The 72089-nt window shown below is 32.9% G+C and overlaps 3 protein-coding genes across 8 annotated transcripts; 1 reads left to right on the top strand and 2 right to left on the bottom strand.

Annotated features, from left to right (window-relative positions):
• Window positions 1-19367: 19367 nt before the first annotated feature.
• LOC112690316 (zinc finger MYM-type protein 1-like) lies at window positions 19368-20630 on the top strand. Its single transcript, XM_025564287.1, has one exon. It carries the CDS (start codon window positions 19368-19370, stop codon window positions 20604-20606), a length of 1239 nt encoding a protein of 412 aa, XP_025420072.1. The 3' UTR covers window positions 20607-20630.
• A 6001-nt stretch (window positions 20631-26631) lies between these two features.
• On the bottom strand, window positions 26632-27292 carry LOC112690315. The gene is made up of 3 exons (XM_025564286.1): window positions 27128-27292; window positions 26876-27035; window positions 26632-26800 (listed from the first exon to the last, which is right to left on the bottom strand). The coding sequence occupies exons 1-3, from the start codon at window positions 27290-27292 to the stop codon at window positions 26670-26672; spliced, it is 456 nt and encodes a 151-aa protein (XP_025420071.1). The 3' UTR covers window positions 26632-26669.
• Window positions 27293-52190: 24898 nt separating this feature from the next.
• On the bottom strand, window positions 52191-62453 carry LOC112690321. 6 transcript variants are annotated; one of them, XM_025564300.1, is made up of 7 exons: window positions 61975-62453; window positions 60206-60400; window positions 59755-59841; window positions 56611-59683; window positions 55501-56539; window positions 55206-55430; window positions 52191-52260 (listed from the first exon to the last, which is right to left on the bottom strand). In XM_025564300.1, the coding sequence occupies exon 4, from the start codon at window positions 58977-58979 to the stop codon at window positions 57678-57680; it is 1302 nt and encodes a 433-aa protein (XP_025420085.1). In that variant the 5' UTR covers window positions 58980-59683; window positions 59755-59841; window positions 60206-60400; window positions 61975-62453; the 3' UTR covers window positions 52191-52260; window positions 55206-55430; window positions 55501-56539; window positions 56611-57677. The 6 variants fall into 6 exon arrangements, with proteins under 6 accessions (XP_025420085.1, XP_025420087.1, XP_025420084.1 ...); XM_025564302.1 differs by lacking the exon at window positions 52191-52260 and adding an exon at window positions 61684-61884 and having other exon boundaries at window positions 52267-55430; XM_025564299.1 differs by lacking the exon at window positions 52191-52260 and having other exon boundaries at window positions 52267-55430; window positions 56611-56743; window positions 56837-59683.
• Between the last annotated feature and the right edge of the window lie 9636 nt (window positions 62454-72089).

Here is a 72089-nt window from a genome sequence, read left to right as displayed (position 1 = left end):
ATATGATGTCAAAAAAGATCACTGAGTATTAGATAACATGATATTTTGTAGCTTGGATTATATTCTAGGTGAATAATAATATTAAGTATTTTAGATAATAACAACATACTTTATTAAAATAATTACTGCAAAACATTTCAAATAAAAATAATCAAAATTCATATCTATGAAAAATTGACTTAATAATTTTAGAACAAAAATATATAGTTTTATAATAAAATGAGAACAGGAAGTTAACACATTTAGAAATAAAATATAAAATAACATTTAGGTAATTAATTAAATTTTAAAATTCCTTAAATTTTTCAGACTTATAGGATACTTATAATCAGTCTATAATACAACAAAAAAAAGTAATGCTAATAAAATCAAAACTGAAAACAACTGAACTCATAAAAATAAAATAAAAACATAAGATAATTATAATATAATAATAATAAGTCTATACTTAAAACAAAAGAGTATAGTAATGATTAAATAAAATAAAATAAAATACAGTAAAATACAAAATAACAATGAATTAGGTAGGTATGTGATTATATTAATTATTTGTTATTTGTTGTGAAAATTTACGAAACAGTTTTTGTTATTATTCGAAGGTAAACATTACACTTTTCGCATTTCATTCTAGAATAACTATGTTCTGGACAATGTTTGCTATTTTTCACTAATAGGACATGGCCAATGTTCTATTTTGTCAAACTGTACGTCAGCACACGGTCTAGTGACAAATACTTTTCTTCTTTTAGTAGGTGTAGGATTTACAAAATTTGTACTTCAAGGGGGTTAGGTTAGGTTAGGTTTTTTTTTTTTTATTAAATTCAGCAATAATATTATAATTATAGGCGATTTCGTTGTCTTAACATTTATTTAAATATCAAATCAACAATATTATAAATCATTGTTGAACGGAATTTCATTCGATGCATTGATCGTCAAATAAACTGATATACTCCTACGTACACAATAATATTACATTAATTGAAATCGAAAAAATAAAATTATGTTTTTAAAAAATATAAACGATTAAATGGACGTTCACTTTTAAAAAAAAATTACCACAGACGGTAAATTAAGATAGCTTATTATCATAGTGAAAAATCATAGTGAATTATGGATACATGAATATATTTTTCATAATTGATTTTATGATAAGTTACAATATTGATTAACAACTATGACCCGTGAACGTTGATCGTATTGCAATTGATGTAATCGCTGTTAATACCCATACATTTTGTGATGACAAGTTGATAAATAGTTATTAGTCATCATAAAATGTAAAAAATGTATATATATTTATATTTAAAAATTCTCATACAACCAGAGCTTGAATTAAAAATAAAAATACATTTTTATAATCATTTAAGCCTTATTGATTTTATTTGGTTTATCGTTATTGGTAATTTAGATGTTATTAAGTTTTCTATTATTACTGAAAATTTGAATTTTATAAATTTTTTAAGTTTTTCGTTGTTGAGAGCCAATATTTATATTTTTTATTCTATGAAATTTAAAAGTTTTTAAATTTTGTCGTTTAAAAATTTAAAATCGCAAGAAATTTTAACATTACCTTTCAGTTTACACTATAAAAGTTAAATTTTGTCCCATATGTCCACATATCGTCCACATACGCCACATTAAGAGTGTACTATTAAAAATTTTCACGTGTTCAGAAACTCAGAATGAGTAAAAAATCTCTTATACCTCGAAAAAATTAAGTTACATTGTCAGTTAATATTATAATATTAAATATATTTAATATTTGTTTAAAATATAGATAAAAATATTTAAATAGATGCAATTAAATTCAGAATATCAAACGTATAAATAACAGATGTTTATTCTAGTTACAAATAATTATCATTTCGTGAACTTGTATTTTGTTCGATGAGCTGTAACGCGACAAAAGCTATAACTAATTGCACAATTAATTTACCATTCTTGATTTTCTCGCTTTTTTGTAGAACTCCTCTTTATCAACATTAAATATGAATCTTACAAATTATCTGATATCCGATTTCGACTTTGCACCACACCAAGACTGATGGAGTTATCTACAGAACTATACAGAATAACAAAGTGATTCAACAAATCGAATTTTTCTACACCAATAACGACTATGAACAATTCGAAATGATTACCAGGGAAAACTATATAATAAAGACACTTAGTGCATCAATGTCCAGATAAAAATAATCGGGATACAATAGCATTTTTTTAATTTTTTTTTATTACAAATCATAAAATATACCATTTTTTTTTTTTTTTTTTTTTTTATAATTTCGATCGTATACGTTTACAAGTCATTGTAGCGTGCGCGATCCGTTCACCCCTTATGCCTCGCGACACAATTTAAGCCGATTTTTTTTTCACTATCAATTATTTATATACTTAGTTTTTCACGTGGCCCGATTTCGTTCGAGACGACGGGTTTGTTTATTGGGAAACGTGAAGGACGACGAGAGATTAACGATGAGAGTATTATTAGGACGGTCAAAAGTGTTTTTGCTAAACAATAGCTATGGACGAACCGTCGTAAAACGAATGGCTCGACGGGACGAAAAACCGTTGGCTAAATGAATCGCAAGACAAATGATCGCGCTAAGCTCAATGAATGCGACGGACGCGGCTGCGGTCGATCGGTACGGTTGTGGCTGACCGGTTGAGCACCACGGACCGGCGGTCCCTGCACGTGCTATCAGGGTCGTATTCAGTGCATGGCAAGAGGGCATAGGCCAGGGGCGCAATTCTAAAATGCCGTACATTTTAACACTACCTATGTAATATTTTTCACGAAATATGAAAAAGATGTAGTACGTTAAAACAATTCCATTTGATAAAGTAATTGATACATTTACCTCTATAAAAGCAAGAAAAGTACTATTGTAATATTGTACTAAATACATTTAAAATCATCTAATACAATTATAAAACAAAAACATTTGAATAAAATGAAATGTTTTTATAATGTATTGATTGTTTATATTTTAAAATAATACAAATACAGTATTAAAGTTCATTAGTAATTATTACCTTTTATACTATGTTTTTACACATGATTTTTATATCACAAATTAATTTTTGTAAAAAAATACAAACTTCCCAATGGGGGGCACATATACAGTGATTTGCCAGAAGCGCCACCAGACCTCAAAACGGCCCTGCACGTGCTATACCGCAACTCCGGATGTCGCACGGACATGCGCTGTTTTTGGCTAATGCCGGTCGCACGCCCGTCCGAAACCACGTGCACGACCTAATGTTTTCCACTCTTTTTGCCGATTAAGAGCACAGCGTTCAGGGTGAGTTACCCGTGACGTGATCGACCGAGTGTGATACAATTCGTAAAGGATAAATTTACTTGAACTTCGATAACCCATCCCCTGTTGATCGTCTTTCTCGGTTGAACGCCGCTGCTTGTGTGGGATAAATAGGGGATGTATGGCGGCTGAAAAAGTGCGTGATGTAAATGGAAGACGAATTAATCTGTTCTCCTAGTTTTCCAGAAACGAGACGAGAAAAAAATCTTCACGATTTCGATTACATCATATCTGTTTGATAATTGTTAACAAAATCAAGTACTATTACGGTTCTAAGGAACGGAAAAATATTGAATCGATTAAATTACACTTATCGATAAACAACTAATTTTTTGTTTTAAATCACGACTACTATAATACTGAAATAATGAATTCTGGGAAATAATTTGGTAATATTGCATTAGCGCTGATACTGCGATGTTTATGTATTATATATATTGTAATATATTAGGTTAACACATCGTTGGCCACAATAAGTGTTTTTATATGTCATTGGTGTGGTTATCTATCCCGGAACACCACATAGCCCCAGTGCTATTCTCCGTCGTCACTCGTAACCGTCAATCATGTAGTTAAACATAATGGAGTCAACAATTCATCATCAAATTAAAATTGACAATCGTTATTTTTTACTACTCTGTAAACGGGACATTTCGGTGTCCCGAAGATTCCCCAGGAAACCACGGGACAAAGATACAAAAAGTGGTTCACCTTAGATATAGTCAAACAAAGTAAGTTAACCGCATTTTTAATCTTACAGTTGTACATATATAATATATAGTAAATTATAATAAATAATGTTTATGTGAGTTTAAAAAACTACGTTTCTCGTTCAATCGCATTTTCGATTATCCATCAAGACACTGGTACCGATACTGACGGATAATCGAGGTTCTACTGTATTTCAAAGATTAAGATAAAAATATATAAAATCTATAGGGAATTTTAAATTAACCTAAGTATTGCACAGGTCGGGCATGTTTGTTGGGGTATGGGTATGTTTAGCTCGAACGTTGGACACATGAACTCGTATTATAGTGTAAGTGTACGCCATATATCGTACATTAAAATTGAAAACGTTTTTAATTTACAAGCCATTCCGAGTTTGTCAAAACAAGAGGGAAAATGGATATAGCTACTCAAAATATAAAAAAAAAATGGCCACCTAATTACGATATTCTAAAATCACTCACCCAAAGGCTTTATGCTAGATTGCCTGGACACATTGCGTTTTTTAAAAATTCGCTCAAAAGTAAACCAGCCCGCAACAGCGTCCTTTTTGGCAACACAATTGCGTACTTTTGTAGACGGGTAACAAAAAAGTGGGTAAGAAAAATAGATAAACACGATTGCGTATGAAATTGTATGCAACGTTGTCAAATTTACTAATTTCACCGCTTTCTATTTAATAAATATAGAATAAATATTAACAGTTCTATAATAGTTAAAAAAAAAAATTAATAATAACATAATAAATAAAATGAGAATAACTACATAAAAGAAAAGTAATTAATAAATAAATAAAATCGACAGTTTTTATTTGAATGAAATTATTGTTGATAAATTATTTGAAAATTCTTAAATTTGGATTCCCTGATGTCTATAACTTTACTGAATATATAATTTACTGGAAATCGAGAAAATACCGTATAATACAACGGAAATAACGAAATTTCGTTATATCTGATGTATTTAATATCATTAACAATAAATATAAGTGATTAAAGCAATTAAACACAAAGTATTTATTAACTTTTTTAAGTTCTCTCGTATAGGCATGTAATATACACCAATACCAGAATGAAAATGGCATCAACGTTTATAATTTTGTACACAATCGAGTAGTTAAAAATCAGGTAAAATCGTACCGAATCGTGTAGCTTAAAAAGGTATCGCCGGTAACGAACTACGCAATCGTGTCTTACCCAAACTCGTAATATTTCAATATTGCACAACGGTTGTCCCAAACGGTTCTAAATAAAAATTAAACATTTTCGTTGACTTGCGCGTTTGCGTCGCGACGGACTACCCGCGGTCGCCGCTGTCGAACGTTTCTTTCGCTCGTCGCGCGGCCGTTGCCAAAGACCGGGCTAGGTAATGTTCTCCGGAACGACGTCGTTACCACAAAAAAAAAAAACAATAATCGTATATTTGCAGCGAACACGACACGCGCAGATCTGAACTAGTCCGCAGCACTACTGCCTCGTACATATATTACGCGCGCACATATGCGTTTTAATATTATATTACACCCGCTGAGAGCACGATGGGTAAGGGGTGAAGGCGGATAAATACGTTTCACGCGATATTTAATGTATTATTTCCGCGGGTTAAACGACTCGGAACACACTAGCGCGCGTTTTCATCGGTCGCGGGACGTTTACGAAATATATTACCGTCGTAATGCGCGCGCGACGACCGAATTTTTATAGGTACCGCATTTCTTGCACGCGTACGCGAATAGCAATGGAACGCGACCGGTCCGTCGCGTGGTCTGATTTATCTTCGGAAAACAACTGTTTTCCGAAACGCGTCTTGCGCCAAGCCCCACGCGGCCGCTCCGAAAAATCGCCGCTCGCCGCACGACAATAAAAATAATAACGACGATAACCGTAATAAAATCATAGCGGTACGACGTACGCACTACGCGTAAGACAGTTTGAAATATTGCGCGACGCTCGCGTGTAAATGCCGCGTGCTTTTATCGCCGGCCGACACCGTTTGGAAACCGTTTTGTCGAGATCGTAAAAAGAAAAAAAAAAATTAAAAAAAAAAAAGCGAGAAAAACAAACCGTTATAGCGCCCGATAAAAAGGCTGATGTAGGACGAAATAATATGTGCGCATCGCATCGGTATGTCGACGCGATCCGAATAAGCAGTACTACTACTACTGCGTCGGCCGACAACTACCGTTTAATCTTCTTCTTGTTTTTTTTCACTCTTTTTCTTCGCACGGGAAATCGTATCGCAAACCAACGCGGGTATCGTACGACATTGAGTTACACGCGTCTAGTATTATGATTGTACTAGCAATAGAGTTACCCGAAGTTGTTCCATCTCCTCCTTCACGATCGCTACCAACAAGAATTTATGTTTAAAGTAAAAAATTATGCAAATATTCACCGTATACAATATTAATTTAACGGTGAACTGGATAACAAACGACACTTTTAGTTTCGCTTTCAGAATAAATAAATTCTGAAAGTCGTGGTAGGAGGGGGAAAAGAAATTTAAATTTTAAAACTATAAAGTGTACTTATAAAATCCGTGTAGTAGTGTAAGACTCTTTGCGGATATATAAAAGTAATAATGAACTTGAATTAAGAACATCATTGTCAAATAACTCGAGGAAACACTTAAGTAAAATAACTACACATAAGAGCGAAAAGGAACTGTCACATCCACCTGAAAGATGATAAACTGGATGACTTGCCGAGTTAAAATTCTGTGCTTTAATACCACCAAAATAAGTTTCGTACACGCGCTGGAATGTTCACGAACTCCCCGAGTTCAAGACTGGATTATAATAATTTCTTGAATGTTCTACCGAGTTCTATATTATTAGTTATACCTGTTCAACAGAACGTAACTTTAAAAACGATCGGTTTGGTCTCGGCGGCTGTGACATCAATGTATATCGAACACTGATATCAGTCATAGTTGATTACTTGTACATGTCTATCCTTTTCATTACTAAGCCAAGAGGGCTAGGTCTGTAAAACCATGGCAGTATTTTCCCATATTATTTCGGTAAGTCGTACATCAAGTTTAGTTGAAATCACTCCACTCGTTCCAGAGTTTTGCAATAATATATTATAATAACATGATTTTTATAATATCATTTTCCATCTACCATTTTCATAACTAATATGCAATTAATTGCTTTGCTTTGCTTAGTGGACGACCAAGGGTCTTCTCTATACCAGGCTTTGTGCCTTTGCTAGTAGTGGATGTTTAGGTAATGGCTTTTGTTTGAATGTGATTAAGAGGTTGGGTTTTCTGAAACCCAATTTATGGGACGTGTTTTTGGACTTTTGAAGGTTCGAGAGGGTTTGGGCTGTTCTTCACGCCCAAGCTGTCGTATGTGTCTAAATCTTGAAAGAGAGTTTTTGTGAAAGAAAGAGGTGGCTTGGGAGTGAATTTGTGATTTAATTTGTTTTAAATCGGCGGTGGAGAGGATGACTCTATTTGTTACGTAGTTTGGAGCGCCCAGTATCGTTCTTAAACCAATTGTCTGTACGGCTTCGATCTTCTTTCATTGTGACTTGGTGATGAATGGGGCCCAGGCAGCGGCTGCATATGTAAGTATTGGATTTATATACATTTTGAGTATGTTTATCCTATTTCTCGTTGGGATAGGGCTTCGTTTGTTTAGGATCGGGAGTAGCATGCCGCGAGTTTTTGTTGCCTTTTGGGTTATATTTTGAACGTGTTGGGAAAAGTTTAATGTGTGGCCAATGGTGACTCCTAGATATTTGACATGAGTGGACCAGGGTATTGGAGTGTTGTTGATAGATAGTTGAGGTAGTGCAATTAATAGGAACAGAAATATTATTTATCACGATTCCAATGCAGAATAGAGATATTATTATCACTCAATTACCTTCACTTCTTTACGAGCGCTCGGCAGTGGCGAACCTAGGGGGTGGACCCCGTGGGCCCCGTGGAACCCCTTGGCTCATGCCATAATATTTATTTTAATTTTATATTTTTTAGTGTAAGAATATTTCATCAAAACTTATTGATTAGAATTATTATTAGAGTTGGTAACAAGTAGAGTTCGTCAAACACGACAAATCTGATAAATAGATAAAATCAACGATTGTCAATAATCTATTATATCATAATAGTTGCATAATAGTAAAGTAATGAGATGTATTTATAATGTATATACTCAGGAAAATAACAGACAAACAGTAAATAAATAAATGTTTTTTTTGAATCTCCCTCCTCTTGTATAAATACTGGTTGCACCATTGGCGCTCGCACCACTTCAAAAGCGACGGCATTCCCTCTACTCATTTTAGCAGCATCAGTTCTGTTATGCGAATATTATTATTTATACTATACACACCATTTTGGTCGATTCCACGTGTCTCGTACATGTGATCTAAGCTCTGTGCGGTTTAAAAAAATATGATTACTCGTTCAACAATATTTAAACGTATACAATATATATACTATTTACACGCTCGCATAACGTAGTCCTTTTTGATACTGAATTTTAATTTAATTATTGAGAATGCACTATCTCCCGAAATGCTGTAGTCGGACAATATCTTATTTTCAAGTATTCCTATGCAATTTTAATTTTAGTATTTATCATTAAAATAGTTTTATGCAAATATTTATTTATATTGTTATTTGAGTTTCACTCTTTTAGCTCTTATACTGAACTATACTTGTTTAAACTGTATAATTTCTCTTAAATAAAAAAATAATAATAATAATAATAATAATAATAATGATAAAAGAAATATTGACAAATGATAAACACAATTTTCATTACACATAAATCGATATTTTTAAGAATATTATACTGCAGATAAAGTTTTATATTATTATACATCTTATAAATTATACTCGTCCTACAAAAATATTGAGTATCATAATATATACACTGATGAATAGTATAAACTAAATTTACCATACGATTTATAAAGATTATGCTACACCGTTGAAATCAGGTTAAGAAAACGTACATAAGGTTGTTATACCATTTAAAATCACCTTCAGTTTATTCTGTGAACATCGTTAGGTAGTAACTATGAAACAAAGTATCGACCCGACTATAACAAAACAACTTTGATCTTATGCACCCGTCAGTGATCAACGAAAAGTAAGTTAATACACCGGCAGCAACAATATTGTAAATACCGGAAGCTTATGTATAGATAAAATTCGTATTCCGCGTGTACGAAACAGGAGTATACGAGTGTACGAAAACGTGGAACTCGAGCGGAAAAAAAAAATTTTGTTCATTAACCGAATACTTGGTTTTTTTTTTCATTTTATCTACACTCTCTACATTTGTTTGACAACAATTAAAAATACAAAAATAAAACAAAACGTCGCGTACAATACGACATGTATTATTATTTTTATGAAAAACCCATTCTAGCGTATAAAACGTATAACGTAGCAGGGTCACGGCGTCGTCATAGCAGGGTGGGTCGCATTTGCATAAATATATTGTTACGCGCACGTCGATTACACACTCACAAGATTAACTCGTGTGGATGTAACGAACGAACGTTACATGCAAACTCGCGGTTAAAAATTTAAAACCACGAAAAATTGACGTCGACGGAGTGCACGACGATGCATGTGATGATGGTGCTCAGTAACCGCAACCGTGACAGCATCGAACATCGTTTCGCGGTTACCGCGACGGTAGCCGACCCGCTCTCACGGACTCGGCCAAGTTACGAGCCGATTTTTCGTTATAATCTTTTCGGTATCAGGACGCCATTCATATTTATTTATTACGATTTGCTGTATTTCTATGACGGATTCGTATATGCACTGACACGGTTTTCATCGTTTTTCGATGTTCGATATTCTCGTTCCGGATCAATATCATACATGGGGGTGGTGTACGAATGACAAAGTGAGAGGGTTCCTATATAAATACCCCCTTAAAGATGAAAAAAAAATTCTTTTTCGAAATTATTAAAATGAAAAATATGCGCATATTGAATAATTTAACGTTCGTAAAAATGTAGTGTTTGTCAATTATGATAAAATCATAAAAACATTAATTTTGCATTCGAGAAGGTATAAAAATAGATGTTTGATATTAATATAAAAAATACGAATGTAGTAAAATCTCTCCCCTCTCCACAATAAAATTAAATTTACGCCACTGAACATAACTACATTACATGTACATCGTATGCAATCTGTACTTTACGTAACCAAATAAATTGTTACCTTTTAAAAAGTGCACACGTTCTCTTATCCAACAACTCTATGAAATAAAACAAATGTAAAACAGAAAATATAAGAGAATATATAACGTCAATTTTAACGGCCAAAATATCCATTTGTCCAAACGTCCACTCGTAAAATTTTTCTTTGAATCCTGTGTCCACTACAACGCAACGTAGTGATCTTAAAATTATAACAACGTTTATGTTTCATTCATAGTGATGTGAATCATATTAGTGATTCAGTGGTACTATTTCTTCGACGATTCGCTAGGATCGACCACTGACCGTTACGACTGTTGTATAATATTAAGACTTCTATGAGCATACATATGCAATATAATGAGCCACTATTATAGTGTATAATACATCCAAGTTATAGGATAACGAAGAAGTATGGATTTAAATTAACAGAGTTGAGACCGGTTAAAATACAATATTTTATACGGTTATATATTTTATGTTTTACAGAAATATTTATTTTTTTTCACATTGCTTTGGGGATTACAGGAATATTATATAAAATAATGATAACGTAGGTATATTTTGTCATTTTGTCTTAATGAACCAGAATAAAATACATTTTGACAATAATTATATTAGAAAATAAGAATTTAGCATTCGGATACAAAGGAAAAAAGATTTGATAATTATAAAATAACCCAGTGACACGATTTTATGTTTCTTAATTTATTTTTTTATTTGTTTTTCGGTATAGATTTTTTTCTCAATGTAAATGATAATAGTAATTATAATATGACTCGTGCACGGTGAATTTTCTTAGGCCATGGAAAGTATTTGTTTTATGATTATTTTTGAAATTATGCAATATGTAATATGGACCAGTGGATAAGAGATAAGATTAAAAGTTATAATTGAAATGAAAAGTTTGTTGGTTCCTTTTGTTTTTTTTCATTTAAATTTCGAGATGTTATAAAAAGTTGTTACGTGTTGTCCTTGAGTTGAAAATCGTCCATATCGTGTTGTATTGCGTCTCCCGCGTCATAATGCCAGCGGCCAAGGAATCGCCCCAGTCGGCTAACTTCACTCAATATTTATACTTGGATTTATATCACGCTTAGAAACACAAAATTGAAAACTTCTGGTAGACGCCAGAGGTGTTAGGACGTAATGATAGCCAAGTTGACGAAGATGACTGCCGCCGGGTCGTTGTGACCCATTTTAGGGTTGAGAAAGTTGACCAAAGCAGCAGACTACAGCGACGGTCTTTTTTAGGACGTCGAACCGACTGTAAATGGACTCGCCGTCACAGGGCCGCGGTGTTATCGGTTCTTTAATCTAATGAACACCAACGCGTGTTATTTATTTTCAAGGATTATTAATTAGATAATGCGGTCGCGGAAACGCTGAATGTTGGCGATGAATTCACATATGCGTATACGCCTTATTCCTAGTAGTATCTGTTCCACTTATTTGTTCCATTTACTTTCCCTCGTACAACTCAATCCTCCAGCGTGTTCATAATCGAATCAATTATTAATCCCATCCCTTCAGACGGGTTTCTCTTAATAAAGTATTATTTTTTTGTTCGCATACAGTTTATGACCGACTGTCGAGACGAATATCGTTCGATTACGCGTATCCAATAATAGTGATAAAAATAAAAAAAACCATAATTACATAACTTGTAACAACGATGGAAATGCAAATGTATATAATGTTTTTATATTTCATGTATACCGATCAATTACGTACTCAGATGTAAATAAATAAAAAAACACGTCGAAATCGTCCGTGTCGGGAAGAACTAAAGCACCCCGGCGTACCATGAATCCATGCACACATACGCACATATCATGCCGTCAAATCGATCGCTGACGATAAAACTTGATCATCGCACTAACGGCGCTCCTCGACGATTTACGAACCAGTCCGGGCGGTGGTCACTCGTAATTCCAAGTGCGCGCCTGCACGGTGCGCACGTAAACGGGTGTCCGTAATTAATGCGCAATGTAATTTTGTTGAAAAAATGAACAATGTACCGCCGCACAATGGTTCAAAAAATGAAAATAGTAGACCAAAGTTCTGATTCAATACGTGTCCAGATTTTTTGCTCAATAACATGCCTCGTAGAAAAAATTCTCAGGTCTCGTAAAAAGATCCGGTTTAAATAATTTTATTAGTTTTTTTTTTTTTTTTTTTGAAAGAGGAACACATATAAATATACAAGTCAACGTTAATTTTTCAATTAATAAATAATTTTTTAATTTTCAAATATTCAAATACATACGCTTATAAAAATAGATATATCTTCTCCACTGCTCCTATTATAATTACATTCACATTCAACTTCAAGCAACAATACCTTGGAAAAATGGATATAAAGTTTTTTTTCTTATTATTACTATTACTTAAGCTACTTATTACTGGATCTGATAAAATTAATAATCATAGACAAATATCTATATATATTAATATTTACCATGGCTTGAAATCAAGATAAAAAATTTCTATTTTAATTTCAATTTTTATTATTGATAATAGTTTTTTTTTAATTTCGATTTTGGTTTTAAATATTGATATTTATTATTTGTAATTTTGTTTTTGATTTCGAATATCGATATTCATGTATATATTCATATATATTCATATATATATATATATATATATATAGTATATTATACAGAATAATTAGTGTGTATAAAAACAACGATCGCTCGTCGAACCCTGATTCCTTATCGTAAGTATTCTAAGAAAATAAAGTAAGTACTAGCTATTTATTATCATGTATAATCAATATTATTACCAAATATGGCAATGTCTACGAATTGACAATATAAATAGACATGTTAGCTACTGAATTATAAATTAATTTGATTTAAAATCGTTTTAATTATTAAAATGATTTTGATTTTGATATAAAATATCGATTTTACTTTTTTTCAATTTCAATATAAATTTTGAAAATCATTTCCAACCATTAATAATATTGAAATTGATTTTGATTTTCTAAAAGATTTTTAACGATTTGTATCGATATCTGAAATTGATTTTGAAATCTATTTAAAGCCCTGATATTTACTCTTTACAATTTCTAGTATGATACCTATGCTTTATATTTTTTAATACTTTTATTACGGGATACCCAAGCCTAGGCATTAACGAGTTAATAAGTTAAAAGTTAAGTTAATTAATTTTATTAACTTAACACGTTGAGTGCCTCGATGTAATAAATAATGGCTTTCAACTTCAAGTTCTCACTACAAAATAAAGAAAAACATGAACAATTAATGATGATATTTTTATAATCAGTAGATTATAGTCTATGTGGTAGTGTTGATTTCGTCGTGTAACTCGATGAATAAGTTAATTAAATATGTATGTTTATAAAAGTGAACAGGTTTATTACCATATTATTTATAACATTGTACATTTCGATTTTCACATATGGGGTTAATATCAGTTGTAACTTCATAATTGAGTTATCTAATACTGTCTTTGTAACTAATTCAACATAAATAAAATAAATAAATTGATAAATGTTTCCATTTAAATTAATTATTGACAAAATATTATAGTTTTTATGAAAAAAAAAAAACTATATTTTTTCAACTTCGATTATTATTTTATACGAGGTATAGCTTATAATATTTTGCAATAAGTTTTACATATTTATATGCCTTGGGTATTATACAAAACATAATATCTTTATTTAAATATTTTCAAATTCAAAATATTAAATTTTGACCAACTATTTTCATTTGCTTATTTCCACTGTGCGCTGTGTTAACTTTTTTTTTTTTTATATTCGGATAATTTTTATGTCTGTCCACACGATTTTGACCACAACGATTGTTCGGATCATTCATTTTTATTTTTATTTTTCCAGACAGAAAACCTTGCCTGAACGGTTGTAAATAGAGATAGGTTTTATTGAATTTCTCTACAGTTTTCTAAATTTGTTACTTTCTGATTCAACACTTGAAATCGTTATATACTTAATACTCTTCAGATGTTCGTCTTAGTTCAATGTAAAATACACTTTTATGATAATCATTTCATTTTTATCATTTTTCCAGCAAGACCGAAATCAGGAATACTCTTTCTTGTTAAAAAATCGAAAAAACATTCAACTCGTATACTTGATGCATGCAAACTGAATACATAATTTTTCACAAGTTATAGATAACAAAAAAAGAATAACTATTTGAGAATTGACATCACACGTACATAAGCGTTGGAAAATTTAATTTGACAAAATTCGAAAACTCTAAAGAGTTTCGATTAAACAATACACAAAAGTGTTGATTAATTTGTCGATTAAAAATTGTTTCGATGGTGCGATTTCGTTTATACATGTTTTTCTTCAGTTTTTTAATTTTATATTCCGTTAGCGTCCGTCACGTTTCGGTCTACGATTGCTTGTATGCTTGATAAAAATGTAATATTTTAATATTTTGTTATTATTATTATTATACGTTGTTTGCGTCACCGGGGAAAAAAAAAAACTTTTTTCTCTGGTACTCCCGAGCGAAGTAATTTGTAAACAATTTGAATAGATAGATAATATTTCTAATCGATCCGGACGTTTCTGATGAACGATCGCGGCAATGTCGTCACGAATCGAAATCGTGACGGCGGAAAACGAAGTATATTACTCGTTCGTATCGTCGTAACGGCAATGTCCTAATCACGCGTCTTATTACAAATACAATAATCGACGCCGGTGGCGGTTTTGATAAATCAACACTGGAGGGGGATGCTATTTACAATTTGTTGTCCCCCCCCATAGTTACATATACCAAATAAAGAATACAATTTGTACATGGTTAAATTATATATAACATAACATTCATTTTTTATTTCATAATTTAAATAGTTTAATTTTAATGGAATATAAAAAAGAAAAAGTGAAAACTCCATAAATTAGACTATAACCTGAAAAAACCCGTTCAAACCCTACTAGCTTGAAATTATTTATTCTAGTCGTAGGACTGAATTTTTCGATAACGAAATTCGTCTATTGTTATCAATTCAACGTTTCATGCTGATGGAAAAAAAAAGTACATTTTTTTAAAAATATAAAAAACCAACACACGGAATGTTTTTTTTTTTATGGCTGCATATATATTTCTCTTATAAAATCCCAATGGCTTTGGTGGAAATTAAGAATGATAATAATAATAATACATTTAATACGACTATATAAAGGCGAGTTTGTTCGCAAAAAAGGCTGTTTTTAACTAGTCACATAGGCATGCGCAGACTTTATTCGCAGGTTATGCAATAAGAAATATAGGGCCCCTCACAAATAAATTTTCTAATCTTCCCTTAATTTATTTGCATTTTCTTTTAACGCATATAAGATTCAAGTTACAATCTAAGTTTTTGCATATATACTACGTAGCTTCTTTACTTCCCTTAGAATCTAAAATCACACATAATTTTACAGTAGAATATTAAACAATGCACTGTAGAAATAAGTAGTTTGAAATTTGATTTATATTTATTAAAAAAAAATTTATTATTTATTTAAGATCAAGTATGTACTATATTGAATGCTTTTGAATAATTTTAACATATTTATAATGTTGTTATTTTATGGAGAGTATTTAAAATCTAAAGTTCAAGTCTTCTTTTTATCGGCACACATGCTTTGAATTCATCTATTACATCTTCAATATTGATTTCTGATGCCATCTTTTGCTCGATAAATATTAACACCAGTGAATCAAGACGTTCTTGTAACATAGTGTTTCTAAGTTTAGACTTTACAATAGACAATTTAGAAAAATCCCTCTCACACGAGCAGCTTGTCACAGGTATTGTTGCAAATTGTGTTAAAGCTTTATTGAAGTTTGAAAATATTGTTTTCTGGTCGTTTTCTGATAACCAATTCAGCCATACTACAATTGTTTTAGTTGATAACTCTCTAATAGAAGTTCTATCAGACATATTTGTAATGAGCTTAATTTCAAACTCAAATGTAGTATTCAAATTAAATTTTTCCTTCAATATTGAAATATCATTACTATCAAGCTTTAATTGATTTAAATTTCCTGTGGCGGTAATTAAATTTAAAGTTTCTTAATTTAATAATAAATATGGGCCCCTCCAGTGGCGTAGCCAGGATTTTTAAAAGGGGGGGGGGGCTAACTACTTTTTTGGATAAGTAAGGTAAGAGAGGATATGAGAATTCAGCCTTACCCCCCCTCACCATCTACCACCAAGTTTCTAAACGTAATTCAAGCACTTTAGTATAGTTTTAAAAATATTTATTAATATATAATTTATAATAATAATAATAATAATTTTAGTTTCAGTGTTCAGTCACTTGCTCCACTCTGACAGCTGCATCTTCTTAGGCGAATTTATGACAAATTCAGTTATTATTTCATTTTCATCGAATTACTCTTTTTTATTTATATTAGCCATAGCTAACCCATTCAGTCTGTTTTCCGACATGGTGTTTCTTAAAAAAATTTTTAAGCGATTAAGTGCTGAAAACGTTCTTTCTGGAGTGAAAGAGGTAACTGGTAACGTGGCGAATAATTGTAAAAATATTTTAATGTTAGGTCGAAGATTGGTGTGATGAGAGAGTGAATCAAGAGCAGAATTCGGTTTTGGAATAGTATTTTGACTCTATTGTTGCCTCCATATGAACAGGTTAGCTCTGATTGTAGATGAGGTATCATCATGGAGATCTTGGACATATATTTTAGCAGTTTTTATAATATTTTTATCGTCATACATATTTAAATTGGCCGGAATAAGTCATTCAAGTGGCATAACATCAATAAGCCTTTGATTAAAACGAGCATCCATTGATTCTATTAAATAGTCAAGATACATTATTTATATAAACACGGCCCATGGGGGGTCTATAGCTTCCTTAGCCCCCCCCCCCCGGCTACGCCACTGGGCCCCTCACATGAAGCCGCAGACTATGCAGCGGCATACCCTGCATACCCCGTGCGCACGCCTATGACTAGTCATAACCATTTTTAGGATATACCTTACAGGAACATCGTGTAATATTAGGATGTAAGGTCGAGAAGTATTTTAGAATGCTGCGTCATAATACCTCGTAACTGTAACTCACAATATGAATAACTACGAACCGATGGTAAACGATATGTCTCACTAAAAATAATATAATATTGAACTATTATGTCCGCTTTTTGCGTTTATACGTCATTCATTTACATCAAACTGATTATACAATTCAATTCGAACGACGATGTACCTATATTCCGGTAATTTAATTTTAACGATTTTTTTTTCGCGAAAAATAAAATTGAATTTTACCAGTAAGTGTATTGTGTGAGTATCATTGTATCGTTTTACTGCTCATTTTCTCGCGTAAGAATAAAAATTATGCTATTTGTTAAATACATTTTTCAAGTAGGATTTATCAACGGAAAGTACTGCGATCGAACGAGAGTAGAAAAAATGATCGTGTTTCACGTGTTGCATCGTATCTGCGTAGCATTAATGTGACTATAGTCAAATAATAATTATCGATTGGCACGATGGCACGTATCGTCGTGGTAAAGTATCTCATTTCTATGCGTACAAACATTGAAGAATTATTTGTGATACACGGCGTTTAAAATTCTACGTTTAAATCTATTCCCAATCTACATGCACGTTATATTTAATGTATATAAAAAAAAAAAAAAATCCCACCCAGATTTTAAAGACACAAAGTTGAGATTCGGAATTTATTACGGCCATAAATCTGTAGATTTCGTTGGTAATGTTCGACGTATTTTCCAAGAAAATCCTACCCTCATTCTATAAGAAGCCAGATTTCGTCTGAAGTCTTGACTTTTGAAAACGATTAAGGGAGCTCGAGGACAAGAACAGACTCGGCATACCATTAAATCACTGATTTGTATGTAGTGTGTTTGCGTGTGTCAGGAATATTTCGACGATAAATTTTATGAACCAAGGGGGGGGGGGGGGGGGGGGGGGGAAAGGGCGAGGGAAAATTTGGTGAGCTTCTTGGGGGGGGGTGGGACGCGATGAAAAGTGTCAATGAATTTATTGGTTATTTTTAAAGATAATAATCAATTTGAAAGAAAAAAATTTTCTTGCAGTCGATACGACATGTTTGCATAACACTTATAATAATATAACAATATTTTTTCTCTCGATTCTTTAATATTTCGTTATGCGCCAAATAACAACACTCGTTTATTCGTAAATCGGTTTGAAAACCACGTGAAAATGATTATACAGTTATTAATATTTTTATCATTATTTTCTCAGGTCGTTAAAACGTTTTATTGTTATTTACCTCGTTGAGAGAAATGTCCATAATACACATTATTATAACGTAGCCTGTATTCAGAGAAACTTATGTTCAAAACAGAATCCTTAAGCTTAACATTTATATATATTAACAATTTTTCGGTTATTCGACGAAACTATAACAAGTGGAAAACTTTAAAACTTCTTTAACACAAACGTTTTGACGTTACGCACTACACGCATAAACACAACCACAGGGTGTAATAAAAATAATAATTATGATAATATTAAAATAGTTTATGTACGTTATAAACTATTAAAATATTAAGTTTATAAGTTATTGTTAATCATTTTAAGAACAAATACAACAAACGTGTATAATGTGGTGTTCACACTTCTGTGTTCTAATTTCGTATTCTAATAATTTATAAAGTGTAAAGTAGGTATAATAATTATTTATAGTTTAATCAGGGCCGGCCCTTGGGTAGGTCAACTGGGACATTTGTCCTAGGCCCTGCGCGAATTTTAGGGCCCCACGCTTAGGTCATGAGAGCTAGGTATATATATAGTTTAATTGAAAAAAAATATATCATAGAATTAAAGTTTTATGTTTTTGTAGTATTTATTTGTAATGGGCAACGATATCAATAATTCGATAAAATGTCGATATCGTGACACATTTTCGACACCGATATCATTCTAGTTGTACAATATATCGCAATATCAAATTGAAGAAAATGAATACAGTACACCTACCATACAAGAATATTTTTTAGATTTTGTAACGGTCGATTCTACTACCGGTTTAAATTTATCAGAAGTTCTGATCACACAACTTAAATTATATAAAATAAACATTGAAAATTGCCGAGGTCAGGCTTATGACAACGGATCGAACATGACAGGAAAATATCAAGGAGTTCAATCCCGAATCTTAAATATAAATCCTCGAGCATTTTTTACTCCTTGCGCTGCCCATAATTTAAATTTAGTCCTGTGTGATGCTGCTAAAAATTCAACTATAGCCATTACATTTTTTGGTATAATTCGACGTGTTTATACATTATTTTTGGCATCAACATATCGATGGAGTATTATTAAAAAACATTGTACAATATTCACGGTTAAACAATGGTCAGAAACGAGGTGGGAGAGCCGTATAAATAGCGTAAAAGCTTTACGTTTTCAACTCTCAAGTATTTTAAATGCTTTAGAAGAAGTTTCTGAGACAGTTAATGATTTGATGGCCCAAAGTGAGGCTGTTTCACTATCAAATGAAATCGGTAATTATGAATTTATATTGAGTCTTGTGATTTGGTATGATATTTTAACAGAAGTAAATATTGTGAGTAAAAGTTTACAAGATCATAATACGGATATAAATACTTCGGTAAAAATGGTTCAAAGTCTTATACAGTTTTTGCATCAATATAGAGAAAATGGGTTTAATTTTGCGAAAATTGCTGCTAAAAAATTAGCCGAAGATGCCGATATTGCAGTTGCTTTCAAAAATCCAAGAGTAAGAAAAAAGACGAAATTATTCGATTATGAAAATGTCGACGAACCTGTGTTAAATAATGAAGATCGGTTTCGTACAAATTATTTTTTCATCGTTCTTGACCATGCAATACAGTCGATTGAGAAACGCTTTAATCAGTTGAAGACTTATTCGGACAATTTTGGATTTTTACATCGCATTGACAAGTTGAAAACAATGGAAAATGATGATATATTAAAACACTGTAAAGATTTACAAATAATTTTAACAGATAATAATTTAAAAGATATAGATGGATTAGATTTATTTTCCGAACTAATTATATTTCGATCTTTAGTTGACGAAGATACAAATACGCTCCAGGCACTTAATATTTTAAAAACAACTCACGGATCATTTCCTAATCTAACCATTGCTCTTAGAATAATGCTAACTATTCCTGTGACATCAGCTTGTGCAGAAAGAAGTTTTTCAAAGCTAAAATTAATAAAGACTTATTTGCGCAATCGGTTAGGCCAAGACAAACTTTCTGAACTAGCTTTAATATCAATTGAAGAAGAAATATCGTCCACCATCGACTATAAACATCTCATCGACATCTTCGCTTCGAAAAAGTCTAGAAAGAAAATGTTTAGGTAAGTTTTAATATGATAATTTCTATTTTACTTTATTTTAATTGTTAATGATATTATGATAAAAAGAATTAATCATGTATATTATATATTTACTTTCCACGATAAAACAGTGTAAAGAATATTTGATTTTAATTATTATTTATTATATTCCAATAGAATAAAATACCTAATAATATTTTTTTTGTTTTTTATTATTTTTTTTTTTTTTGTTTGTATATGGAGATCGCTGGATCTCACTGAGAAGTCTCGTATGAAGACAAAAAAAAAATAAAAAATATATGAACTAGACTGAAATGCATACTAAATATATCTGGGTAGAAAGAAATATAATAATAATATATATAATGAAAACATGGAAAAAATATATCAAATATATGTACATATTTAAAAAAAAAAAAAACATTGAAAATTATTTTGTCCGGGGCCCCGCAAAAACTAGGGCCGGCCCTGAGTTTAATTATATCGGAATGATTTATTGGTTGTAACTTGAAAAGTTCTCTGAATACGTATTATCAATTCAATAATTTTGCCGAGTACCTGTATCAAATAACTTGAACAAAAATATATTGTCGGTTCTTTTAAGCTTCGTTGAAACGATCGTTCGGAATAGTTAGTAACTACCAAATGTTTCCAACCGAATTGATATAATATTAAATTGTGTTCTAAATGTAATATAACAATAATAATAACAGATTTAAACGTACACATTATAAATATTCATTTAATAATTGTACGAATGTTACTGCAATTGAACGTGACATCGAGCGAATTATTAATTATTATTTGAAAACAATGGTATTACTGTTATGTTGACACGGTATAACGTGTAAACACATATTTTTTCCCCTATCAAATCGGCTGAATACTCTCTATTGATAATTTCTAGGTGCTTTGAAAAATGTATCAATTTTATAATATAATTTTGTATTGTTTTTCGGGAAAAATTACTGTAATGTTAAAATGATGATCACACAATATACCTAGGTAATACTTACATGCAATTGTATTATCATCGAATTACGTCGTACGCATTTGTTAATATAAAACGATCGTTTGTGAACGTTCTTCAGAACAAAGCAGTTATTCGGACGCGTACACGTTTATTGTAAACTGTTATCGGACATCAAATGCACTTAATATAAAACACGGCTACAACGAATAGCCCTTTACTATATTATATTATACTGACTGTAAGCGTATCCGACGTTAAAATAGGATCGCTAAATATTTGGATGATTTATGGAAAGCAGCTGATTGCACATCGTCTACTCGAAACCGTAAGGGCTTAAAATTAAATTACGTTTTACAAATAACGCGCAGTATATGGCAAGCGCGGTGGGTTTTATTAATATTATGTTGTGCAGAGATGAATGTACATTATTTTGACGTGTCAAATTGTTTGCGTTTTATTGCTAACGTTTGATGTATATTTTTTGATATTAAATTAAACTTTTCGAATATCAAACGACAGCACACCATATAATATATACATGCATACAGCTCCCATCCATTTGAAATTTCCAAAAAATAGAAACCGAAAACCAATGACCATTATATATGTTGCAATATATATGGTGGATCATAACTGCCGTACGTTCGTATTGTATATTATGTATTATATTTTCCCGTTTTTCTATACATCTAATCTTAGAAATTCAATCAAAGTTCACAGGACTTTATTTGACGTATCAAAGTTTTCGATCGTATTTTTTTTTACTCTCATATAAGCAATGTCTGGTACTCGGAGTTTTTAATAATTGTAACTTACTAAAATTATATTAACACGTTTTCGTTCCAGTGTCTCTTACATTCTGTGTACAAATATTATCAAAATAATATTCTCCCCTCGTCTATTTCTCTCTATTTCTCTCTCTTTCCCTCTTTCTCTCTATTTTTCTCTTTCATTCTCTCTCTTGCTCTAAATATATTTATCTTTCTATAACAACGACCAAAAATACACAATGATATTAAAACTTTTTCTTCCACAATAGAAAAACACTCAAACCAACATTTTGTGTGTGTCCCCGTGGAAAATACGATTTTTTCCCTCCTATATCACTTTTCACTTGAACCCGCTGGACCGTTGTCATCGTTAAATAACAATTCGTCATTTTTAGCCGGCTATTGGCGTAGAATTTATTATGGTTAAATATTGATTATCTGAAAATTGATGGCTTTAAAATCGTAAAAAAAGTGCAAAAGAGATGTATTCAATGAAATAAATATAATATATTATAGCATCTTTAAAAATAGGCGAAAAATATAATTTTATGTGGTTCAAAAGAAAGCACATAATCCGTACTTGGATCGTTTATCCATCCTGAAATGTCAATTTATATAAAATATACTTTGCATCAGAACTGTAATGTAAAACAAGCATCCAAAAGAAAAAAATATTATGAATAACTATTTATAACTATTTACATTTTTGTTTGTAATAATGCTATGATATTATAATAAACAAAAATTACATTTACTGAATCAAGTATATATATATATATATATATATATATAGTTATTAAAAACACATTTATGGAAAAATTGGTGAACTAAACTTTGCTGTTAAGTGTAAAGTTTCTATTAAAAACTTCCATTAATAAATGTTTCAATTCGGTTAGCGAGAATAGGTCAAAAATTGAAAATTATGTTGCGATAAAGAGATTATTTCTTTTAAGCAAGGGAAAAGAAAATTTCAAGCGCTAGACTAAATGTTCTCCCATGCCGATAATGATACAATTTCGATCATCTTAGTGCGGAAATAGCAAAGAATGAAGAGGAAGAATCCCCTTTTCAGATGAAACTCAAGATTTACAGAAATAAAAAAAAAAAAACTTCTTAGAAACGCTACAATGTACGATAAATTGCACACGGTTTTTTTCTTCTTTTAATGGTGGAAATAAATATAATATATAGTTATGTGATTTAAAGTTTTGTTTACGATTTGAAAAGTTTAGATTTAAAAAAAAATAGAAAATCCCATATTATATCCACACATCAACAAGAATTATGCAAATATTGTGTGCATCGGACGGGATAGAATTATTCTTAGAGATCCTTTTATATAAATTTATATTCTACTTCTAAATTCAAACGATACGCCATTTATACTAAAAAATAAAAATTAAAACGATCGAATTATTTATTTTATATTTTATGAATACAAGAAAATCACTTTTGGTTATTTGTGTTCAATCTTTTTTATTGTCAGGGACACGTTGATATTGCGTTTACAATTAATGTTTATAGGAGAACGACAATCGTTTATATTGAAAAGGAGATGATCAAATAAAATGAAATGGGAGTTTGAAAAAAAAAACGTCACTCAACATTATATTGCAGGAGTTTTGTAACTAATTAAAAATTGCAATTTTCATGAACACGTTTGTATCTAGCGCTAATGGCCGTCAGACGATTTTCTTTATGTCACCTGGGTTGAAATTCTTGAAGGTTTACTGTCAATAATTAGAAAATAACTTTTAAGTTGTATATACATAAGTATATAGGACTACAAGTGGATAAAACGCTTAACCTCTTTGTATACTATATAAGCGTATACACACGGGGGTGAAGTAGGAAAAAAATGTTTATGAATATATATATAAAAAAAAAAAGTGGTTTCTTAACTCGGTATCAGAGAGGAAAAATACCAGTTAAGTTTTAGGACGCTCTGTTAATTCTGTACTCAGAAACTGCAAGATAAGCCCCAGAATAATAAGACAGATAAACAAGCTCAAAAAGTCTTTATACGCGTGGTAGCTATATGACATTCTAAATAATGAATGATTCTCAACACCGCAGTAGCAGCCGATCTGGAAGTATGAAAAAAAAGAGTGAAACTAATGCCAGTTTTAAAACAAACTAATTTTTTCTCGAGTTTTTCGGTGTCACGGTAGAGAATGTGTACGCTGCTACTAAGGGTGAAAAAAGAACGACGATGACGAGAAGAACTTGGTCATAATTATCACTTAATTATTCATATCGCCCGCTATGATCTTTTACTCTAGATTAACAACGTTTTTTTCCCCTCAGCTTTATCGTTGTTGACGTTCCTCTCGTCGTTAAAACTTTTTTCTTTAAAATTGTAGTATTTTAATTTATTTTTCTTTTTTTATTCTTAATCTAACCGTCGCTTTCACATGCCCTCGTTTATGTGTAAGAAGGCAATTTAAAGGTCACACATGCACAAACACGGGCGTGCGCACGGACAAACAAATAAACAAGTACACACAGACACACACACACGGTTCTCTATGTATTTTGATATTAAGTTTACGACTTCGGTCTTTAATCGAACTGGAAATGAACTAATATTTTCGTCACGTCGGTCTACTTGCCGTGACCTAATCTATATTCCTATATAATGTAATATAAATATTTTTATATATTGCGCGTATATATGTGGGCTATTTGCACGGTCTATACCAGTGGTATTCAACCTTTTTTGACTTGCGACCCACTTTTCTTACCAAACATTTTTCGCGACCCATGTAAATTTCGTTAGCCATGAAAACCAAATAAAAAAGTTAAAATTGTTTGATGTATGCTATTTTAAAAGTGCTTTTATAATTGAATAAATCAAAAATTATATTTTTTAGGTATTTAGGAAATATTTAATTTTTAATATGAGTAATGACACACAAAAAAAATGAGTGCGATATTTTTCCTGAATCGTTTTCACTCGAAATACCTCCACCTCAGCTCAATTTAACACAATGCAGTTTATAGATATATGAAATATAAATGAGATTTATAAATTAAGTAGGGCTATCACTTCATTTGATTGTTTATTATTTTTTTTTCTTTTATTTGAAAATTGAGGTTTCAACAGCAAATATTATTAGCTATTAGATGTTACATATTTAATGTGTTAGGTATTAGATTTAAAATTACAATATTCTTCTTCTTCTTCTTCTTCCTCTGGCACTCTAAGTGTTTTGGCCGCCATCACAATATCTCTCCATTTTTCACGGTCCTGTACTACTTCCCTTCACTCTTGTACTCCCAATCTTTCAAGGTCTTCTTTCACAACATCCAACCACCTTTTCCTGGGTCTTCCTCGCGTTCTCTTTCCCTCGCGGTCTCATATATAAATATGAATTTTTTAAATTTTAAACAGAAAACTTATCGCGACCCAAAATTGGGTCGCGACTCACCGGTTGAAGACCACTAGTCTATATAACAGTCTTTCGGCGAAAAATAAAACTTGATTTCGGCTCAGATAACCCGAGGTGGAACGGGCGTATTGCATGTCCAATATAGTCTTGACTTCTCCCACTCTCGGTAATGGTAAGCGTCCGGTTCAAGCACATCGCGTGCTGCGAATGACCTACTGTCCATCGCCCACACCTACCCTCTAAACCCGTACTTTTCGAATTCGATCGCAATTTAATGTATCGAAAAATTCTCACACATCAATACAATTCCATAATAAGTATGATATCCCAGATAGCAAGAAAATATTTATTTGATATTATATAAATATTTTGTGTGTACTGTACATAATTAAATTAACATTTTTTTCATCCATTAAATTAGTTACAAAAATGTTATAATAATGTCAATAAAATAATGGTTGGCCACTGAAGTTACATTATATTATTAATATTTATGTAATATTTATAAACTATTAATTTAATAATAATATAATAACATTATTATGTGACATTATTATAAGATTATTTATCAAATATTTAATTCAAAAGAATTTAAAATTATTTTATTAATAATTTATTTTGGTCAATATATAAATAATATTTTACTATTGTTAGTCAAATATTTTTTAACCTTCATAATATGATATTAATTTTTCATTAAAAAAAAATATTTATAAATAAACATTTATGATATTATAATATTAGTTTTTGTTCAATAAGAAATTAATAGCTATAGTTAAAAGTAATTTTAGGAAACCAAACAAGTAACAACTAAAAAATTATTATTTTTTCTTTTAAATCCTCTTTATTATTCATTATGTGAGTTCCTTAAAAAAAACAAATATATTTTTTATTTACAAACATGAGTACCACCATTGTTATAATTCAGTTTTATTTTATTAAATCATAAATTATTAAATATCTGATGATTGTTCTTGACAAGGCTTGTTTCTTCTAAACTTAGCACCAGCAATGACAATTTTGATTGGTTGTTCTACATCGATTTTATCATACTTCTGGTATCTCTTCATTTTTTTCACAGAATCTAAAAACATAAGCATTATTGATGTTAATATATTTATTTTAAATAAAGTAAAGCAAATTTTTTTTTTTTTTTTACCAAATATAATGGAAAACGTTGTTAATGTTGAAAATATTTTCTTCTTCTTTTGCCCTTTATAGCGGTATGTTTGTAAAAAACCATATTTAAAAAGATAACGCATCATTGATCTTATGGTGCTTGGAAGAGTATTACGGACAATTCGACTAAGTTCATTAACCTAAAAAAGTTATTTACTTGTTTTAGAATAGCTTGAGTTTTAAAGAATAACAGTTGAATACTTTTTTTTTTAATTAAAATCTACATTTTTACCATTTGAGTCCTAAAGCCTTGGTCTACAAGTTTATCTTCAAATCTTTGAAGAGAATCTTCGTCTTCCAAAGGTAAATTTTTGTTGATAATATATTGAAATGAATCTTGATCATGGGTATTGTCATTTTCATTAGTGCATACAGATGAATTAGATCTTATATTCATTATTAGATTTTCCAGCTTATCAATTTTTTCATTCAAAGATTTCACATCATATTTTATGTTTAATATGTTTCGGTTTAGTTTATCAAGAATTTCTAAAAAATAATAGACAAATAATAAATTGATGAAATAAAAAACCTACATAATAATATAAACAAACCAGTGTTATAATGTGATTGTTGTGGAGTACTACTTGTGGCATTATTTATGATGCTAGTAACTTTAAATGGAGAGGATAATGTATGTATTATAGTAGTCGTTTGGTCATCATCAGGTATTTAATTAGTTTGACCTGAAATTAAAATCTACAATTTAATTTTTATTAATATTCCATTACACCAGGGGTCGGCAACCCGCGGCCCGCGGGCCGCATGTGGCCCGCGAAGCAATTTTTTATGGCCCGCACAAAGGTGGTTAATTTTTGTGTTTTATTTTTGTTCAATAAAATCTTTCATACAATTTTCAATACTATTCAATTCTATATACAATATTGTATTACACCGTTATTAAATATTATATACTTTACACAACACTCGTATGTTATACTTAAAGATTAAATCAGAAATGTGAACTATTGTCTCTTGACCAAGCCTGAAGCTTTGGAGACAAATTTTTCTTTTTATAATGTATGTATTAATTCGCATTACAAAAAATAATAAAAAAAAAAAGGATAAAACTCATAGGTTAGATGGGATTTCGTTATTGGGTGAGATACAGAAACAGGTAAATAATATTTCTATACCTATTAGTATTTTAAACTAGTTTTTTTAGTATTTTTAAACCAATGTTTCCGTTGGTCTCGTAAAAAAACGATTCTGGTTTAGATAATCTTGGTGTATTAGTTTATATTTCTGTGGATGATTGATATAGTAGCAGATTTGATTCTCTTAATAATTTAGGGTGAACTTTTGATGTTAAACTTTTGCTGAAAAAAAAGCCTCTTAGAAAACAACAATAACTTTGGTAGAATAAAGCTATTTGTTTGTCAATGAGAAATGTTTTAATAAAATCCATAAGGAAGAGGCATCCAAATTTGTTTAAATTATGTTATAACAGTACTGTAACTTAATAAAATAATAATAATAACTTCGTATTTATTTGCTATGTAGAAATGCAATTTACTTATTTGAACAGTAATGGTCAACCCGTGTTTAATATATATTATACCGTAGCGTATACGGATAGTTTTTGTATAATACGAATTACAATTATAAACGTAGAGAACAGAGGAACTATTATACCGTCGAACTCCTATTTGACGCACTTCTATTTAAAGAACTCTTTACGCAAAAATGTTTAAAAAACAATGACATTTTTATATATATAAAAGTTTCTACCTAACGTAATTTTATACTATTTTTGTATAATAATAAATTTTTTACTTTGGAGCTTTCAAAATTATGGCAAAATAATGTTTCGGGAATAACAAGCTATTTTCAGTAAAATTATTCGTCTTGTGGATTTCAGTGTACCGGAAATATACCAAATTAAATGTTTGAAAATTTTTAAAAATAATCATTAACATTATACATAAAAATGTATCAGAGTGCATAATATAGAACTATGCGTATCACAATGTCTACTAACGTACTAACTGGACGTCCAGTTATCATCATTATTAATTGTGTACCATTTGAATTCATAAGACATATAATTGCACGTTGAAATTCGCATACATCTCGTTCAGTAATAAAAATTTTTTTAAGTGGAAAAAAAAGTTAATGTTTTTAACAATTAATTAAACTTCTATTTAACGTACTTTTTTCGTTGATACATAGATTGAATTGTATTATATATTATATACACAACAATACCGAAAAAGACCAGAATGTATGGCATTGTTTTTTTTTTTTTTTCTGTTTTGCCCGTAGTGTATTGTCGTGTCACGACTGACGGTTGATAAACGCTCCCAAATTTTTCGATTGTAAAAACATATTACCACTATTGGCGTTCGGTGAGGAAAAAAAAACACTCCTTTTGAGTGTAATACATAATTGACCACCACGTCGATTCCCACGAGTATATTTTAAATTATTATCAGTTACGACGTACAGACGTAGATGATGACAATGAGTCGATTGACCCTTTCTGTTTCTCTCGTTCTACCCTTCCCTATCAGCCGTCCCACCATCTCTCTCAATGTTTGTGAATATAGTAATAATAATAATAAGAGTACCATGCAGATATTCGTACACCAAGCGTTCTAAAAAGTTTAACGCTTTTGTAAAATGGTGACGGATTTTACGCGCGAACACCGTACCTGAGCGGAAAACTTGTACTATGACCACGATTTCGTTCACGGAGAAGAGAGATAAAGCTAAAAATTACCTGCAACACTGGTCTTTATTACCATAATCAGACGTCAGTCCTAAACTATCAATATAGTGTGCATATACCCACATCACACAGCGTGTACGGTACAAACACAGCACAACCGGACGTGATACTATAAAATAGGTAAGGCGCACCCGGGAGAAGTTGACAGTTGCATTTCGATTAATTCAACTGTGTATGCAAAATGGTTCCCAATAGATCGCCCACGGGTGCAGTTTCAAGGGACCCGCGTGTCGTGTTCAAAACGGAAATGTCGAGCACGTTTTTGTGCTCGTCGGATCCGGTCGACACACCGCGGACCGGAAGAAGAATATCGAAAACAGCACGGTCGTGGTCCTACGGATAGTCAGTGCCGTAGCAACCAAACATTCCGCCTGAGGCAAAACTTCAAAATGCACCCTTACGTATTTTTAATTTAAAATTTAATATATATTTAATATATTACGTTTATTAGACATTATTTTCAACCATTGCTTTAATTAATATGAAGGATGTTAAACATTTTGTAAACGAAATATGTGATTTTGAACATTGTAATTTTTAACATAAAACGCAAGATTTTCATTTTTACCATCTCTCAGGAATTGCGCCCGGGCCATAGGAATCTCCGCTACTCTCTTGCTAAGGTCCTGCGGAAAATGGATAACGTTTGGTTCGGTTTACGAACGGTCGGTCGCCGATTGCGTTACGCTTGTTGCTCTCGTTGGCATTTTACTATCGAAAACGATCGGCCAGCGGCTATGACCGTGTTCGACGAAAACAAACAAACGGAGGATACATGTGGATCACACCGTACTTAACGAACCACGATTTTCACGTTCCATGCGTCTAATGCGCGATCGTCATACGATTAAACGTTGTCGACGGTTATTCGTTTTTGAACGCGTGGACGTACAATGCGTAATTTGTACACAAGTTATTGTACGGGACTTTTCGCTTTGTCAAGGCTAATCGGTTTCCAGCCCCTGTACTGGAGTGGTTCAAAATCGCTAGGGGTCTGGTTCCAGGACCGCAATCGTCTGAACTCCGAATCGTCGGTGGTGACGATCTCGCAACGCTAATGTTTTCGATTCCGCTGAAATCGAATGATGACCGATTCCAACTGTAAGCCATACGCGCTATAGTTTTGGAGTTCTGGTTTGGTTCGGTCGTTTTTGAGCGGCACGTTGAACAATATATGATATAATATTTGCGTTGAAACGATTCACACGCCGAAACTCAGTGCGAATAAACCAACCTTCGTGCGATTACGGTGCCGCGCGCAAGCGTAAAGACGTAAACAACGGTTAAAACGGTATTCTGCCCGGCATCCGAATGAATATTTTATACTATACGTAAACATTTCTGCACGACGAGGATCAAACGATCTTCGCCAGAACCCTCGTAAACTGTACCCGTGAGTCAAACGCACTTCGATAGAGAATTCCTTGTGTGTGTGTCCACTCGTATCGTTTCGACATGATTTTCCAAAAGATGCCTGGGGAATCCTTCGCCTCCGAAATCGATCGATGGCATGAAAATCACTCATGAGGAAATGCCCTGTGCTGTTGCGATGGTGAACAATTAAAAAAATCAAGCGAACCGTTGATGGTAAATATTAGATATTTAATGAAATCATTTTTTTTTTTTTTTACAAATGAACTGTATGCCATATACGTCTCCGAAGGGTAGAGCTGCGCACACAAACCGAGTTTTGTTGCGGTTTGACCGGGTGTGAGATTTAACGAAATCGACGACGGCATAACTACGCACGGAAATGTACACACAAAAACGTTAATGTTATGCTTAAATTCGGGAAAATAATTTTTCCCGGGATTAATATTTTGCAATTGTAACGTACTATTTTATTTAATTGCACTCGTATAATTTAACCGGTAATGGTTTTTAATTTTTTAATTTCGACAGGCAAAACATTATCAACCCACGCGAAAAACATGTTATGGTATATAATAATATCATAATCGGTTGATTATTGTTATTTAAATATTCATACGTTTTTTATATGTTGTACACATTGCCCAGAAGATTATTAAATAATAAAATAATAAAGTATTAGTAAACGGTTAATAATCATAAATCAATATATAAATAAACAAACAGTTTGTATATAGAAATTGTATATAGAATGGTAAATAAAAAAATTAATAAATGCTTAGCCCAAAATATTATTATGTTTGTCGAGTACGATCGGATTCGAATTAAAAATTCATCATAAGGTATATATAAAGTCGATAAAACAAAAAAGAGTCATGATTTTATTGACTTAGTACACTCGAGTACGATCGTATACCTGATTATGACATTTTAATTAGAAAACCGGTCGTACAAATAAAATAAAACTCCAGGCTAAGCATTTATTATTTTTTTTTTCACTGTTTATTTCTATTCATAAACTATTTGTTTGTTTATTTGTGTATTAAAAATTTAATTTATAAATCTAAATCATAACAGCGTGCGTAAGCATGTGCCGCCAAATCTTTACCGTAGTGGGTTGGCCCGAAGCTGGAATCGAATACCGCGTGAAATAACATATACTTCGGAACAGAAATTAAGATAAGGGTGCGCGTCGGTTTCTCCCCTCGGTGGCACAACGTAGTCGCACTCTTTTGATGAGAAGCTGTCCGCTATAAATGCACTGAAGCTGCACTGTTATTGCCCGACGTGTTTTTTTTATCAATAATATTGTTATTATTTTCTTTTCCTATTTTTTTTTTTCACCCCGATAAATACGTGAACGAATTATTCATAACGGTGCCGGTGCGGGGACACCTGAGTAACACGCGAGTAAGACAAATAGAAAAAAAACAATAATAATAACATGTATGTATATATAATATGGGTACCTTTGTTTACACACGACTTTGTGTGACATGCAAATCAATGTACGGTTCGGTTCGCCTGGCGTGCACGTGTGTATTGTGTGATTTACGTATTTCGCGTACGTACGTTGTGTGTACACACTCGGACATTGATTTACGAATACGAATTTGGACTTGGGGTTGGGTGAGGGAGTGACGTTATTCAATACTGATTCGTTCGGCGGTAAAAGGATAAAAAGCGAAACTATTTCAACCGTAAAACACTATATAGCCGTGTATATAAAAAATACAGAAGTACAGCGAAAGTCGATTGTTTTTCTCTCTCTCTCTATTTATTATTCGTCCCCTGCGCATATTTCGTGCGTATACGTATACCTACTTAACTGTTTCTGTCGCGTGTTCCTTCGCCGTTTCATTATAATAAATGATTGCGCACACAAATATTACTCGGTAAATACTTTATATACGTGCACGTATATCGAATCAGGTTTTCGCGTTGATTTTGTTTCGACGTTCGCGTTCGTTCGTCCCGCCGCCGCCACTCCAAACCCGAGGTTGTATCGTGCTCGAAGCACTGTCCCGCCGCGATATGCATACTTTGAATAAATACCGTACAAGGGTTCCGCAAAATTCGTATTTAATGTCATTAAACATAGTCATTATTTTGAGTAAAAATAATTCGCTTTGCGACCAGAAACGGAGGATCAGAAAAAGAAAATTAAAAAGAAGAAGAAAAAAAAAATATAATATTTTCCTCAGTCATTTTTAGTGCGTTTTAACGAAACGGTTTTAAACGTAATTGTTATAAAATAAAAAGTCGTATTATTATGTACGAGTGAATTATTTCAAGAAAATTCGATGAACACAATTTTGATTAAAAATCGTGTTCTACACAATATGTCATTTATAATAAATACTGCAGAGTGTATTCACTACGTTTAGATGAACAGAAAATTTGTTATAAAATCTACGAACAGAACAATTTACAGTTATAATTTTGCGTAGAACGATTTTAATTTATTCATAGTTAAAAAATCCAAAACATGGATTTAGTAATTTAGATTTCTCGATGTCTCTACAAGAGCCAATGAATATGAAGTATATGAAAAAAAAAAACCCGCAGTACAGTCCAGTTCAATTAGTATAGGTCGATACATATATTCACGTATATGGTATACACGTCTAAAACATGGTAAAACTATGAATAAAAAAAAAAAAAACGATTTGAATGTGCAGTTTTATGATATAATATTATGAACTGCTGGATATCAAAACAGTTTATCACGTTCGACTTCAAAATAGATCTATAATAATTTGTAAGAATGTTTACTACTATATATAGTGTAATTGTATACAATTATCGTTAGGGTCATTTACTAGACTTACCAATAATCGTTTATCTACATTTTAATAGGCGCTATACAGAACCGTTTCAAGGAAAAAGACTTTAATATATGTGTATTTTTTATTGCTGTGTGGTTTTTGTTTTGGTGAATTCTACATTTAAATTGCAAGATATAAATTCAAGTAGACCACACATACATTTACACTATAACTTGACCCGTGAAAATGCATCAATTTGTACCCATAATAACGACCTATATCCGCTGTACTACAAACAATCTTATACTGTCTAGTAATATTACTTTTTGAAAAATTGTATGCCATTTAGGGATCAAAGTACTGTCAAATTATAGAAATATACTAGGATGCATGATTAACAAGAAAAAGGGAAAAAAATCCCATTAATATACACATTACGATTGGAATCGAAAAAATTACCTAGTTTATCATATAGCAAAAACGATGTATTATATTTAGCGTTCAAATGATTAAAAAATTTAATTTTAAAAACATAAATATAAAATCGTTTATTAGTTAAATCATTTCAGCATCAAGTTTATCTGTTAAATGTTTTCATGTTTTAATAGTCATTTGCTCCATATTATAATAAAATTACCAAAATATGAATGTCGAATAATTTTTTTTAGCTAAAGAATAAAATACAAATTCTTTAAATAATGGACTCCACATGATCAATTATATTGAATGAATTAAAAATTGCGTAAATATTTTATGAAATATTAATATCTCCCGAATGTTCAGTTACGGTTAAAAATATTCGTTTGCCGTGTCTCCTATGAGACAGTTTACAATCAGTTATCCAATATATAATAAATGTTCATAGTTTTAAACATTTATCTTAATGATACCAACATAATTTGCATCGCAATAGCATTCACACCCAGCCATAACCATGCGCAGAATATTATCACTAGAGCTGCATCACGCTTAAACCATATAATACTCATTAGGTATATTACTATTTAAATTATTCTATAGTTTAAAATTTTGAGTGAATCGAGAAATGTATTTATACCATGATATGTATTTTTTTCAATGACTATGAAGTTTCGCGATTTCTGTTTTATAAATCAGTATCTAGTTGATACTTGGAAGAAAAAGAAAATTTCACGAATTTCCCTTCAGTTTTTTTATTAATAGCAAAAACTGACGAAAAATTACAAAAAAAAAAATAGGAAAATTTTCCGGCCGATTTTTTCGAAATTGTGATCTTTTATAATTTAATAGCCATACGGGAGGGAACATTACAACATTTTAATGCAATTTACTTACCTATCTAGGAACCTGTTTTTACTTTATTTTTAGAAAAAGTTAGAATATGAAAATTGTACGTTATCTTATTAAGAATTTGAGTTTTTTACTAAATCAGCCATCTTTATATTTTATAACAATATTAACTGATCAACCAGTACACTTTTTCACTTAATTGATTTTTTGAGAGCAATGAATAAAATACAACTGGGCAAGATATTAATATTATTCACTCGTCCTCATATCTCACTCAACCATGTAGTCACCCGTTTTTTAATTTATAGTAGTTTATATTGGCATATTGCTTTTACAGCATTTACTATTTATTATGTCTCAGCGTGGTTATATAATGACAGACATTTTAATGCGTTTGTACTATATTAGTTTCATAACATTTTATACATAAGAATTATAAAATACATTAAAAAACTGTATATTCATTTCGTAATATATACTCGTAAAATTTTGAATATAAAAAAAAAAAAACAATTAAAAATGATCATACTATCGATACTGACAATTAGCATGTAAGCATGTACTCGTATATATATATATATATATATATATATATATATATGTTTAATGAGTTGAGCGAATTAATAAAAATCAATAAATGTTAAGTGTTACCTTAATTCCAGTTGTGTTTGTGTACGTACCATTTGTTTGGCGTAAACGATAAATACTAGAACGTCTTTTATAACAATACAATACTAGTAAATTATTATTAGTAATATATTACTTTAAATCTATAGCAAAAACTATTAATTTAAAATAGATACACAATCATGTATACAGTTTTATAAATAAAATAAAACCGTTGTCCATACGAAAAACAAATACCAAAATACAGCTAGACTTTTACTATTTATTGTAGACTTTTTATGTTGTGTGCGTTTGTTAATGTCACGGTGAATCGTGTGATAATGTTACGTTGTGCTTACGGAATCGCTGCACACACGGAGGTGCCAAGGGGTGCTTAACAAGCTCAAATCTTAAATCAGCACAAAATGCAGTTTATTTTCAGCTGATAATATATTTCGAAGTGGATTAACCCTGGGGTTTTGAGAACGCGCTCGTTCCGATTCGTATTAATAACACTACGGTATACATTACTGACTGGAAGGTAAAAATAATACGCATACGTCGGATGAATCATTTCAGCGCTCCCAATTGTTATGTGCTGAACGTGCACCGATGGCTTTTGGGTACCCAAAAAATTATTTCTTACCACCAACTATTGTACATCACGACAAGAAGTCGAGACTATTTTAACACACGTCTTCGCGTGCCGTTGCTATCCGTTTCTACGCCAACTACATCGCGAGTTTCAACCGTTGTTCTTGTGTCTACGGTTGAAACGGTATATTTTTTTTTCCCGTCTACATCGTTTCTCATGGCGTTTTTTTTCCAATTGTTAACCTGTTCCGTGAGACATGCTCTATTTTCCTTCTTTCCCCGGTATTGTGCAGAACCAAATTTGTCGTGCGTTAAATCATGGTTCACAATTTTAATTTCTACGCACTACCCACTAAATGTTCTTAAGAAAACGCTTGTAACCAGTACGGGTATTAGAACACGATTGCGTACGTTTGTCTTTTTTGGCAACACGATTGCGTACATTTGTAGATGGGTAACAAAAATATGGGTAAGAAAAATAAAAAAACACGATTGTATGAAATTGTATGCAACGTTGTCAAATTTACTAATTTCTCCGTATTAAATCTAATAAAAAAATTTAATAAAATAAATATAGAATACTTATACTAACATAGTTCTATAATAGTTCATAAAAAAAATTAATAATAAAGTAATAAATAAAATGAGAACTAAATAAAAGTAAAGTAATTATTACATATATAAAATCGACAGTTTTTATTTTAATAAAATTATTGTTAATTATTATTATAATTTGTTAACGCCTTCGTAGTGCGCGCTTTGATTTTTGCGCTACGCATAGTAATCGTGTCGTAACACACGAGGTTTAAGGCCCCGCGTGAAGCTGTGCGTACAACAAACACGATGTACATATTATTATAATTCGTTCTGGCGCGCGTGTTTTGTTGGCCCCGCGGTCGCGGAAAAACGCGAATTAATTATGTGTTTCGGAGACCTGTTCGGTGGCGACGACGGACGGAACAAAGCGCCTTCGGCACATATGTAACGTAATACGTTGGAAACGCCTCTCTTAATGCAAACACGTGGAAATAGGTGTTTGTTTTGCTATTGGTAAGAAGAATTAATCTTCTTCGTAATGATTTTTTTTTTTTTTGGAGGGCGGGAGGGGCTTAAATGACGCGGAATAAAGTGGTGTACACCGTATATCTTGATTCGTGGTTACTAAAACACGGTACTTGGAAGTGGGGTAGGAGGTGAGCGATCGTTCCCAAATTACGCGTCCGTCTTAATGTATATTTCTAATCAGCGGTCATTTCTCGAAAACGGATACGTTTTCCGGTCCCGACGCAGCTCTACTAAAAAATAAAAAAATAAAATTCATTGTATTCCTCTTAATAGCTAACACCTCCAAACAACAGAAACAGCAGCAGCATATCAGTGTGTCGTAAGAAATTTATCTATTTATTAAAAACATAAATAAAACGGTTCCCAAACTTTTTTTATTCAAAGCTCCTTAATAATTAAACATTTTTTTCACGCCCCCCTCAAAGAATAATAATTCTTCTATAATATCTATTCCATCCATAAACCAAACATAATATATTAAATATTCATCTTTATTAATATCGGTTACTTCATCAAGCTGAATCGCGACATTTTTATTTCTTAATTTATCAATAAGCTGTATATAGTGTATTTAAATTTCACATTATCTTCAATATAAAAAGTTTATAGATTATACAATCTAACTATAATGCATAGGTTCTTAACTGGGGGCCCATATATGGTTACTCGGGAATCCACGGGGTGGCTGTGAGTTTTTTGTTTCGATTGCTTTTTTTAAGATAAAATTTTTTAAATGGAACACTTGTCTGTTAAACAAAATTAGAAGATTGTTTTTTAAATTTGAAAGTTGTCTTACAAAATAATCAGGCGATTTATTATTTAATGTACTATGATTAGTCTCCAAATTACGTTTTAATTTACTGGGCACCATACTATCAGCAGCTAATAATTTCAAGCAAATAATACACTTAGGACGTCCTTCGTTATTTATTGTAATGTAAGTAAAACTAAAATATAAACATGCATCGTGTATGGATAAGATAAGATAATCGTTTCTACAAATATGTTATCGAACATATAATTTATTTAAAAATAACAACATTTATAAATTTCTGACCGCGCGCCGCGTCGTCCTTGTTAAGTGCTCACGCCTCCTTTGGGTGGCGCGTCACAGTTTGAGGAACCACTGCATTAAATAAATAAATAATAATAATAATAATTAATTATTATTATAAAAAAGGAAAAAATGTATAAAAAATTTAAGTTAACGTTATATTATAATTTTTTTATTCTAAATGTATGCAATTTTAATGTAACACGTGTGCTGAATATTGTTTGCACAATAGGCCTTCGAGGATGGATAAACAATCAACAATACTTGTATTTCTTGTTCAATTGAGGAAAGTCATTCATGTTTCTTATCTTTAATGTTGATGAAGGCGAAATATCCAAATTCGCAGAGGTTTATTGCAGAATATGTAACGTATTTATTGTTTTTTCTGTAACTAATGAACACACGGTATTAATTAAACTCCAAAAATAGACGCATGTAAACTCATTATATTTTATTTCAAAATACAGTCTGACTGAAATTTTAAAAATTATTCTTATTCAGCTAACTCTAGATAAGATACAGCATCTGATGTAACTACAAAATATTATACACCTAATCATATTAAATCATAAAGATGGGAAAAATGTATTAATTTTTTCAAAAATTTCAATAATTCTTAGCCATCGTTCGTCGTTCATGATCGCATTACTTTTCCACGCGCTCAACGTATTATCTCAATTGTACTACAGGAGTAATTTGCGATGTTAATAAACAACAATCGTTACATTTGCAAAATCTTGTTTTATTCTTGAAACAATGCCTTTAAATTTCCCAGTCATCATAGGACGTTACTCATATCCATAGATTTTAATTTTATTTCAGTGTCTGAAAAACCTATTGTAAATTGTTTTGAATTTATTTTTCTTAATATTTTTTTAAAATCGTTTAAATAATTCTATATCAAGATCCGAAAAATTGAACCTTTTGATTTCAAATATTAATCGTAGTACAAGTTCATAAATGTGGTGACGACACGATAAATAAAGAAAACTTTTATACATCAACTGCTTCAAAATAATACATGCACCATAAAAAATTCCCTTTATAATAAGCCGTAGTGTTACAGCACAGTGCATTCACACGTTTAGATAGATCTCCATCGTTTAATAATTCGTGGACAGCTGTTGCTATATTATGGTCGGTAACAGGAACTTATTTTGAGTCGCTATGAAATCTCTTTTAGATAGGTGTTTGGTTCATCATGAAACTACAGGTGCCATGTCCTAATGCTTCAGCTGACGCCAATTAAAATATGAACTGTATTACGATCACTAACTTTGCAACGATCTAAAACCTTGAAAAGATGATCATTTATAAAATCAACTTTACCTCGTTTACCGAGATCATATTTTTTGAAAGCATTTCATCATCAGATTCTGAGGTATCAACAATGTGTTTTTCTTTAGAAAAAAGTGAAACTATTTCTCTTTTGTCGTCTGCCAAGAAGAAAATCAACTATGTTCTAAAGTTTATAATAAATAAATTAGTATATAAACTATATTTTATATTTGAATATTTATTTTACATCATACCTATTTTTTTTTTATTGAAAAAATGAAAGATAAAGTTTTACACATAAGTGAAAAAATACTTGATTATACTTAGTACATATCTTATATCAGAAACAAGTTGGATAAAACAAAAAACAAACGAAACCGTATTAGATGAATTTAATAAAAAAAGAACAATGATAAACACAATAATAAAAAAGAAAATAAAGTTGATTGGATACCTGCTGAGGCACAATGAAATAAACATCATTGTCATAAAAGGGAAAATAAACGGTAAAAGAATTAGAGGAAGGCAGCGTAAATCCTTCTTTGAAGAAATCTTCAATTGGATAGATTTTACATCTTACCAACTACTTAAGAAGACGGCATGTGATAGACATGAATGTCGTCGACAAGGCCTTTAGGAACTGATGATGATACCTTATAATTAAAAAATGTTGTTGACGGATTTTTATACACTCATTCAGTGTATCTCACAAACAAATGTAAATATAAAAAAAGTTATTGTAAAATTACCATGTATGACAATTTTCATTTTGTCCAATAGTTTATGAAATAAGTATAAAAAGTACAAGCATTTTGAAAAATTTTAAAAGTTCAAATTGGCACGGGCTAACTTCGTCTGATCGATCCAAAATTTTGTGTGATTCATTCTTAAATGTATATAAACTTTTTAAGGGAATGCGACGAGAAAAATGTTCAACTTGAAATTTAAGGACTACTCTGGGGTGTACGTAAATACAATAATTATATTAGAATAATTATTATTCTACCGTAACATTTGATTTAGCTTCTACAGCATCACTGACACTGCGAATCAGATCCTCCATTACATTATTCTATTGATTGCCATTAATTTCCACAGCACATGCGACAGGAGAAAAAATTAACACGCGAATATCATTTTTACGTTGAGCCTGAACCGTTGTGCAGGTGTCATTCATACATAACGATAGGTGTTTGCTTTTCAAACTCATAGAAACGGGAAGAAACCATTCCTGTATCGTTTCCGTGGTATCACGTTCGTTTGCGATCGTTTGAATCTTTCGATGAAAATCGTTGCAATCGTTTCACGTCTCGCCGCGGTGAATGTGTAATTGTACAGAACCTGACCATGACGGTTACGACGTTTTCTTCTGCCCAACGTGATTCGTTACTTACAAGTTTCTCCGGCATCAATTTCTCGTCATTCCACGAAGGTCGTCTACTTCCGTTATCGCTCACCGTACGCGTACGATGATATTACTTTCCCGGATCGGATATGGTAGGGACGGTTTTTTTTTTGCGTTGTGTTCCAATTTCACCTACCAGCGTTCGTAGTTTTTCACCAGCGAACTCTAATCGCAACCGCCAAAACCGTGTCGCATGACGATTTCTTTTCGATCCGTATTGGCCGCGATGATCAACCGCGTTGTTCCGCGCGCTCGAAATGCAGCGACGGCACGCGTAAAACGCATAGGTGCAGAAACGCTGGCGACAAAAATACCACCTAATTTATCGTCACGCGCGTTCCCGGCCATTACGGTGGCGGTGTCCCGGAGTCGGAAAACTTTCGAACCAGGTGCACGGCCGCCGCCGTTGAAATCCTGCGCGGAAGTGCGACAACGGTACCGCAACGATAAGGCACTTCCATCGCGCGCCCCGGCCCCGAAACTTTATGCGATACACCCGCGCGGTGACAGTAACTCTGTCCCGTAAATAATATTATATGTGGCGGTGGTATGGAAATATGGGTGAAACGAGAAAATTGAAAAATGTATGAGAAAATCTGCGAAAACTGCGTGATACTCATCGTAACGCTCTGCGATCCTGTTCGTCCGTCCGTCGTTTCCCCCGAGTTTCGGAATGGATCGAGTCTGAACCCGAAAATGAACACACGGGCACCCAGAGGGGGACTATAAAGTCCGTATGTTTGCTGAATTTAGTTTAGAATTAATCTTTCTTTAACCAAGTAATCAATCTAACAGTCACATTAGCTGTAAGACGACTGTCAACCAAATCGTTCAACTTTGCTCGTTTGTCGCCAAAGTATATAACTCAAGAATACAAGTTGCAAATATGCATTTTTGAAGGATCATTTTCAGTGTAGGCTTCTGAAAAATTACTAAAATTTCTATTCGAAATCTTATCTCAAGAGATTTTTACTGATCTTAAAACAAAACAAAGTATTGTTTTTTTTTTTTTCATTGCGTTTCCACTGCATTTCATCTATCATTTCGCTCATGATAACAACGCAATAAATCAATACATTTTTGCGTTATTTGTAAAATCTGTTGTCAAACCCAAGATAACATATACGACCAATATTGTGATAGTGAGTGCTACAACAAGAATGACAAGCGATTACGTTAGAAATTCTACACATAAACGTAAAAATAAATAAAAGTAGGCATATGTGTATAGAAAGTGTATAATGTATATAAATGTAATTTATAAAAAATGCAATCGCCATCGCACTTACTGCTAGATAGCCTATGGGTATACATGGAATGAGAGAGAGCGAGAGAGAGGGTGAGAGAGTAAACACGGCGGTGACGTTACGTGGTAGAATAGCGGTAATTACATATGGTAATATTATTCAAATTAATTTTTCCCCCGTACATTGTGGGGTACCACTGCTGCTGGTGCCTGTACTGTTGCCAACACACAATCAGAACAACGAAAAAATATATACTCATACTTGTATATATATATATAAATATATAAATATATATATATATATATATATATATATATAAACAAAATAAAGTCTATTTACATGCAGGTTACCTAAATATACATAAAAACGTGTAGATAATATATATATATATATATATGTAAATGTAATGTGTCGCGGTCGTTACGATGAGATACGATAAAAAACGTTTCGGTTTGTTCATCGTCTCTTCTCTATTCGCGATAGCTCTAGATAATGTACGATATTACATGGCAAGCGTTCCGTTCGCCGCACTCTAAAATCGCGCGACGAAACAAAAAAAAACATGATTTTGTTTCGTCCGTTCGGGGGTCATCATCGCGTCCAATAATAATAATATCTACGCGAAACGCGTACACTGTTGTTGTAGCTTAGAGAGACTTGCTATCACCCCTGGCAAACTTGGAAGAAAACGCCTTTTACCTGATTAAAAATTTGATGCGACAATATATTTTTTAACTTTTCATTTTACTGATTTTTTTAAAATAACTTATATTTATAAGTTACTATTGTAGTGTAAATTTTCAACTTTGAAAATTTTCTATTTTCGCTTAAAAGTAGCGAATTCATAGATAATTTTTCCTATATCAAATGATATTTTCATAACTACATTATTTAATGTATAATTGGAGAAAATCTACGTATTTCAAAAATTGTGATGGAAAATTTTTATTTTGAAGGTAAAATAAAAATACGAACGATGTTGCGCCTCTTCGCGATTTGCGCCCTTGGTGCAGACATAGTTCGCCATGCTCTTGCTATGCCATTGCACCGTTGTAACGGGCAGGGCCGTGAAGAGAAGTCAAAGGCTCCAGGGACAAATTGATCCAGGTACTTCTCACACAAGGTAACTTGCCACTGACATCCAGTGTTTTCTTTTAAAATGTGTATACCAAAGAGATAATTTAATCGCAGTCATGGTTATTCCACAGACTAATTGAAAATAACTAATTATGGCCAATGGGCCTTTATTGAAAATGTTATTTATCTACTTCCTAGATCAATATTGTAGGGTTCCCTTTATTGTAAACTCGTTAGCGTACGCTATAATTATTTGGGTAGGTGACAGGCCGCGCGGCAGCGGAGACCGTTTGTCGTTTTTGCGTGTAACGCGGATTTTAGCCGGTCGACCGCGGTCCCCGAACTGGAGCGCGGGACACCGCTGTTCGAAAACGAGACGGTCGGTTAATGGTTCTCGAAATGCGCGTCGTACGTTTTTATTGTACACTTCCCCGACTTAATAACGTCATAAAACCATCAAAACTAAAGGTTTACGGCTTAAAAAAATGTATTCAAGAATATTAAATAATGATAAAAAAAAAAATATATGTATACACGAAGGCCGTCCGAATAAGCGTTTTCGTCGTCGGGATATAGTACGGTGTAGTAGAAAAACGGTGCCGATGGTGTTGCCTACACCATTCGGGGGACGTGCTTTTGAAATATCGTGCCTGCTCTCCGCCGCGCACGAATCCCCGACATCGTGCTAGCGGAAAAGAATATTTCAACTAGTTTCGTAGAATATATTCATAGCGCGGGTTTATGAAACATCCCAAAGTCAAATACAATATACTTTCGAGTCGCTCTTTAAAATATTATGCGTGCGCGCGCGTACACACACACACACACACACACACACACACACACGTATAAGTACGTGCGAATAGCTGAGCCGTTATTGTATTAATATTCTCACGAAATTTATGCAACACAAAGGGGGAAAAAAACTGCCGGAAGTTTTGAGACTCACGTGTTCGTTCGCGTCCCCATTTTACGCGTACAACAACCGGCCACCCATCGCGATCTGACCGTCTCGCGATGACGAATCCGGCAGTTGGTAAATTGGGCGTATGTAAACAACCCCCCCAAAAAAATATATATGTAATATGCGCCACACCTAAAAAATAATTTTGATAATATGCGCCATCGTGTACCTATAAAAAATGCAATTTGCACCACTTTAAAATTACTATATAATTTTTTTTAATCAGATTAACATATTGTATTCTTAACCATTCCATTGGCCAATCAAGTTCACTTTAATAGAAAATCAGTAATATTATAATTGTAAATAAATTTATATAAGCATAGTAAGTATCTATAAGTAATCTAGGTATATTAAATAAGTCAATATTCGTAATAAAATTAAAAAAAATGAATAAATCTAAAACAATTATAAATAAATGTATATAGAAAAATAGTAAATTTTCGTCGTAATAATTTATATAATTTTTTAAATAAAATAACTAGTCACTTATAATACTTAGCTTACTCACCTTCTTTTTATATTTTTAGCTTAAAGCAAAGCCTTTTCGGTTAGTTTTATTTTGTATGTAATCTTCATATATTTGTTGAAAATTTTCCAACCGATTTTTATTTTTAGTAGAATTTTTTTTTTAAGATGTATAGTTTTAATTTTAATCAATGTTTCTGTTTGAAATCCTTTTAGTAAGTCCAAAAAGTGGTAAATAGTGAAATTGAAATGTGAATGATGATTCGCAGGCATTTGTAGTGAGAACTAGTGACGTGATATTCGCAGCCTAAATTATTGGTGGAAATTTAGCCTCTTCACTGATATATGTGTCAATTAAATAATCAGCATATTTTTGAAATCTTATGTCATTAGGAATCGATAACATAAAATCTTCAATAAAACAATCACTGACCTCATTTGGAGAAATAAATGACAACCCAAATGTATAGTTTAGCCACTTGCTTTCTTCTGTTTTATTATTTTGATATACATTTGATAGACCTAATTCCTACATTTTTCTATACCACGATTGAATTAGATGAAATCTACAACCAAATATTTTAGTATCGACCCACACTTGTCTCAATGCTACATGAATTGATTCTTCAAAATCAGATATAAATAAATTTAGTTTTAGATAAATATCACGTGCATTACACAAATTTATGATATTTTTAAATAAATTGAGGTAGGTTGAAGTTTGTTTGTGTGGAAGTAACGCAAATAAAAGTAGTATATGATGTTTATTGCATAAACCATGCAAAGAAAACAATTGCGTAAATAACTTGGGACAATATTCAAAAGTCTCATCCATGTATATAATTTTAGATTGGTATAAAACTTTTAAATTTGTGTTACATGAAAATATTATATGACACTTTGGATCATTGATTAATAAAAATTACTCATTGAGGTCCGTTTTCAAATTCAAATTGCTTATAGCCTTTTGCAATTCTTCTATTGTTTTTGGTAATGATGGCATCATTTTTCTACGGATGTTATACATATTTCGTCAAACTAATGATATATCATCGGTAGTAATGGTTTGTAAATTAGATAAATTTTCAGAAACTTCTGTTCGTAAAATCTTACTTGGTTATTTTCCATAGCTTTTCTCTTACATCCATTTGAATATATTTATATATATATATACTTGGTTGATCATGCCCGTTTTGTTCATTTACAATTTCAATTATTTGTAAAATATTTTCTGAAGATATGTACACGTTTGTTCTGGACAGTACAACGCCATCGTATTGAACAATTTTTAGATTCATGAACTTTTCGATACGTAAATTTTTTTAATAATAATAAATCATTGTCTCTAGTACTTTTAATAATTTCACCGATATTTGTATCCATTACTTATACTTCTATATAATTTTGAAATGTGAAATATGAAATATGAACGCACACGTGATTAATATCGGACTAATTGTAAATATCAATATGCTGCTGTTCAATATTATTCGATATTACGACAGTTGATAATTTTTATTATATTAGACGTACCTATTTGATTTCACCTCTACTTATTATTAGTAGAACACAACAATAATATATTATACATCCGATATCCGATATATGATATATCCGACACGTGTTGGTATTATTGCATTTCCGATGTATTATCGGTAAATTTATTTGCTGGTAAATTCTAATAATTAAAGTTGAAAGTGTGGTGCAGATTACATGTTTCATTTCGTTTTCTGTTGTGGCACAGATTACCAAAATTAATTATATGTGGCGCAAAATACATATTTAATTTTTATATTTTGGTGCAAATTACATATACGCTTAAATTTACCTATAAGTGGCGCAAATTACAAGTGATAAAATTGGCGCAAAATACTATTTCCCGATAAGTTGGGTCCCGGGAAAATAAAGGCAGTAGGTAAGTTGGGTTCAGGGAAAAAAAGGTAGTAGGTGAAGGTAAACAATTTTTTTTTTAAATATCTAATAATTTTTATTAGAAGACAATTTTAATATTATTGTGTTTTCTATTACATTTTCGGTAAAAACTTAAAAGATACGAATTTAACAAACTCAAACCGACGTACAGTAGGTACGCAATGTACGCTACGAAAAATGTAGTGAAAATGTTCAGATTTCGTACACACGTCTTATCATAGCAACTCCGTACAATCAATAGCGAAATTGAATAGTTCATAACATCGTATTAGTTTTCTTACAAAAATAAAATGAAAAATAAAACTTCTGCAACGTCTCCATATAGCCAGAGCCATTCTCACATGGCGGACCCATACCTATGTTCATGGAAAGGTCGTCAACCCATGGCCGAGATTCGTGACTGGAGCATATGGAGCATATAGGACTTCTGTTTTCTTGAACACTTCTAAAATAAGGAATTATAAAATAAAAACGAATGCGAAAGTAAATGAAAATGTTTTTATTATTCATGGTCATTTTTAAAATATCATAATAGAGAAAACGTCCCATGATTACCGACGTTACCGCGTGTACAACGTTTTCACCTCAAAGCTGTGCCCCAACGACGATTTACGTCCGGGCATGATGGTGGTGGTCTAGTCCATAGCCGGTTTCGTTGACGTGCGTTCGTGACGAGTTGGTAACACAGATGACCGGCCTCGTCATTCGTCGGCCGCTCTCAAGATTTAATCATTATAGTAATAATGATAATAAATATTAATAATACGTGGAAGGCGGGCGGTAGTGATCTCGACGATGACGATTACACGCACCGGCCTGCGGACCGATACGGTTCAGTGCAGGTGCAGCGGACAAGCTACGTCATGTGATGATACTGCTAGCTATAATTAAAGTATTTCTGGACATTTCAGGAGCTGGTATCACGTGGAGTCACACCAAAGTCAGGAAATCCCGAAATCTTGTGACACACCGAAGTAGGGGTTTTCGAAGAATTTAGAATTTATGGTATTTAGCGTTTGCAATAAATCTAAAATTTGGTTAGACTGCTTACACGGGTTATCCATCAAAATTGAAAAAAACAAAAAACAACAATTTTTATTCCACTGTACAATACGGCAGCTAAAATAATAGTTCAGCACAAGGTTCGTACAAACGTACAGACGTTTGCTTTTACTTGGGTGCATTTTCTCAACACTCGCTTGTTCCGTAAACGCGTTCCCGGTCCGAGCTACGAATCAATATATTATTATTATTATTATTATTGCTATTATTATCTATATACACAAATCTCTTTATGGACTACGGTATTGGAATTTACAAATTAATGTAATTTTATAACTTAATAATATCCTTCAACGTTGAAAACTATATTCGATTCCGGTAACTTTTTATTAGTCTTTTAAGTCTACGGTAAGTATTGGAATTTACAAATATAATTTTATAACTAAATATTATCCTTTCAACGTTAAAAACTGTATTCAATTCCGATAACTTTTTATTAGTCTTTTTTCTCTTTTTCTTAAATTGAATTAAGTTTTTTACTCGACATTTCAAAATAAAGCCTTAGGACGAAATGGAATTGTGTTTTTTAGCTTACAACTTCAAAAGAAAATCAAAATCAACTTTCGTTTTTAGCGTCGACAAGAAACGAGAACAGTTAAAAATGTAATAAAATTGAGTGAAATAACAGTAACAACGAAATAGCGTGGTAAAAATATTCCGTCGTTCTGATAAATTAGGCTCAGTGGTTTATTAAAAGTGTGTTCATTGATTTGTATTCGACTCTTCAACTTATTTATATCATAGTCTCCACTGTATATTAAACCGATATAAGATATTAGTCCGATAAATAAATGCATTCGTTTTTATTTCTAACTATCGAACGCAGATAATGTGGTTCATACAATACAAATTTTTTTTGACAATTTTACAATAATAATCATGTTCTTTACTTCATATATACGTATTCTACATTTCACCTGATAATAAATTAGTTGCATTTCAATATTTTTCAAATATATGTGTATTGATTTACATATTATACTCTTCAAATACTTCATTGATTCAAAAAACTGCCTGTAAAAAAACATTAACTACGGTTAATTAATTTTTTAATGAACATGTCAAGTTTCTTAATTATTCGAAAATTAAATTAACTTCTCACTTTTTAGCTTGTATTCATTCATTCATATTAACTGAAATTAACTGAATAATTAACTTGTTCACTTTTGCCGATAAGACAAACATAACAGCGTTCTGTTATAAAAATATCATAATGGACGAAAGAAGTTATTTTTGTGTTCAAATTAATTTTAACCAATGGCGAAGCAATCTTAGAGCAAAGTGGGACAGTGCCCCAGGGATGCAGATAACTGGTGACCTTAGACATTTCTGTGACTATACATCCAGCCCCGGATTAATACTATTGTAGTGCCTTAGAAGGCACAGTGATTTTAGTGCTAATAAGGCCGAGCAGTATCTAGTATTGAAATGGTTGAAAAACCTACTTGATAGAGAAAGTGTTGAATCTCAAAGTTAAACTTTTAAAAACAAAAATATTGACAATATTAGAATCAAATAGAAAATTTTATATGTTAATAATTCCAACAGATAAAACATTTAAAAAAATTAATTTTATTATAAAACTAGTTGTCAAATAGATACCATAAAAACAATTTTTTCATATCATTTTGCATAGTTGTTAAAGAACTATGCAAAATGGAAAAAAAATTACTTTCTCGGTATGTATTTCATGGAGCAATAATAATAATTATAATGATTCGTGTTCAATTGCAAGTACTAATAATGTAGATGATTAATTTTTCCCAATAGCTGATGTATGAATTACGAAAACTAAAACATTGAGAAAACAACATATGAGTAGTATAATTATTTTTGCCTGTACATTTTGTAACGGAACGCAATACTTGATTGAATTGAACAGAATTTTATTAGTCTTAAGTACACATTGCATAAATATGAACATTATATATTTGTTAAACAACACGTAGTACCCCAAAGAGTATACGTGAAATACAACAAATGAACATATAATAAATACAAATTTATGATGCTGTTGATTTACTCACAACGGTTGATCTCGTTTTATTGAAATACCTAGTGGGTAGTGGTTAACGAAGAACAACTAGACCGAAACGGAGACTGCGACGAGATTTTACGTCCAAGCAGTTACGGCGTCATGGAGGGGGGCTGCGGTTCTGTGGCGAGACTCCTCCTTGCCGTGGGTAGGCTTGATCCAGGTTCCTTCCGGTGGTCCATTGACGATGAGTTCACAAACGAATTTAGGGGGTTTTGGACCTAGCTGGCAAGAGTAGTATATTTTGGTCGGTTCTATATCCCCTGCAAATCCCATGGATCCCAATACCCCCCGTCCTATCCCCTCCACCGCACTCCCCCATAAATCCCTCCTATATACCTCCCCCTTCATCCCCTCCTATACCACCAACCCCTCCACATCCATTCCCTTAGTTTTCTCACCTACATTTCCCCTCATCCGTTTCACTCTACAACTCCTTCATTCATCCCCACCACATTCTCTATTGACTCCTCCCACTCCCTCAACTCCTCCATCACCCCTCTCTTCCAAGCACTATCTCGCCACCCCCCGCTTCCCTCTCCTCCACGCATTCCCTCGAATCCTCCCACTCCCTTAACTCCTCCCTATCATGCCTCCTCTCCATATATCCACCCCCCACTTACTCCGCTACCCATTCACCTTCATACATCTCGAGTACGTAACCTATGTATATCTCCCCCTGTCCTTTCCGCCATTCATCTCGTGTATACGACTGGTCCCCTATCACCCCCCCCCCCCCCTTCTGATATCATACCATCAGCTCCATGCCGTGCCGGAATGTTTGATCGGGAGGGGGGGACTTTCACCATCAATGGTATCTACGTCTTATCAATATTATTATTATTATTATTATTATCGATAGCCCGACCGCCGTGTGTCACATCCGTACGTACACATTTATTCCGCCGCCGCAGCTGCAGTACTTAGCCCGGCAATTATGCAATGCAATGCAATTCACTTTGGCCACTAATGAGCCGCTACATGTATGTATAGAAATTTTAACGATTTTGTTTTGAAAAAATCGTAAATGTGATTAACTTATACCCTACGGGCGTATTGATTAGCTATACATAGCGTGTTTGATAGATATATAAGGTCGAAATACACGACTATACTTCACTCCACTTCTGACTTTTGTCGTACAACACCATAAACCGTACGGTATCGAACATTAGAGTTACCGTGAAGAGTGTTATAAATTCGAGTTTTATTTTTACATAAAATGTCGGTGAGTGATATTTCAAAAAGACGTATAGTGTTAATCAAGATGGCCGGTTCGATGGTTGATAATGCGGCCGTCCGCAAGAAGATCAAGCATACAGCTCCTGCATCTAATAAGCTCATCAGTGGTATCATTGGTTGCAAGAGTTCGTGCCGCACATCGAGGTTATCAATTTAGAAGAATGGGGATGTCCGCGGCTCAGTCAAATGCAGTCCGTAAATACATACATATTACGCAAATGGTTTATTAATAACACATAAGACTTGTATGTATTGTACAAATATTTATTTTTTTTCCCACACCTTTGTTCATCAATAAAGACGAATTATCAAATATTACTACTGTGTATTATTTATATTATTATTACCTTTTTTTTTTTTTATTTATTTTTTTTTATTTCATATTCATTATAATAAGTCGACTCATGGAGACGAGGAAGGTGATCTATATATAATATAGAGTAGGCCGATCTAATATATGTATATATGTACTCCGGGATAAGACGAGTCGAGCTCTCGGTACAAGGAAAAAAGGAGAACTATTGTTCTACATTAGGGGTTACCCGTTAAATTAATAAATATAGAATGAAAAACAGTTTGTATAAATGATAAGAAAATATGTTTATTTCGAGAACTCCACATTAAAGACACGACATATAGTTTCCCTTTGTATATCAGGTGTAGGATAGGATTCATTTTTCCACCGACCGTTGATTGGTTGATTGTACGATTTGATCTCATCCGCACTCGTCGTGATCATCTTGGGTATGAATACATCTATGTGGCCATTATCTCCATCGTTGAGTGTGCACACAACCGCTGGTCCGAATTTTGTGCCGACCTCCGCAAATTTCACTATTTGATACTTCTCCCCCATGACGAGTTCGCTCATCGAAACGGTTCTCATACTGCACTTTTTGATTAGAGTACTCAATAACGAGTCCATGGCCTATAAGCAGTGTTGGGAATAGATAACTAAATTTTTATCTAGATAAAGATAAAGATAAAGAATAAATATTTTATCTATATAAAGATAGAGATAAATAAATTTAATTCTTATCTAGATAAAGATAATTAAACAACCATTTTATCTAGATAAAATTAAGATAAATTGTATAATATGAAAAGTTATATTTTTCGCAATAGATGTTTAACTGTTCTATTTTCATAACCAACACAGCCACAGAATTCAATGTCCTTTTAATAGAGCAGAGAGATCTGGATGAATAATAAATATAAAATAGGTATTAATATTAATTGTTCTATATAAGCGTAGAATAATAAATTACAGCTAGTAACTTACTACTATCTACTACAAATCAAGTCTTATTTTTAAGGTAGAAACAATAATAAAACTTTTATTTAAAAGAATTACTTTTGAGCAGTTTTTACATTGTGCTACTAACTTAATTCCGCCACAATGTACAATAGAAAAGAATTGCCCATTAAATAAATACGATTTTTGTAAAGTTTCTACTGTTTCATGTGACGTATGCTCTGATGTTTCCGTCGTTTCCGAGGATGTTTCCATATTTTGATGGGAAACCACGTCATCTGCAGTATCATCATCTACCTCCTGAATTGTCCGTTTACTTGAACTTGCCTTATTTATAATATATTTATCCATTTTGTGAATAAATGTTAAACTAATTCAAAAAGCAATCACAGACTCTACCTAGTTTACAGCAGTCATTAGGTACTCATTAGTAAGCGCAACAATAAACAAATAATAATAACAAATAACCAAAAATAATTATAAATCTAGACATTTCATAATAATAGAAATTAAAATGTATAATATTGTAAGGAGTACTACCAACTTAAAGTACCTTCAAACTTCCAGCTGCCACAACATTCGTAAACGTTAGAAATTTTGTCTTGTTTCTGTGTTTGTAGTATGAACAAAAATATATAAAATAATTTAACATAATAGTGATTTGGTCTCTTCCAGGGGCTTTATTCTTTGCTAACTTGAATATAAGTTTTTGGATTGATCCTGGAGTGGTGAAGAGGTTGGGTTTATTTAGCACAGAGCCTCTGATTGTCGTAATGTTCTCAGTTACTTCTGGGAGGTTTGGACCTTGAAAAGTAGAGAATTGACGTTCCATGGAATCTGCAATAATCTCCGTTTTTTCCTCCGCAGAGTAGGATAGACCATTTGGTCCAAGTAGTGGGTGGGTGGCTGGTCTTTTTTTTAATAGACATCTATTTAATTTGTATATTAAGTTATCGTTGTGGTTCAGGGAAAATAGATAATTGTCCCATTCATCATTTCTGTGGGTCTGAAGCATTAACCTTATGAGGCTGATTTTAGCATTTAGAGATTTTTTGATCAGGGGGTCACGGGTTTCTTGCCACTCACGGCGGATTCGGTTTTTAGCGTTTATTTCTTGTTGAATTTCTGGGGGAATTACTGGGTGGCTATTGTTTTTGTTGCGAATATATGAGCTATTGTCAAGAGCTGAGTGTATGGAATTTGTGAATGATTGAATGCTATTGTCAATGTTTTGAGTAGTGTTTGTAAGAAGGCCCTTATTAGATTTTTCTGCATTTAGTGTGTGATAAAATTTTTTCCAATTGATTTGGGTGTTTGAAGTTGGAGGAGAGTCTGTGATAGGAGAATCAGTGAATTCAAGTAGTATTGGATTGTGATCAGAAGATAGCTCGATTAAGTTTGTGATGTGTACTATAAGATGGGTGCGAACAATAGCAATATCTAATACGTCAGGTCTGTATTTTTTGGAGCTTGGAAAGTGTGTAGGGGTGTCAGGAGCGATGATTGAGTAGTCATTTTGCAGAAGGTGGTTATAGAGTATTAGCCCAGCGGCGTTTGTCCTTGAGCTACTCCAGAGTGGGTGTTTAGAGTTTAAGTCTCCTGCTATAATAATATTATCTGCACCATTGATGAGAAAGTCGAGGTCAAATGTATTTAGGGTTGATGACGGAGGCTTGTAGACTGAAGAGATGAGGGTAGTTTTGTTATTGATTTTTATTAATATAGATGTAGATTGAAGTACAGTATTTATGTTGATTGGTTAGTGGACTATTTTGCGATGAACTAAGATAGCTGTACCGCCATGGGCTGGAGAGCCACGGATTGGCGGTAGGTCATTCCTATATGTGATGAAATTAGGGATCTTGAGGCTTAAATTAGGTTTGAGATGAGTTTCATTAAGTAGAATGATATCGGGTTTGTTAGTGTAAGTAAATGCACGAAGTTCGTTAATTATTTTTGTAATGCCATTTGCGTTCCAATGTACAATTTTTTAAATTTGAAATCATTGTTGGTTTGTAAATAGGGTGATGAAGGATTTTATAGTGGACATTAACATGGATTTGGGATCATCCAATGTAGACAAGACTGAAATGAGATCAGTTAAAAGTTCGATTACCTGTTCATTATTTAAGGATTTCTTTGGCTTAGTTGCGAAGGCATAATCCTTTTTAGTGGTATCTACTTTTTGTGAATGATTTGATTGCTCTGTAGGGGATGTGTGGTTTGGCTGAGGAATTTTTTCTAGCTTTGGATTTTTATTTTTTTTGGCTTGGGCGAGGTACGGATAACCGCGGTAATTTGCCGTATGGTTACCACCACAGTTGCAACACGTTGGCTTTTGGTCAATGGTTTTAGGGCATAGGCTGGCTTTACGATTTCCTGAGCATTTAACACATCTAAGTGGGTGAGTACAATTTTAGGAGCCGTGGCCAGTACGTTGACATGCAAAACATTGAGAAGGACCCGATTTTTTGTAAGTCTCGACAGAGATTTTAATATAAAATAAGTCAGTCATTTCATAAATTCGTTTAGATGAAAGGTCGCTGAAAGGTTTTAAATTCGATGTTTTATTCTAATTATATTTTTTGAATTAATCTATAATGACTGATTTCATGAGTTTTAATGATAATTGAACCGTCGTAGGTTACTTGAGCAGAAATGGCTTCTGGTGAAAGGGATGAATTACTAAATATGATTGGAGCAACTTTGCACCAATCTGAGGATTGATTCACAAATATTGGTGGAATACGGAAAGCAGGTTTTGAAGTAGATTTGGTAGATCCTTCAGGGATTATGACTTTGGGTACAGCGGATGAAGAAGTTAGATTTATGTTTCGGTTTAAGGATGAGGATGATATAGAAGTAGTATCAGAATAATAAGACTCACCTGATAAAGATTTTTCATCCCGAAAAGGAGAAATATTAGCTAAACACTGTCGTCCGTTCTTGTTGGTTTGTTCATTAGGTGGCGGTGGAAGGCTTCCATTGCGGAATTTTTTGGGTTCCGTGATTGGAGGAGTCCGTTTCCTTTTGGCTCTACGGCCGCCCATGGTGCTACGTTCGGAGTGCGTCGCTGTATTGTTTATTCACTGACGTCTGCGCGGAGACAACACTGAACGATGAATGTAGTGATGATGGAGAAGATGGACGAGGAAAAAATAAAATTATATTTGAAAACATACCCGTATATATACCTCGCGGGCGTATTCCTATCCGACGAGTATAGTCCATTCTCACCGTGTAGATCCACACCGGGTCCGTGTGGATTTATACGGCTTCGTGTTGTTTTTCTTTGTTATTTTGATCGTCGCTTGTAGCCAACTGTGGGTTGCGACTCTCATCGTGGTTTTTCGTGGTTTTCCCTTCTCTCTGTTTGTTGTTTATCATTACATCGTCGGCTGTTGCCCGCTATGGATCTCCCGCATAGTTTCCGTTCACGTATGTGTTGCGATCGTTGGTATGTGTGTGGTTGTCTGTTCACCGACGACCAGGGGCGGGTTATACGTATGGTTTGTTGATCCTGAAAAGGACCGTTTTCTGTGGTGCGTACCGTTACAAGGGATACGTTTTAGAGTATAGTAAGCGACTAGAGAACTGTTCACTGAAGACGATTACTGTACACTATTGTCGAATACATTGAAACCATGGATATTTAAGCCCAAGAAAATGTGCATCTCTTCTATTTCTGCACTTCGATTTTCTCTAGTGATGTAATCATATTCATTATTTCCATAGTTTAATTAAGTATCGTCTAATAACTTCGACCTCGAATTTTGTTTTGTTTTTGTTTGGACCTCGAATTTTTGTCGAGGTGTCCATCCGTTCGAGGAGGTCGGGGTTGTCCACCAGGTCTTTGTAGAAATCGTCTGTCTTCACTCGTTATACGTTAGATAAATGAGTATATGAGTATAAATAATATTTACTATACCGCAGACTGACTTGTATCCATGTACATCAGTCTAATCGAGTCGTTATAATGCCGCCGCATCACATTGTAATGATAGTCGTACATTAACTCCTTGCTTATTTCCAGAACGGCGAATCCTATATAAATAGGCTTGGAGAAATGCACGTCGCTCTTTTGCAAGGATACGGCTGCCAGATTCTCATTGTACGAGGTTACGTGTTTGAACGCGAGCCTGTTGATTAGTTTCCGCATTCGAGGTGTACACGAAACTAATTCCATGGAAATACGATTTCGAACGCATTCCATAGTTTTCCCTGTAAATTCGAATAATAATAATATTATGTAGTATGATTAATGATAATGGTGAATTGTCTGAAATATTTACCGAACACCGCGTTATTAAGTAGTTTGAAAAAATCACGTTCGAATTCATTGCCGGCCTTCTTTCTCATCTCGGTATTTAAATTTATATATTTAGCAAGCCAAGCTGATTGTCGGAATTCCAATACCCTGTGAACCTATAATTTATCGATACCGCAGTTAATATGTATATAGACAGCAAACTTTTCACGTGATTCAATTCAGGTAAAAACATGTATTATTTATATTACTTTTTCCACTATCAGTTCATTAGCAATAGCTTGCTTTAAATTTCGATAGTGCACAATATATCGCTCTTTCCGCTCCAACGTGGCCGATAATTTATTAAATTTCGAGCCCGGTGGTATGGCATTCCGGGATAGGAAAAGCAGATCATTATGCGCGTCATGTAGGTTGTCGGGTTAAGTGATATCGACCTCGTAGATATGCCCAATGTCGGATTTTTCGGTCATACCGTTCAGCAACTCCAGGAGCGATTCAAATCCCCCTCGTACCACCTGAACCCTCCCGTAAGGCATGTATTTCTCCATGGCGTACCCGTACAAGTTGTTACTCGGAATGGTTCAAAGTTAGTAATATAAGTATTTGAATAAATGGCGTATATTTACAGCCCTGATAGACGAGCCATGACGGAGGCTTCGTGGCATTGTACCCCGGTGTTTTCGGGTAGTTGGCCCGACAGTATCGCTCACTTACCTGAACCAACCCTCCCCCCCTCTGATACCTTGTTCCACGAATAACACCATATCGTAATCCGTTAGTAATTCCAGTGAAACGCCCGTATACCTTAGCATAGCGTCGAACGTAAACCCCGGTGTTGTATAATAATACACGAGGTTAAGGTTGTACGTGGACATGCAGAGGTCTCGGAAATTCTCCATCACGTCGGTCAGAAGTAGAACGTCCACCTTTAGGTATAGGTCGCTGTAGTCGCTGAGGGTAGCGCAGTTGAAATGGCTCCACACCTCAATCGCGTGCACATAGTCCTCATCACTAACGTGCTTCTCGTATAACATACTGTAAAACTAACGTTTCGGTGGCATGACGGTCTCCTCGAATCTCGACCATTTATCAGAATACAGAATACTCGTACGAAAACACATCCTTTTGCATGACGAGAGGCATGTCGGTGGGCTGGAACTCTTTGGTGGTCTCCCGAAATTTATCAAAGTCATCGGGGTTCCTAAGGAGGTTCCCGGCCAACTCGGCAAGGCTCGAGGCCATAAATCGACACGAGTTCAAGAACCTCACGCTAAAATTGGGTTTGACGCGTTTAGAGAACGAGATATAGTTCTCCTTAGTGTTCGGGATCACCTTTATTGGCTCCTTATCGTAACAGAGGTTGGTTACGATAAAATGCGCGTCATATTTCAGAAGGTTGTTAAGGAAGCACGGTACAAACTTGGGTGTGACGAGTTTAAGGTTGCACGGCGAGCAGAGCGTATGTCTCAACCGTCCCGACAGATAGCAGTGGTCGGCGACTTTGCAAACGGACTCGGTGAACGCTAATTTACACATATCGCATACACTTTTCGCGTTATGCACACGTATTTCATCCACACTCATCAAAATCGGCACATTAGTCGCCTTCAGTAGACCATACAACCTGGTAGCGAGCGCGGTCACACTGGCGATAAAGTGTTTGGCCACCTCTTTACGCGAATCCGACCCTCGATATACGACAGGCATCTGCGGTATGTCATATTTATCCAACAATTCTACGGGTACATCTACCGACGCCTTGACAAAGTACCCGTAGCTCATTGGATGATGTACATGTATCCCGTCAGTACTCGCTCCCACCCGCTCCGCCTGTTTTTCGAGCAGAGCTTCAAAATCATCGTATATCACAAACGGATAACGCTGCATGTTAGCCCACCCGTTAAACCTGAACACTTCCCCCTCCACCGGCATTCCTGGTAAAATCGGTTTATTTGGTCCGCATAGCCTCATGTGTTGTTGGAGAGCCTCATTACCACAGAATTTATTTTTTTTTTTGACCCGCTCATCGAATGAAGTGAAACATCTTTTGCATATAAAAAGCTTACTTTCGTGAAAGGTTTTTTGGCTTCGTACCAAACGTGAAAAATTAGAAATGTAGGTAAAGTGCATCCGTTCCGAGCCTTCAATCACGAGAAGGCCGAAATGTTCCGCTTTATCGTTCTCCACAAATCTGATCGAGTACACTACACTCGTCTTACCTACTTTTTCCCCCTTACCATACTTCCTCTCCTTATCATCCTTACCCACCTTTAACCCCTTACTGGGTTTCAGCCCATATACGTTTACCGACACACCCTTATTCTGTCGTTCAAATATATGGATTTCTGAAAAAGGTGTCGGTGAGGACAGATCTGAAAAATCGCTTTTCATTATAGTAATTTTGACCTACTCGATTATGGTTGCCTACTAGAACGTGTTTAGCCAGAATAGCCCACTTGAAACAATAATTGTCAATATTTATAGGATTAATGAAGGCTTTTTTTCCGTGATGTTTTCCAGGAGTGGAATATACGAAGACCCACCAAGAGGGATATGTTCATAGACACCTAACAGTAAGCCATCGATACTGGATAGGGCGAAGCCCGACCCCTTTTTAATATACCTATCTTCCTCCGACATGAGTATCGCAAAGTCCTCATCGACCATAATACTCACGTCACTGTGGATGTACACTTCTCTTGTCACGGTTTTAAAAGCTCTATCCTCGGCTGGTAATTCCCTATGCACATATACAGCCTCCAACTTCAAATTATATTTTATAGGGTTAACACGCAAGCAATAATTGATTCTTTCAATCAACTCGAGTTTTATCAAGTCTAAAAACGTCGGATAACTCACGCAGTTCTCGGTATTCCCCCTATAATACCATACTACAGTCCTATCAAACCAAAAGTCGAGTTGGAAAAAACCCGACGTATTAACCATACCAATGCGGGCTTTTTTAAACTTTACAATGTTACTCGCTGAGTTGATTTTAGTGCGTTTAACTGACGGAGCTGGAGGTGTGTGGGTTTGCAGTGGAATTATATGATTCACATTTGACGTGGACGCTACACTATCTATGACACCCGAACCTTATAAAAATAATAATTATTATTATTATCGACCCTCAGTACACTTTAATAATATAATAATTACTACTCACTTAATGACTGCTGCTGCTGCTACTGCTGCTACTGTCCGGCCACAATACCCATAACCGAATTATATTCAGTACCATATTTAACAAAACCTAATAAGGATGAATTATAGAATAAAAGATTGTTCTTATGATTTATAATCTATACTAGGTATTAAATGCGTAATATATTATAATATAAATTTATTAATAAATATATATTTAATATTAAATTATTTATTCCTTAATATTTAATTGCATGCGCTAAAAAATTTTATATTCATATTACTGTAGCATATTTATGGAAATAGACGTTATTAATATAAATATTATAATAATGAAATATATTCTAGGGTATCGTGGAATTATGATTATTTTAATTTAAGGTGGGATCGGTTATTCGTTTAATTTATTTATCGATATTCGTAAGTATAAGTCACTAATTTTATATCTAGATAACATTCAATAAAATACATACCATGTTTTTTCAACACGTGATTTACAAGGTAATCACGACGATTGAAAATTTCCACGCATTCACCACAAGTAAATTTAATTTGTTCGTGAGATTTTACATGTCTCAATATACGGTTTTCAAGAGCTTGAAGAACAGTATGTTTCCTTTGAGTGAAATTAGCTCTCTTATATATGATACATCTACCCCATCTACTAGCTATAAAATATATAATAATATATATTTATTTTATATTATATATATTAATATATATATTAAATAAAATATAAAATGTATGGTAAATATCTAATGGAAATTGTCTTTTCCTAATGACTTTTGTTTGAAAGATAACTCATATATATCTAATAACAACAAGGTGTTACAGAAATATCAAGTTGTTATATATTACTACTACAGGTGATTAACGTAGTTATTAGGAATAGTTTTACTCGTTCTGTTCTTCATACCTTTTAAAGCGTTAATAGCTATCATGATATGTTATAAATATTATGCATTGCGTAATGATCGGGCTAAGTAATGCAGCAGCGGGATAAATGTGTACGTACGGATGTGACACACGACGGTCGGGCTATCGATAATAATAATATTGATAAAACGTAGATACCATGGATGGTTAAAGTTCCCCCCCCCCGATCAAACATTCCGGGCGCGGCATGGAGCTGTTGGTATGACATCGGGGGAGGGGGGGTGATAGGGGACCAGTCGTATACACGAGATGAATGGCGGAAAGGATAGGGGGAGATATACATAGGTTACGTACTCGAGATGTATGATGGTGAATGAGTAGCGGAGTAAGTGGGTGGTGGATATATGGAGAAGGGGCATAATAGGGATGAGTTAAGGGAGGGGGAGGAATCGAGGGAATACGTGGAGGAGAGGGAGGAGTCAAGGTAGTAGGAGGAGTCAATAGAGGGCTTGGAGGGGATGCACGAGGGATTGGTGGAGGGAACGGGTGAGGGGAAATATAGGGGAGGAACCGGAGGGGATGTATGTGGAGGGGGTTGATGAGGGATTGGGAGGGGTATAGGAGGGGATGTAGGGGTTACATATGGGGGGTAGAGAGGAGGCGTGCGGTGGAATGGATAGAACCAGGGTATTGGGATCCGTGGGATTAGCGGGGGATACAGAACCGACCAAAACATACTACTGGCAAGATATAATATAACTGAGCGGCGTTGTACGGGCTTGTACTCGATTATTCACTACAGTGGATAGTCGGGAATACCAGTGAGTATGGTCACACGCGTGCAGGTTAGAAAAAGGATTGATTGAGACCATACTGCACAGTAAATTGGGAGCAATTATTTTGCAGCGTGTTCACTTGCCCTTTTATGTTATTTTTCGGATAATAAGTCAGCGTCGTACAACATGGCTCGATGGTTTTCGATGTATTTTTAACGGTGGCGCTATGGACAATATCAATATGCTATCGATGTTACTTAACGTGTGCATATTAATTAGTATTAACTATTAATATTAACTTATAATGCGGAACTCTGCAATCGGGTGGAGACGATTAGCGCCATTTACCACGAGCACAAATGAGGTTGATGTTCAAATGAGGGGTGCGCCGTAAACTTTAAAGATTAGTGGCGGAAGTATTGTGGCATATATGGTGCAGTTGCCTATGTAGACACTTTATGTGTCGTACATGGTTACAATGTTTATACGTAATATTTTACCTGTGAAAATGTGTACAGGCTAATACAGTACTGATTGTATATAACTTAAAAGAATAAAAAAAAAAACATAACTTTTAAAAAAAAACATACCCACATATTTTTGCAAGCTCAAATATGTTCGTAATGCCTAGGCACAGTGCCTATAATGCCTATACATTAATATGGCCCTGTATACACTGTTACGTGGTACCCAATAAAAACAGGTACCTATCGTAATGATGTTGATGGATCAGGGTAAATTGATTCAATGATTAATTTAAACACTTGTAAACACTTTAATAAATACAGATACAAATACAGACACAGATATAAATTATAAATTTGCGCGCTAACAATATCGAAGACGAAACTCAGAAGGGCTTGGTCTGATAGCTGGACACGTCTGCCGTTGGTGGTGAAACGGAGCCTTTATATACTCTGTTTGATTCTGTTTTAATTGTATTGTTTTCGACACGTGGCTGTCCTTGGTCTTGATCTTCATATCCAAATGATGTTTCATCACGTGGTTGCCCTTGGCCTTGATTGTCTTATTCGAATGATGATGTTGTTTGTGGTTGTTTGTAATTCGCGCGTGGCGCCCATTAAAGTTTATATGTGCAATAGTTATTCTTGGTACGTTTTTCCTTATATGACTCAGGAATATGCGTATTATTATTTCTTAATAATATATGCATATTACAACACCCCTAAAATAATTGTAAACGTTTATGTATTTAATAGTAAATTCCCAAATCCTACGTGGTCAGTAACCTACGTAATTTTTATTGTTAAAATCGGAAACCCAACTCAATTGTTGGAAATCGTTCAAAATGATAATATATATATTCATATTTGTCAGTTTAATCGTTTCCTCGTTCATAGTTTTGAACTAGAATGATTTCAATATTTTTTCGAAATCATTAATGCTAGAAATACAACATAAATATCCAATAAATTAATATAAACTTTGATAATAATACGTACAGTTGACGTGTTTGATATTTTTGTTATGCAAATGCTGCAGAAATCAGCTACGTATTTACTCACGTTGTAATGCGGGTACTATTTATAGCTACGGCGATGGCGATTTTCGTTTTCGTACGTTCCGTGTGATCTGAGATGGCTGTGGCGTGTGCGGCATCTTTGAACGGGAGAGAGTATTTCGATCAACTCAAACTGTTTTTACCGTAAACGTGTTAATTGTGCACCTGTACGTCAACATTTTGCAATGTATATTTGTCATGGTTATTAGTCATTACTTTTTCATCATTAGTAGCGATGTGTTGCGCTTTTGGGAGTACCGATCATATGCCTCCGCGGGTGACTCGACAGTCTCGCGATTGCAATTGTCACAGCGCGAAAACGACCGTTATTTCGTGTCTTCGTTTACTTCCGGTCATATTCTTAGTATAAATGTAAACTTCATGCTTTCGGTGTCACAAAAGGTTTTTAAGCTGTCGTGTGTTCGATTCGTACGTGGTGAAACGTTTTATCGTCGGAACGGTGTCCGCTGGCCAGTAGCCTTCGTAGCTGATGCCGATCGCGTTTTCGACCTTCATCGTGCAACGTTCGGGTTTCTGTTCGCAGCCACCTGGTTTGTAATACGTTTTTCTAGTCGTTTCGCGAATCGGTCATTGGTTTAAACATTTGCCATTTCCGTCGATTTCGTTACCAGAAATTTGGGTCCAGCTGCTGCGGTATAGTAGCGAGTTCCTCGTGGTGCAGTGTGCGGGATCCAGGGACTGGTACTTTTAAGTTTTTACGGTTCCGTTTCTCAATTATTTTACTAAAAGGTATGGGTTCGAGTTCAGGTTCTGGTATTATAGGGTTCTCGGCAAGCACATAATATTAAAAATTAAAATAAAAATTTAAAAAAAATTATATCTCAGAAATTTATTTATGGTTTGAAATTTTTAGAATAAAAAAATAATTAATAATATTTGTTACATCCGATATTTTTAATTTTAAAATGAGGTTTTCGGTTTGGTTTGGGTTCTTTGAATAGGTAAAAATTCGGTTCCGGTTCCCAATATTTTAAGGGTTCTTGGGTTCCACAGCCGGTTCTTTTGGGTTCGGTTTCAGCCCCTAGCGGTATTACTTGTTGCTTTCCGTTAATTTGTTGTATTATATTTCGGATTCCCGGTTTCGCAGCACATTGTAACTGCGCAAGGTAGGGTTGGTGCACCATCGATTGTTATTATTGTTATTAGCGGCCGACGGGCCGGTGTTTATTTTCATATATTTTGCAAATCTTTAGCTGCGCCGCTGTAGGGCTAACCGTGTCGTTTTACTGTTTAATCGAATCGCATTAATTGTGCCACTGTTGTGTGGTAACATATTTTTTATTATATCTTTGGTCGTGTGACTTCAGGGTCTACCATTTTCATTTATTATTATATTATTTATTTTTGATTTTACTGTTAGGGCTGGTAATTAAAGAACCTTAGAAACTCAACTAAATGTGAATACCCATTATGCCAGAACCGGCATTAGAATCCATATGAGATGGATTGAGTGTGATATACGTTTATGTTAGGATTCCGATGGACATTGTTTTTTATCCTTTCACAAAAGAAATCAGTTTTTACATTTCTTATTTGTTTATAAACAAATGAGTTTTTATTTATTCTCATTATATAATTTTTTTTTCGGTTATCAATTTATTGTTTATAAGTTTATATACATTATCAAACCTGGGCATTAACGAGTTAATAAGTTAAAAGTTAAAATAAAAGTTAAATTACCTTAACTTATTTCATTACCGATAAATTAACTTAACTTATTAACTTAACTAATTTCCTTACAAATTAACTAGAAATTAAAGTATTATTTTTTTTATTTATCCAAATTACGTTAATTTTGATTTTCAAGACCAGAAAAATATTTTTGTAAAATACTGCATTGGATGTTAATGAAATTTAGAAAAATATAAAAATAAAAATTTCGAAGAATTTTTTGATGAGACCATAATATTTATCTCGGTATTTATAATTAATACGGGTCCCACCACAAAAGTAATCAACTGTTTTCAGACTATTGAGTAAAAGTAGCCATGCCACCCATGAATTACATTACTATTGTTATGAAATTTGGCCATAAATCTATATTACAAAAATGGTACATATATTACATATCATTGACTAAGTCATTCTTAATAATAATTATACTCTATTATTATTAGAATTATTCCATAATGTAAGATATTATTAAATAAGAGAAGACATTTAATAGCTGATCTACATTTTCAGATGACTCTTTTATTGATATTCAATAGGTATTTTAATTAACCTGACAATTGTATTGTTAAATTTGTTTAGATTTTAATAATATTATAAATTTAATATATATATATATATATATTTGTATCAACTGTATATATTTATTGCCTATATAATTTTATAGTTACACTTTTAGCTTCAGTAATTATTTTTAGTTTTCATACTATTATTATTAAAAAGAATAATTTTTTTTTATTATATTTATCATATGTGATTTGTATGAAAAATGAATAAAAACAAACGGTACATAAATTATCATAAATTTGAGTGCTTAAAAACAATCCCAATAAAGATATGTATATTTTTCTATTCTAATTAGAGTCTTATAAGTTTTTTCTGAATTTTCATTATCATTAGTGTTGATGAGATCTGTTGTAAATTGTTAATATATATATTAATTATTTTACTCGTTAAGTTAACAATATTTTTTAATTTAATTTTTAACTTAATTGATTTAATTCTCATGTGTATTAACTTAATTGTTAACTTAATTGAACATGAACTCAATTTAATTAACTTAACTGAGTTAAAAATATTATTAACTTGCCCAGAATTGAATATTATTATTATTTTTATTATTAAGTTCTCTAAATTTTATAAGACAACTATTTGTTATTTTTTTACGTAGTAAAAAGTGCAATAATATGTGTAGACGAGACCATAACGTTGATCCAAAGGTAAAAATCAACGATTCCGTCATATTGGTAACGCAAAAGGGGGTAGTACTTATTTTAATTTAATTTACCGCACAAATTCTTGGTTTGCAATAAGGATAATATAAAATAAATAATATTAAATAATAATACAAGTGCGACGGCCAGTGAAATATTATAATATATATATACGAGTACTCATATATAGAAAAATTAATTTAGACCGAAGCACGAGCGACCACTTTGATGCCAATCAACAACACAATAGATCACGACGATTTGGCGTCGAAAGAAAACGGATCCAGACCAAAAAAAAAAAAAATACAAGCCGACGGTAGACCACTTGCCTACGCCGAATTGCGTCGCAGACTGACTCAGACTCAATCGGTGTACATACGGGTCAGGTGTGATAATAGAATGATCTAAAAGTTCTAGAACATTCTATAACGTCGGCTTCGATTACGCCTAAATGATCGATAATACCGATACGCCGAAACACGCGTCTCCAGTATGCCCGAATATTGAACAATATATGTTCAATAATACAAATAATTGAAGGTATTGAGATTTTTGTTTTTTTGTTCAAGTAAGGTTTGAGGTATTATATCAGAGCGATTGGTCATTCAAAGCTTTTGGCGGTGGGTAATCCTCCTGCCAAGAAATACCTAGCCACCAAGATATATTATTTGTGTTAACCTGTGTCCTACACTCAACAACAAAAGACCTGCCAATCATTGTTCGGAAAATTAGTAGTAAATTAGTTCATCGAAAACATCAGTCCGACGTCACAGACGGTTGTTGTGGAACGGTTATGATAGAATATGTATATTATATCATTAGGAAAACACAGATAGGCCGTAATTTTGTATACATTTTTGCTCCTCGCTAAAAACAAGTTCAACGCGCTAGTACTCACTAGTACATAGCAAAATAATTATACGTTATTATATGGTAAACGTGATTCTAAAAATAATTTATAATTCATACCAGTACACAAATATAATATACATACATATAATATTGTACAACACACTGCGTTACACAAGGTGATACATTTAACGCAAGACCTTCGCCATTAATTTCCTTCGCGTTAAGTGTTTTATGCTTCGGACGACCACCCTCTCGGTATGATTAATTTATGTCACATGCGAAGGGTAGATCTTAATGATATTATTCGAGGGGTCTTCTTCATTGCTCCAGTTCAGTTATATTTTAGTGTTTTTCATTTAGTATTTTTCTTTTCTTTTTTTCTTCTCTTAGATTTATTACCCCTTCGATGCAACCGATGTCGTCAATAATCAGCTTAGTATTGGTCGATTGTGTTGTTCACTGAGCGAATGACACGAGCGCTTTGATTAATAGTTCATTTAATACAAATTGTATACTTCCATTTCTCTTTTTTTTTTTTTACGTTTATGAATAACTATAGGTTAGCTAAGTACTACGCGACAGGACTTCAAAGAATCTTTCTTGCAAATAATAATTGTACTTCGCATTTACATTAATTTTATCGAAAAATGATTAATTTCACATTATTTTGACAGTCAAAACATTTTAAAGTTTCGGACTGATTAAATAATTATAAATCAAAAACGGTTGTGCAAACGAACATCGCAGCAGTTTCAAATTAATGCATGTAAAATAAAAGGATAATTCTACTATTATATATTTGCATGCATACCAAGGCTACGATGTAAATGTAAAAATTGAACAAGTAACATAAATACGAATGGCTGGAACCCGATTGAGCACGATTGATCTTTTTCGTAACCAGAATGAGCACGATTGCAATCAAACAATAAGAACCAAAAAAAAAACCCATAAACCACACGATTGAGCATGAAAATGGGTGCAACGTTGCCGCTTTGTGCCATAGAATATTATTTGATATACCTGATTACTGTGCATTCAAGATTTTTTTATAATTATTATGTAATTCAATTTTAGATTTGTAACGATTATTTCATAATTTAAAATATTTATGACTCCGGTTTCCTAAAAAAAATAACTGTCCAATAAAAAAACGACAAGACAACTTTTTTTCGCATTTTTTATGTTGCTGGTATATAGAGCTCGGTGCGTCCATATTACTATTACAAAATAAAATACATTTGAGTATAATTATTTATAATTAAAAATCTTTTATTGGATTTTAATCACATATTATAATTACATTTTTTTTTTTTTTTTTTGCTAAAAATTAGCACTCATACAATTGTCACGAAAAAGATAAAAATTTAAATTTTTTCCCCTAAATATTTACTTTCAACTTTCAATAAGTATTTAAGAAGGTTGTCAGCATTTTTAAATTCTGAGTACTTACGATAAGCCTTAATAGCGGTATTTTTAACGCACGGTAAAGTTAAGGTGCACGCGACAGTTTTCGAAATATCGCGCCATAATTTTACTGCGCGATACTCGTGTGTTGTACTCTATTTATTTTAATGTACTTAACAAAACGCGCAGTAAAATTACGACGCGGTAGAAATGTATCGCGGTAAAATAACGCTAGTGTGTTGCCACCCTACAGCGTTCCATACACATTCAATATTATTGAAAAATTATTAAACATAATATCATTATCAAATTACCAGGTCCGTTATCAAATAGTAAATCAGATTTAAATTCGCTTTAAACAATTTATGCATTTTAATTATAAACAATTATGTCTGATAATTTAAATAATATTATAATAGCTCTTACTCTAGCTATTTCTTTTCTTAGGAAAAGAACTTTCTTAGCATTTTTTTAAGAATGAACGAGTCATACTATGATGAACTTTTAACTTTAGTTACTCCATTAATAAAAAAAAACAAAATACAATAATGCGAGAATCGATTTCAGTCAGCCAAAGACTTTCCTTGACTCTGCGTTACTTAGCCACTGGTAACACATTTGAAGATCTCAAATTAATTTTATTAATTTATTTTTATTGACAGTGTGTCAATAAAAATCAAATATTTCTAATTTGTTCAATATAATTGATCAATCCTTCAATACTGCCAATACACGATCAATATTATTGACAATATTAAATATTGATCAAAATTATTGACCGTGTATGAGCTGCTTAATAGTTAGTTTTCAATCTAACAACGTTGTACACAATATTTTTTTACCGTGTTCAATTGAGTCATCAAAAAGGTCGGCCGATAACGATCGTGCTCAATTGGGTATCACCCATACGAATTATATATAAATAGCAAAGAATTTATTATTACTTTAATTGTTTGAACTTTGTTTATTCATTATTAATACATATACTCGTATATGGTTCTGATAGTGTATCTGACAATTTAAAAAACAATCGTTTGAAAAACTAGTTATTTTAATATACAATTTAAACAATTGTGGAACTCAAAATGGCAGTTAATCCATACTTATATAACAGTATACAAATGTTAAACAGAAACGAGTTTTTATAGCTTAAACAGTTTCGTGTACAAACAGAATAAATTCAGAATTAGACATAGAATTTTATATTTACCATTGAATTATTTTAACTTTCGATATCATAAATTCTCTTTTTAAACCGTGAAGCGAAAACAGCAGAATAATCAAAAGAAATTATGATCTCTAATAACTTAGGTTTATTATTATTATTTCGGTAAAAATTAGTATTGACTTCAGATCAATTTCATCAAATGTATAAATAAATAATCAGGGGTGTAATATTATTATTTATACCGCTGTCGATAATTCTAAATTTTTAAATTTTAAATCGATAAATCAATTACATTAAAGTTATTCAGAGGCTTATAATCAACATAATGTGTTTTTGATGATAGAATATAAATACTTTATGTATTTATTGTATTTAAACTTGCAATTAGAATATTAAAATATGATTATAATACATAAATGTAGTAAATATACTCGTAGAGTTAAAATGTTACCTGTAAATTATACTAAATAGAAATATATTAATTACCGTTGATAGTACTATAATACATAAATACATTTAAATAAATAACAATTACAAATTTAGTATATTGGATATATTTTAAATATTTTTGTACGTCAAACGGCCATTATGAAAATCAAGGAAATATGTTCCAAAAACCTTAACAAATTAAATTATAGTTTAACAATAAAATCGAATATCGTAGTGATAACGGATTTATTTATTTTTTTTTAAATCGTGCCATGGCAACTGATATGGGTACAAAGAAAAACTATAAAATGTTTATCACTATAAAGACTTAAATTATGAAAACTTTCAAGCGGACAAAGTTTGTCAATAACTCTCCGAAACACCTGTAAAAAAAAAAAAAATCCCGAGATTCTAAGATTAGCATTTATTTATGACAAAGGTCTAATAACTAACGCGTAGCGTGCACATAATACTAAACGTACTGTTGGAGGTAGAAACCGTTTAAACGACTGCGTGGTCCCCGTTGCACGTTAGTCCCGTAGATATCGGTTAACAAAACGTACGGGATGAGACGACTATTTTTATACTGGACCCTGCGATTAAGGTATGAAAACCGTTTTACCGTTACCTGACGACACGATAAGTGTATTACGAAAAAATAAAATAATAGTAAAATTTCTTCAAAATATGACGTTTACCATACTCGTGGAGAAAATAAACCCGAGGTTCGTAGTTTTTGGATTACTTAACGGGGGAGGTGGGCAATAATGTTTTGTTTCATATTTGTTATTTTACGGTTACGAGTACTCAATAAAATCTGGCTACAAACCCTATGAAAAACAAACGACTTTTGCTTTGTTATCGTCGTAAATGATTATTTAAAAGCGTATGTTCAAAAATGAAAAAGGGAAAAACACTCGATTACATACATGTGTATTTTCTCCTCTATGAGAGTTGTACTACTCCAATATCAAATCAATTTATTTAATTTAATCAATTTAATTACGATTTACCGTAAAAACTGTATTATTTTTTATTTTTTTATATTAATAATATTAAATATATTATATTCATAAGTTATAATAGTTATGGCTTACATTGCTGATTTTAATAAGCATCGCATTATGTTATCACAAAACCGCATAACTCGTATTGTCATTGAAAATATCGGTGTGATGAAAAATGATGAATTGCCCGAGAAAATACTTAATGTCCATCATATTATTTCATATAAACACCTATGCGTATTGTATTCAAGAAAGAAAAAATTATCGATTAACGTTATTTAAATTTCCATACGGTCGGATACAGGGACTCGTATACGCGATAAACATGTGTCGTTATTAAAACCACGCGTATTGCATTCTAGCAATATTGAAAACGATAATTTCGGCACTGATCGATTTACGCTGATTAACTTCGACTAAAGATTTAATTTATTTCCGTTCGATTAAAACTGGTCGATCAACTGGTCGTGAAAAAATCCAGTTATGTATATTGTTTTTTTTAAAGGGAAGTTCGGAAAACCCGTGCCAAAAAAGTTGAAATGTTTAATATTCAATAAAATAATTAAAAATAATAGAAAAGATTATTTAAAATTACTTCTAGTAGATATGTTAAGGAATAATAAATACTTTGATTATTATCTAATATGTATTGATTAAAGAAGTTTTAAAATCGATTTGTACATTTGAGATATTATTAAAATTATTTTTCTTTATTTAATTGTGTACGTTTAATTCTTCTAAAACTGAATTGATACAAATTCTGTTATGGGCGTTTAATGCCTATGCAGCTGTCGAAGTACACGAAGCAAACCGTAGACTACAGGTCACGGCTCCCGTGCACAAGCACTACCTGCGAAATTAGACTTTTATTGTATTTATGAGTTAATTCTAGTTTAAAGGAATGATTCATACAAAACAACGTTTAGAATTTCAGTGGGAATCGAAAGAATCTGTAATCATATTCGTATTGGGAGGTGATAATGATATTTTCATAATTCGAAAGTCATGTTTTCATTGCGTTTTGGTAACCCTGTATCGTACGTTCGTATATTTATCTTGCGCGCAAGATCCGTTAATAAGATATGGACGCACCCGTGATGTGAACCATAGTTTGGGATCGATCAAATGTTCGAATTGGATTTTCGTGACATTTCGAAGAGTTTAATTTTTTGAAAATCTCATGGTGCATAAACCGTTTGCGCAAAATCATCGCAGCGGCATCGGTCAGACTGTTGTCGGACCGATCGTCGTGGTCGTCATCGCGGACACCCTCGGGCAGAGGTTGTCGTACGACCAGGCAGTGCTCGCACCGGCCGACATTCGACACGCGACGGTAACGGAAAAGGTCTCCTCCCCTCCCAGACGTGTTTTTAACCCTCGGAAATAAATATCCATTTGTCTTCGTGCACGCGTC

This window comes from Sipha flava, unplaced genomic scaffold (assembly GCF_003268045.1).
Source record: "Sipha flava isolate LNK unplaced genomic scaffold, YSA_version1 49_pilon_pilon, whole genome shotgun sequence".
NCBI classification, from domain to species: Eukaryota; Metazoa; Arthropoda; class Insecta; order Hemiptera; family Aphididae; genus Sipha; species Sipha flava.
The sequence above is the reverse complement of the archived record's forward strand: the minus strand, read 5'-3'. Positions and strand labels throughout refer to the sequence as shown.

What these genes read in the sequence shown, in the direction of transcription:
- LOC112690316 (XM_025564287.1), top strand. Translation starts at nt 19,368, where the DNA reads ATGACAGGAAAATATCAAGGAGTTCAATCCCGAATCTTAAATATAAAT.
- LOC112690315 (XM_025564286.1), bottom strand. Translation starts at nt 27,292, where the DNA reads ATGAATATAAGATCTAATTCATCTGTATGCACTAATGAAAATGACAAT. An exon ending in AAGGCTTTAGGACTCAAATG is followed by an intron (nt 27,036 to 27,127) that starts GTAAAAATGTAG and finishes TAACTTTTTTAG; the next exon opens with GTTAATGAACTTAGTCGAAT. An exon ending in AACGTTTTCCATTATATTTG is followed by an intron (nt 26,801 to 26,875) that starts GTAAAAAAAAAA and finishes TTATGTTTTTAG; the next exon opens with ATTCTGTGAAAAAAATGAAG.
- LOC112690321 (XM_025564300.1), bottom strand. Translation starts at nt 58,979, where the DNA reads ATGAAAAGCGATTTTTCAGATCTGTCCTCACCGACACCTTTTTCAGAA.